Here is a 72,089-nt window from a genome sequence, read left to right as displayed (position 1 = left end):
AAAAAAATTAATCGGTGGAAGCCGTGGCGCTGTAAAAAGCACGACAAATAATTTTAGCCGGCCCGGCTAAAATAACTGGATGGCCTACCTGCCTGTCAGCCTTCCATCTGTGCACAAACTTATCTCGTGCCCTCATTGGTCATGTGCGCGTTTGTGTGTGTTGGAGGAGGGGCTCTGTAAGGAAGTGGCAGATTTTTTTCGGTTGTGTATTTTCAAATTCTAGCTCACTCGAGCTGGTTTCTCCAAAATTACCTACCCCACCTTTAAGTACTGTTAATATCTTCACAGAAAATTCTGAGGTTTTTAATTTCACTCCTCTTTTAGCTGACATTTAATAAATGCAGGTACATTTTTAGCAGCTATTCAAAAATGTACCTGCAACTGATGTCCTGGCATCAGTTGTCCCTCCCCTGGTGCCAGGACCAACAGATCCATCTTTAGGCTCCGCAGCCCTGTCCCCCCATAATGCTTTGCAGTCTTGCCGTGCTGTCCATTGAAAGCCAGTTGGCTAGAAAGCTGGACTTCAAGGACTTGATCAGTGACTTTGCCTGTAAGAAGGCTAGGCGCTGGGCTCTTGGTGAGTAAGGCTGAGCAAGGGCTCGTAATAACTGTTAAAGGGCAAGGCTATGGTAACGATATTGGATCACTACACACAAGATGCATGATGAGAAAAAGACTGAGAACAGGTAATAGGTTCCATTCAAAAATGTTATTAAAAAGGCATGTACACCATAACAGATGACTATTGAGATCTATTGTCAGGAATGTTAGTGTTATATCAAATAGTGAATTCTACTGCAGTAGAATGTTGCACATCTGCACAGTGTTATATGTTCACCGCTCAGTGTCAGTAAATATTGTGCAGTTAGTATTGGACTACAAAATAGATGCAAGCCTATACAGGTAGTTATTTAAAGCATACATGAGTCGGTTGGGTTCTGGAGGTGTGGTTACAGCATTGTGCTTGGTTGGCGTGGCCTGGTGGTGGGGCCCAATGTGATATATTTTCATGGGGCCCAAAGTCCCTGGCGGCGCCCCTGCTGTTGAGCCAGATGTCTCTTAGCTTGATGGCCAGCTTGGAGGGCACAATGGTATTGAGTGCTGAACTGTAATCAATGAACAGCATTCTCACATATGTGTTCCTCTGGTCCAGGTGTGAGAGGGCAGTGTGGATGGTGAGGGCTATGGCGTCGTCTGTGGACCTGTTTGCTCTGTAGGCAAATTGCAGGGGGTCCAGAGAGTCAGGGAGGGAGGAGGTGATGAAGGTTTTGACTAACCGCTCAAAGCACTTCATGATGATGGAGGTGAGTGCTACTGGGCGGTAGTCATTGAGGCTGGTGATTATTGTTTTTTTGGGGACAGGAACGATGGTGGAGTGTTTGAAACATGTGGGGACTACAGACTGCAGCAGGGACCTGTTGAAGATGTCTGTGAACACCTCTGCCAGCTGAACTGCACACACCCCGAGAACACAGCCAGGGATGCCATCAGGTCCAGGAGCCTTGTGTGGGTTAACCCTTTTAAAGGATTTGCACACATCTGCCCTGTTTAAAACAAAAGGGCAGGGCTCCTGGTCCTTCTGTGCCTCCACAGCCTGGCTGCTCTCAAAACGTCCAAGAAGCTGTTCAGCTCATCTGGGAGAGATGTGCACGCAGACACTCCCGCAGCACCCCCGCTGCTCCTTTGTAGTCTGTCATTGTTCTTAGTCCCGCCCACATGTTCCGGGTGTTACAGCCTTTGAAGTCAGATTCATTACATTACATTACATTTAGCTGACGCTTTTATCCAAAGCGACTTACAATAAGTACATTCGACCAGGAAGACACAACCTTGAAGAAAACAGAATCATATAAGTACATCAGGTTTCATAGAGCCAAACATTTCAAGTGCTACTCAACTGACTTTAGATAAGCCAGTCCTTTATTAGTATATAAGTGCTTTGTTAATAGTTCTAGATTCCACCTTCTCTTTGTACTGTCTCTTTGCATTGCTGATTGCTCTCCGTAGATCATATTTAGATTTCCTGTACTCCTCCAAATCTCCAGCTCTGCGCGATGGTGCGCGCTTTCAGCTTGGTACGAACCTAGCCGTTTATCCAGGGCTTTTGATTTGGGAATGTTCGTACAGAAACCTTCGGTACCACGTCATCGATGCATTTCCCAATAGGCAGATGACCGTGTCCGTGTGTGTTGATGTTATTGTCCTCAAACACACTCCGTAGGTTCGCTTTTATTTATTTATTATTTATTTATTTTATTCAAGGTTATTATAACATTTCAAATTTAATAAATGTTATCATACATATTGCTGAGGGTTTTAGGCTTATACATCATGATTATGTTCTGGTTGAGTTTCTTTGAAGACTTTTAGTGTTATGGAGAAATTCCAGTCAAATATAAGTGTGACTCATGCTCTTCATTGTCTGTTAAATATGGTAAAGGAAACCATAAATTGACAAGATTTATAGGTAAAATTGTAAGTTTAAAATAGGAAACCCAGTACTACTATTGCATTAGTTAAAGTTTATCTTTTTTGAGGAGGTTGTGGTTTGTTTTTTAACTCCAGTTATTAAGTCCATATTAACTTTATTTATTTATTTGTGTTTAGGTTCAGGCACTGGTGTATTTTTTAAACATTCAGGGTTCAATAATATACTAAGAAAAATATTAAGTGATTATTTTGCAGTGCTTTAAAATGAATGTTTACAAGCATGTTGGCAAATTGTTGAACATTTATTAAAATGATCAGTTCTTAATAATGGTTATCTCTTTAACTGCTTCTAAATCAGCTGCTATTCTCTTATTAGTGTATTTAAAAAAAACAAAAAAACATTTCAGCTTTCATTGAATATTTATTTCCAAAAATGCGATTAAAAAATGGACTTCAATTGTTACATGATACAATGTTCAAAATCTACTTGAATCCGTAACGATATGGAGCTACATTCACATACAATAAAATTAAAATAATAATAATCATCACATAACACAAACACGTGTCTGCCATTTGCTGATATCATGAGTGACAGAATAAGAAAAACATGGCTTTTTTGTGTACGTCATCAGAAACACATGAATTGTAATTAATTGTCATATCTATTCACATCTGTACCCATTCAAATCATTCAAAGACTGATTTTCATTCCAGGCAGAGAGTCAATATATTTGTTTTCAATAAGGTTTACATGTATGAAGGAAATCCAGCACTCCTATGGTTAAAACAATACATTAAAAATTGATTACACATTAAACTAACAATGAATTGACATGTTTTGTTTCAGAGCCTACACAGATGTGAAAGCAGTTAGAAGGCTTTGGAAGATTGACCGACCTCCACCATTCCTGCCCTCGCCTGCCAGTAAGTTGAAACATAATGAAGCATAATTTTAATAATCTGGGAAGGATGCACTGTTTAAAGTCAACCTCCTGAGAGATGATTATATCCAGTAGCACACTAAGACGAATAATTTAGTTATGGTCTTGTCTTGACTTTCAGAGTTGTCAGTTTCTTCATAGCACGGTCAGACCAAGCACACCAACAGTGAACAGCAGAGCTAGATGGGAAACAAATAATGTGTTAGGCTTTGTTTACACGCATTACATTTCCTACATGTTTTAAAATCTCCTAAGGACAACATCTCTATCTCTTTTGCCTACCTTGGGTCAGAGATTGCTGGATTGTAATGGCATGGCTACCAGTGTTGGTGGCAAGCTCATTGGTGACAATGGTGTTAGGATTTGCCAGGTCTACAAGAGGACTTTTTAATTGGGTGCTGGGGTCCCCAAGAGCACCAGTAGCTGTGGGTTGAAGCAAAAGATATTAGATATATATGTTTTGAACATGACAAGATATGTATCTATTATTTGTGAGTCCCTGTGACAGTTGATCTTAGTTGACTGTTTGATGTGTGAATGTGTATCTCTGTTTGGTAGGCTTACAGCTGTCGAAAGTTCCTTTGGAGATTGCGAGTGCATGCTGGTCTACTCTAGTAATCTGGGCCGGTACAGTGGCGGAAAATGAGCACTGGATTTTGTTTCCAGTGATTTTGCCCTTCACGGAATCCACAGGAAGCTGCAGAGCAAAGACGGAAACAGATGACAAAAAAGAAAGCTGGTTTTCAGTATTTTCATGCCATGCAAATGGTGATGGTTTAAATTAGAAATTGCAATTGTATTGCCTGAGCTACATGTTAAAAAAGGCTAGATATGTGGCAATTTAATGCATACTGATTTAACCATAGCATTTGAACTATCTGTTCAGTATTTGACAACAATGATGTGGCAGTTCATGAGCGTTCCACACAGCTGCTATAAAGTCTAATTCATGCACTTGGATTTTACTCACATCTCTCAGAGTCAGCTTGCCATTGTTGAGGACAGCTCCAAAGAATTGAACAACACCATTTTTGTTTGCACACACGTAGGTTGTGTCATCACCTCCCTGTGGAGAAAAACAAAAATTGTAACTTTTCGAAAGAAGAATTCAAACTAACTATTTCAGTAGCTGTGGGTTATACTTTGTGGTATTTAAATAAAGTGTGGGACATAACCTGACATACCAGTATGTTGTCGAGTGACAGGGTGGCAGCAAGATAGCCATCGGACTCTCCTGAAAGCCCAAAGTCAAAGTTTCTGCCGCTGCTCTGCTTGGCAGACAGAAAGAAACATGATGAACTTGTTGAGGGGTCGCAGTCCGAGGGCTCAGCGGCACAGAGCTGTCCAATCCCGCAGTCTGCCCTGTTGATAGCTGTCTGTAAAGGAATGAGATATATATTTTTAGTGGGATCAAAAATGTAACCTTAATTATTTTCAACAATCTATTCCACAACGCTCTTTTGTTTAGCTTTACTTACTATAAGTTCTGTCACTGTTGTGTTAGGCGTTATTGCTGGGGCTGTTCCATTTGTTCCAGCTGTTCCATTGGTTGTAGCAGTTCCATTGGTTAGAGCTGTTCCATTGGTGACAGTGGTGTTAGGATTTGCCAGGTCTACAAGAGGACTTTTTAATTGGGTGCTGGGGTCCCCAAGAGCACCAGTAGCTGTGGGTTCAAGCAAAAGATATTAGATATATATGTTTTGAACATGACAAGATATGTATCTATTATTTGTGAGTCCCTGTAACAGTTGATCTTAGTTGACTGTTTGATGTGTGAATGTGTATCTCTGTTTGGTAGGCTTACAGCTGTTGAAAGTTCCTGTGGAGATTGCGATTGCAAACTGGTCTACTCTAGTAATCTGGGCCGGTACAGTGGCGGAAAATGAGCACTGGATTTTTTTTCCAGTGATTTTGCCCTTCACGGAATCCACAGGAAGCTGCAGAGCAAAGACGGAAACAGATGACAAAAAAGAAAGCTGGTTTTCAGTATTTTCATGCCATGCAAATGGTGATGGTTTAAATTAGAAATTGCAATTGTATTGCCTGAGCTACATGTTAAAAAAGGCTAGATATGTGGCAATTTAATGCATACTGATTTAACCATAATATTTGAACTATCTGTTCAGTATTTGACAACAATGATGTGGCAGTTCATGAGCGTTCCACACAGCTGCTAAAAAGTCTAATTCATGCACTTGGATTTTACTCACATCTCTCAGAGTCAGCTTGCCATTGTTGAGGACAGTTCCAAATAATTGAACAACACCATTTTTGTTTGCACACACGTAGGTTGTGTCATTACCTCCCTGTGGAGAAAAACAAAAATTGTAACTTTTCGAAAGAAGAATTCAAACTAACTATTTCAGTAGCTGTGGGTTATACTTTGTGGTATTTAAATCTACAAGTGTGGGACATAACCTGACATACCAGTATGTTGTCGAGTGACAGGGTGGCAGCAAGATAGCCATCGGACTCTCCTGAAAGCCCAAAGTCAAAGTTTCTGCCGCTGCTCTGCTTGGCAGACAGAAAGAAACATGATGAACTTGTTGAAGGGTCGCAGTCCGAGGGCTCAGCGGCACAGAGCTGCCCAGTCCCGCAGTCTGCCCTGTTGATAACTGTCTGTAAAGGAATGAGATATATATTTTTAGTGGGATCAAAAATGTAACCTTAATTATTTTCAACAATCTATTCCACAACGCTCTTTTGTTTAGCTTTACTTACTATAAGTTCTGTCACTGTTGTGTTAGGCGTTATTGGTGGGGCTGTTCCATTTGTTGCAGTTGTTCCATTGGTTGTAGCTGTTCCATTGGTTAGAGCTGTTCCATTGGTGACAGTGGTGTTAGGATTTGCCAGGTCTACAAGAGGACTTTTTAATTGGGTGCTGGGGTCCCCAAGAGCACCAGTAGCTGTGGGTTCAAGCAAAAGATATTAGATATATATTTTTTGAACATGAAAAGATATGTATCTATTATTTGTGAGTCCCTGTGACAGTTGATCTTAGTTGACTGTTTGATGTGTGAATGTGTATCTCTGTTTGGTAGGCTTACAGCTGTTGAAAGTTCCTGTGGAGATTGCGATTGCATGCTGGGCTACTCTAGTAATCTGGGCCGGTACAGTGGCGGAAAATGAGCACTGGATTTTTTTCCCAGTGATTTTGCCCTTCACGGAATCCACAGGAAGCTGCAGAGCAAAGACGGAAACAGATGACAAAAAAGAAAGCTGGTTTCAGTATTTTCATGCCATGCAAATGGTGATGGTTTAAATTAGAAATTGCAATTGTATTGCCTGAGCTACATGTTAAAAAAGGCTAGATATGTGGCAATTTAATGCATACTGATTTAACCATAGCATTTGAACTATCTGTTCAGTATTTGACAACAATGATGTGGCAGTTCATGAGCGTTCCACACAGCTGCTATAAAGTCTAATTCATGCACTTGGATTTTACTCACATCTCTGAGAGTCAGCTTGCCATTGTTGAGGACAGCTCCAAATAATTGAACAACACCATTTTTGTTTGCACACACGTAGGTTGTGTCATTACCTCCCTGTGGAGAAAAACAAAAATTGTAACTTTTCGAAAGAAGAATTCAAAAAAACTATTTCAGTAGCTGTGGGTTATACTTAGTGGTATTTAAATAAAGTGTGGGACATAACCTGACATACCAGCTCGCTGTCGAGTGACAGGGTGGCAGCAAGATACCCATCGGACTCTCCTGAAAGCCCAATATCAAAGTTTCTGCCGCTGCTCTGCTTGGCAGACAGAAAGAAACATGATGAACTTGTTGAGGGGTCGCAGTCCGAGGGCTCAGCGGCACAGAGCTGTCCAATCCCGCAGTCTGCCCTGTTGATAACTGTCTGTAAAGGAATGAGATATATATTTTTAGTGGGATCAAAAATGTAACCTTAATTATTTTCAACAATCTATTCCACAACAGTCTTTTGTTTAGCTTTACTTACTATAAGTTCTGTCACTGTTGTGTTAGGCGTTATTGCTGGGGCTGTTCCATTTGTTGCAGTTGTTCCATTGGTGACAGTGGTGTTAGGATTTGCCAGGTCTACAAGAGGACTTTTTAATTGGGTGCTGGGGTCCCCAAGAGCACCAGTAGCTGTGGGTTCAAGCAAAAGATATCAGATATATATGTTTTGAACATGAAAAGATATGTATCTATTATTTGTGAGTCTCTGTGACAGTTGATCTTAGTTGACTGTTTGATGTGTGAATGTGTATCTCTGTTTGGTAGGCTTACAGCTGTTGAAAGTTCCTGTGGAGATTGCGATTGCAAACTGGGCTACTCTAGTAATCTGGGCCGGTACAGTGGCGGAAAATGAGCACTGGATTTTTTTTTCCAGTGATTTTGCCCTTCACGGAATCCACAGGAAGCTGCAGAGCAAAGACGGAAACAGATGACAAAAAAGAAAGCTAGTTTTCAGTATTTTCATGCCATGCAAATGGTGATGGTTTAAATTAGAAATTGCAATTGTATTGCCTGAGCTACATGTTAAAAAAGGCTAGATATGTGGCAATTTAATGCATACTGATTTAACCATAGCATTTGAACTATCTGTTCAGTATTTGACAACAATGATGTGGCAGTTCATGAGCGTTCCACACAGCTGCTATAAAGTCTAATTCATGCTCTTGGATTTTACTCACATCTCTCAGAGTCAGCTTGCCATTGTTGAGGACAGCTCCAAAGAATTGAACAACACCATTTTTGTTTGCACACACGTAGGTTGTGTCATCACCTCCCTGTGGAGAAAAACAAAAATTGTAACTTTTCGAAAGAAGAATTCAAACTAACTATTTCAGTAGCTGTGGGTTATACTTTGTGGTATTTAAATCTACAAGTGTGGGACATAACCTGACATACCAGTATGTTGTCGAGTGACAGGGTGGCAGCAAGATAGCCATCGGACTCTCCTGAAAGCCCAAAGTCAAAGTTTCTGCCGCTGCTCTGCTTGGCAGACAGAAAGAAACATGATGAACTTGTTGAAGGGTCGCAGTCCGAGGGCTCAGCAGCACAGAGCTGTCCAATCCCGCAGTCTGCCCTGTTGATAGCTGTCTGTAAAGGAATGAGATATATATTTTTAGTGGGAGAAAAAATGTAGCCTCAATGATTTTCAACAATCTATTCCACAACGCTCTTTTGTTTAGCTTTACTTACTATAAGTTCTGTCACTGTTGTGTTAGGCGTTATTGGTGGGGCTGTTCCATTTGTTGCAGTTGTTCCATTGGTTAGAGCTGTTCCATTGGTGACAGTGGTGTTAGGATTTGCCAGGTCTACAAGAGGACTTTTTAATTGGGTGCTGGGGTCCCCAAGAGCACCAGTAGCTGTGGGTTCAAGCAAAAGATATTAGATATATATTTTTTGAACATGAAAATATATGTATCTATTATTTGTGAGTCCCTGTGACAGTTGATCTTAGTTGACTGTTTGATGTGTGAATGTGTATCTCTGTTTGGTAGGCTTACAGCTGTTGAAAGTTCCTGTGGAGATTGCGATTGCAAACTGGGCTACTCTAGTAATCTGGGCCGGTACAGTGGCGGAAAATGAGCACTGGATTTTTTTTCCAGTGATTTTGCCCTTCACGGAATCCACAGGAAGCTGCAGAGCAAAGACGGAAACAGATGACAAAAAAGAAAGCTGGTTTCAGTATTTTCATGCCATGCAAATGGTGATGGTTTAAATTAGAAATTGCAATTGTATTGCCTGAGCTACATGTTCAAAAAGGCTAGATATGTGGCAATTTAATGCATACTGATTTAACCATAGCATTTGAACTATCTGTTCAGTATTTGACAACAATGATGTGGCAGTTCATGAGCGTTCCACACAGCTGCTATAAAGTCTAATTCATGCACTTGGATTTTACTCACATCTCTCAGAGTCAGCTTGCCATTGTTGAGGACAGCTCCAAATAATTTAACAACACCATTTTTGTTTGCACACACGTAGGTTGTGTCATCACCTCCCTGTGGAGAAAAACAAAAATTGTAACTTTTCGAAAGAAGAATTCAAAACAACTATTTCAGTAGCTGTGGGTTATACTTAGTGGTATTTAAATAAAGTGTGGGACATAACCTGACATACCAGCTCGCTGTCGAGTGACAGGGTGGCAGCAAGATAGCCATCGGACTCTCCTGAAAGCCCAATGTCAAAGTTTCTGCCGCTGCTCTGCTTGGCAGACAGAAAGAAACATGATGAACTTGTTGAGGGGTCGCAGTCCGAGGGCTCAGAGGCACAGAGCTGCCCAATCCCGCAGTCTGCCCTGTTGATAGCTGTCTGTAAAGGAATGAGATATATATTTTTAGTGGGAGAAAAAATGTAGCCTCAATGATTTTCAACAATCTATTCCACAACGCTCTTTTGTTTAGCTTTACTTACTATAAGTTCTGTCACTGTTGTGTTAGGCGTTATTGCTGGGGCAGTTCCATTGGTTGCAGCTGTTCCATTGGTTGTAGCAGTTCCATTGGTTAGAGCTGTTCCATTTGTTGCAGCCGTTCCATTTGTTGCAGCCGTTCCATTGGTTGTAGCTGTTCCATTGGTTGTAGCTGTTCCATTGGTTGTAGCTGTTCCATTGGTTGCAGCTGTTCCATTGGTTGCAGCTGTTCCATTGGTTGTAGCTGTTCCATTGGTTGCAGCTGTTCCATTTGTTGCAGCTGTGCCATTGGTTGCAGCTGTTCCATTGGTTGTAGCTGTTCCATTGGTTTCAGCTGTGCCATTGGTTGCAGCTGTTCCATTGGTTGTAGCAGTTCCATTGGTTGTAGCAGTTCCATTGGTTGCAGCTGTTCCATTGGTTGCAGCTGTTCCATTGGTTGCAGCTGTTCCATTGGTTGCAGCTGTTCCATTGGTTGCAGCTGTTCCATTTGTTGCAGCTGTTCCATTTGTTGCAGCTGTTCCATTGGTTGCAGCTGTTCCAGCACTTTGAGCGTAGGTGCCCACAGACATCCAGGACATCATCACCAGCAGGGCAGTGAGGAGGACTAGTCTGTTGTCCATGGCTGGAGAAGGTGGAGTTAGGTGGTTATTCAGCCTAATGATATGGTCAAACACTTTCTACAGTAGGACGTGTCGTTGCAAAGATTATATCATGACATCTCAGAAAACGTTCTTTTTTTTAAATAAACATAACCCATATTGTCAGTTTGTCACAGCAAGCTTTCAGGGCTGGCCGATAAATCAGATATACTTGTATCTGCTCTACATACGATATATGAAATGTCTCTAAATGTTTTTAGGCAACCGGCATAAGACTTGCTTTGACTTATTGCTTCAGCTGCTCTCTCCCATAGCTCTCTTTACCTCTCACAGAAACACACAGTAAAGCCCAGATATATAACACATTCAATCACTGACTATCAACACCGGTAGAGTGGGCCAGGGCTGTTTACAAAAATGCGTTTAGAATGCGTTGTCCGTGAGCGGCAAAACGAATCAGGCGCACCCTGAACTTATGGCCATACAGCGGCCAGTGAGGTTTTGGCGATTTTTCATATTGCAATACTAAGCTTATTGAAGAAAACGTCATATTACAATGTAAGTGTTTCGAATATGGTGCAGTCCTAATTGTACATTAGAAATAATTTATTTTTTTAAATCACTGAAGAATCATACATCAAAATAGTTGTTATATAATTTTGGCTATATTCATGTGGGATAATGTGTTTTTAGTGATTACAGAATGCATTGCTTTTCACTTTTATTTAGCTTGATTGAAGGGAAATGGTAATTGAAAATGCCACCTTGAAAGGTCATGGAAATGTTTTGATATTTAAAAAAATGTGATATCTTGATATTGTAAGATGTAAATGATTCCCAGTTTAATGTAACTATCCTATCATTCTGATTTGATGCCGATACACAGGAGTGGTGGGGTGAGGCCCGGGCATCATGAATAGCCCTTAATGTCTAACTATATAAATCCTCATACTGGTGTAATGGAAAAGGATTTAAAAATACTGCGCTATATATGGTCTAAAAATATAATCTTAATAATTTGAGGTCTTATCGCCCAGCCCTGCAAGCTACTCTCTTCAGGGGTTGTTGAAGAGAACATGCAATAGGCTAGATGTAACTAAAATAAAAACATATCATTATTGAACCCAATTTTATTAAACTAAGCACCATTCATTAAGGTTATTTACTGTATTAAACTGAATACAATTATCAGTAACATTTGCTAACTAATAATTTAACTATATTTATTGTAAAAATGAACTGTAAAATGAAATATAAATAAATATAGATCCATCATAATATATTTAACTTAATATGAGTTTTTAATTATTTAAGTGTTGCTAATTGTGATGTATATAAGGTATTTTATATCTTATATATTAAGTTATTTTTCACTTCAAAATACATTTTAATTATAGTAGAGTTCAATTACAAGCTTTCATCCAGAAGCAACAGATGTCAATTTGTTGCATTATTTAAGCTTACCTTTTTTTTTCTGCACTTCCAACGGTCAGGGAATTCGGGTGAAGAAGCAAAAGGATGCTCAGTTCTTTGATCTTGTGTAGTTTTAGTCTCAGGTGTCACAGAGGGACCACTTGCACTTAGGATGTTCTTAGCAGGATCCCAGGTGAAGATGTGATACCTATGCCCTCCGTGTCCGTATATAAAATGTTAAACTAAAGGGGGTTGGGCCAAGTACAGATAAGATTTCAGAGCCAAAACAAGAAAAACACGTTCTCAGACATCATGCATGGGTTTTTTAGGTGGAGCTGTGTATAAAAGAATAATGCTCAATCATTAATGATGAAATCTAATTTAAGGCAGGGTCAGTTTCTTTATGTAGCAACTTTCAACACAATGCAATTCAAAGTTAATTACAAAAGTGAACAAACATTACGACCAAACCCGTGGATACACTGCAAAGCTGGGAAACTGGGCTGCAAAGGTTGTTCATCCATTTCGGATTTATCAGTCTTCAAAACGCTGTGTGTGTGTGTGTGTGTGTGTGTGTGTGTGTGTGTGTGTGTGTGTGTGTGTGTGTGTGTGTGTGTGTGTGTGTGTGTGTGTGTGTGTGTGTGTGTGTGTGTGTGTGTGTGTGTGTGTGTGTGTGTGAAGCAGCGCTGTCTGCTTATTTGCAATGTAGGCTAGGCCTCATCAGAATAATTTCATGTCCAGATTCAATATTGTTTGCATAAGTAGGCTATATTTTTCGTTTCGTTTATTTAATAAGTTAATTACAGGACAACTTTGGGAATTGTGTTTGTTTGTTATGAGTTTTGTTATGAGTTTTAAATAGACTTTGAAAGTGGAGATAGAGAGAGAGAGAGAAGCAGCGCTGTGTGCTTAGTTGCAATACTGCAATACTCAAGCATTTATGCAACTTAGGCCTATACATTGTTTATGTAACTTATGTGCCAGTGTGTTCATGGTTTTGAGTCTGTGTGTGTGTTGAGCGCACCGCCGTCTGCTTTTTGCAGTACAGTAACTAAAGTAGGACTAAGCATACCGGTATTTCTGTTGACCTGTCTGCCCGTTTTGTGAGTGCACTGCGCGCGTGCACACTTGTGTGGCATTGTTTGGGATGACCTAATTAAAATAGCGTCCCCCCAGTAAAAAAATCCCCACTACACCACTGGATATGGGCCTGCAATTGTTAATTGGTGAAGCGTCTAGATTGTTCTTTTTAAGAGTGGTTCTATGACTGCAGTTTTTTTAGGGACCTGTGGAAATATACATGTATGTACAAGACTGAGGCTAAGTTATAAGAAACATTTTAGAAAAAATCTGTTAGTGGAATTTACTGTACCTGTACGGAGATGATGTCACTGCTCACTTAACCCTCTTTGACCAGATTGTGGTTTCTAAATAACTTCCTTGGATATTAACAACATTCGTAACATACATAATTGTTAAGGAAACTATAACAATCTTATTGTTAATTGGTGTAGGGGTTCTATTATGGCTCTATAATATGATATAGCAGTAACATCAGTTTCAAGTTAAATGACATCTTGGTTATTATAACATTTCAAATTGTAATTACTTTATTATACATATTGCTGAGGGTTTTAGGCTTATACATCAGGGTTCTGTCCTGGCTGAGTTTCCTTGAAGACTTATGTAGCTCAGCGTAAGTTCAATCAGGAAGACAATATCATCGGGTGTCACACGTTATCTCAATAAGTGATCATCGCACCTGCTAACCCCTTTAAATCTGCTCTCCCCTCCCTGTCAGTTGTCATTTCAGGTGTCAACGCACAACCCTCCTCCACCCCTTCGCCTCCGGTCTCCTAATACAGGGCCAAGCTAAAACCTTCTCCCTTCAGATCGGACCGAACTACTATCACCACCACCAGTGTCTAGACCCCGGGGGGGTTCATCAGAGCGGTTATTTCCCTCCTGAATGATCATCCTGCAAACCGGGGCCTAATCGCCAAAACATCATTACAGTTACTTGTTGTAATACGTCAATCACTATTCCCGCATATCATGTGTCCCGATAATAAACATGTACTCATACATCACGTCTCTCCTGATTGAATTAGTGTTCTGGAGAAATTCCAGTCAAATATAGTCTGTGTTGATTCAGCTCAAAAATAATAAATTCCCACTCTTCGTAAAGAATATGGTTGGCAATTGCCAGGGATCCTCAAATCACTTCCATTAGGAAGTGGTACAGAGAATATGGATAAGAATAAGAATATGGTCCAGATTTAATTCAATATTCTAATTGTTGGGGAATATTTTCCAAGGCCCATAACTTTGACCCAATTTATCAGTTCAAACTTTCCTGATTGAGCACACGCACCTCGTAACCTTGGCTGCTGTGCTCTCAGTGTTCTGTCTCCCTGTTCCTGCCTGTTGACGTCAGCTGATAGAGGTGTTATGATTTTATCTCGTTATGCACAATGTTGATTACTCTCTCTGAACTAGCTAAATACACGGGTCTGGGGTAGAGTTCTTCAGAATTGACGTGGCAACTCTACCGTGCAGTCAGATCGTGGCTGCTGTGACTTGTGATGTGAATTCTCCGGCCGAAGCTCCAAATAAACCATCAGTGTTTGACATCAAAGCTCCTGCTCTTCCCGTGTCTCTTTCCTGAGTCGGTGACTCCCACTGCATTGCTACACAGAAGTTTCCCTTACACTAATAAAAGTTGATTATAAACGGATACTTCAGTTGCAATACCAAAATTGCATTGATATGAAAGATATTCTCTTGTGTGTGTGTGTGTGTGTGTGTGTGTGTGTGTGTGTGTGTGTGTGTGTGTGTGTGTGTGTGTGTGTGTGTGTGTGTGTGTGTGTGTGTGTGTGTGTGTGTGTGTGTGTGGCCTAGCATTACTATACTTGTGGGGACCTAAATCTGTTTACATAGTCACGTGTGGGGACTCGCCTCCCTTATGGGAACAAATTGGAGGTCCCCATGAGGGGAATCATTAATTTTAGGGTGAAGACTTGGTTAGGTTAAGGGTTAGGGTTAGGCATGTGTTGGTTATGGTTAAGGTTAGGATAAGTCTCCAGGAAATGCATGTAAGTCAATGTAATGTCCCCTGAAGTGATGTATACATGGTGTGTGTGTGTGTGTGTGTGTGTGTGTGTGTGTGTGTGTGTGTGTGTGTGTGTGTGTTGTGTGTGTGTGTGTGTGTGTGTGTGTGTGTGTATTTGGAAAGTTCCCCGAGTGTCATGAAACTGGTGACACACTACGAGGAACTGGTTTGTCAGTGGAAGCACAAGGTCTGATTTAATATGGCCATTGTGTTGCTGGTTTCTTCTGAACATCCAACCTCCCTGTCTGTTGAGAGGGAAGGTACAGGAAACACAAATGCAATCTAGAAATAAATTGTTATTATTCTTTGAGGTCATTGTACAGAAGCAGACTTTTGAAATGTGATATCTTACTTTGAAAGAAGAGAGATTCTCAGTGTTTTTTACTTTATTGCTTTCTACATTTCTCCCTGCTCATGGACATTATCCAAATGTGACGAAAGATTACTATAAAAATAGGATGTATTGTGAAATAGTCAGCTCCACACAGATACATTTTGAGTATATTTTTCTGACTTGGTACTTAATTTATACCAAATCAACGGCTATGTAGAGCTCCTACTGGAAACTTAATAGCGAATTAAATATGTAATAAATACAAATACTCTTTGACGTTTTTAAGTTAAATAGGTGGTATCATTTCTTGATATTAAAAATAAAAATGTTTTGATTTTCCCAGATTATTAACTCTTTAAAATAATTTGGGATTTTTGTATTTTTATCATGACACACATCTTACTTTAAATCTATACAAGTATAATAGAAACTCAAGCTTCTCACCTCAGCAACACAGAATTATTATATAAGGGTGTTAATTGCATATTAACGATAAGTCACCTGCCTATAATTGTTTTTTAGAAAGGCCTGTTCCCCATTATTAACCGTGCCATCTGTCATTCTCCTTTTACAGAAATGTCTACAGTATGACCATAACTTAGCATTTATATCAGTTAGCCTGTCTCTTTTAAAAAATGTAAACTTCATGGTTTACTAAAGGTGAAATAGATTTTAAAATGTACTTTTTCCCCTTAAATAAATAAGCTATGCGAATGTAGATCTTAAATAAAGTTAAAAACTATGCTCAGTAAAGATAGTCAGTAAATAACTTATTCGTACCAGTAGACCAAAGCGGGTGCGTGTTTTGTCCCAGGATGGGTTGGGCATAAGGGTTTAACAGGTTTAACTGATGCCAGTGTGATGCCAACTTTACTGTTTCATGCTTGTCATTAATACAGTGCATGTTAAATATGTTCAAAAAGTAATTGGCATGACTTGTGTACCTTTTTTAAGATACCTGTACATTTTTCTAGAAAACCAAGAATGACATTTATTGAACAAACTGGGTCCAATTTTAGAAATATATTTAGTGATTTTTTTAAGATATCTTATGCCAACAAAAAACCAGCTCCGCTTGTTATCCAAGTTAGATCCTAGGAAACCGGCTGGCTCGGACAACCTAGAACCTTTCTTTTTAAAGATAGCTGTAGATTTTATTGCTCCACCGCTTACTTCTCTTTTTAACCTCTCCCTTAGCACAAATACAATTCCTAAAGTATGGAAGTCTGCTTATGTCTTGCCTTTACTGAAAGGAGGGGAGGCAACTATTTTAAATAACTATAGGCCAATCTCGAAATTGTCAGTTCTGGCTAAAGTGCTTGAACGACTAGTGAGTGAGCAAGTAAAGGACTTTTTATGTATAAATGATATCCTGTCGAAACATCAGTCGGGCTTCAGGAAAAAACATAGCACCATCACTGCCACAATGAAAGTTGTAAATGACATCACTAGTTTTTTAGATAATAAGCAGAGTTGTGCAGCTCTGTTTATTGATCTCTCTAAAGCGTTTGACACCGTTGATCATCGCATTTTAAAACAGAGGCTACTCAGCATTGGCTTGTCCAGCCTTGCAGTGGGGTGGTTTGTGAACTACCTCTCTGAAAGGTCCCAATGTGTACACTTTGATGGGCTCACTTCTGAGTGGTTGAGCATTTCTAATGGTGTACCTCAGGGTTCTGTTCTAGGTCCACTTTTATTCTCCATTTATATTAATAGCTTGGGTGATAATGTGGAGGAAGCTACCTTACATTTTTATGCGGATGATACTGTGATGTATTGTGCAGGTACCTCAGTTAAGGAGGCTGTTGTTAAATTACAGACTGTTTTTAACACTGTTCAGACTCAGCTCTCAGCGCTTAAGCTTCTTTTAAATGTGGATAAAACCAAGTTAATGCTCTTTTCAAAAGCTAAAAAGTCACCAGAGCCTGTTTTAGATATTGTAACCATGCAAGGAAAAAAACTTGAAGTTGTAACCTCTTACAAATACCTTGGTATCTGGCTTGATGACTGTCTTTCTTTTAAACTGCATGTAAATAACCTGCTTAAAAAACTGAGGGTTAGGCTAGGTTTTTTTTATAGAAACAAGTCCTGTTTCTCTCTTGAGGCCAGGAAAAGGCTAGTCACTGTGACCTTTTTACCTGTGCTGGACTATGGTGATCTATTTTATATGAATGCGCCGGCCAATTACCTCACCAAGATAGATGCCGCCTATCATAGTGCACTAAGGTTTGTGACAGACTGTAAGACTTTGACTCATCATTGTACCCTGTATACAAGGGCAGGGTTGCTTTCACTTACTGTACGGCGGCTAAATCACTGGTATCTTTTTATTTATAAAGCAATGTTAGGGAAACTTCCGTCTTACATCTGTTCCCTGATCTCACAGCGTATTGTAAATGGCTACTGCCTGAGATCTAAAGCTGTGGTTGTATTACATGTGCCAACTGCTAGGACTGTATTAGGAAATACAGCTTTTAGATGCGCAGCGCCGCTAGCATGGAACAGTCTACAAAAGGAATGGAAGCTAAGCAGTTTGATTCCATTTCATGTTTTTAAAGCTAGGATAGACGCTATACAATCAGAAAATATTGGTGTCTGTAAATGCTACTAGTATACAAACTGTAGTATCATATAATGTCCTTTGTTTTCTGTCATGTTTGTATTAATGTTTGGAACTAATTGAAGCAGGTCACCATTGTAAAAGAGGTCTATGATCTCAATGGGTTTTATCTGTATAAATAAAGGTTTTGAATTGAATTGATCCGCATTGCTGCCACGTTGAGTCGTGTTTTTTCTGGCAGACATCACACGTTGCATCTTCCAAGGTCTTGGCAGGCCGTCAAAATCTCCATATCATGACGGGCTAAACGTCATAGGCGTGTGGTGCAGTGGATAGAGCCTTGGTCTGGGGATCATGGTCACAGGTTCAAACCTCACTGCAGTCAGCATGTCGTTGTGTCCCTGGGTCACTTCACCCCAAATTGCTCCTGTGGGGATTGCCCACAGTATTGAGTATGTAAGTCGCTTTGGATAAAAGCGTCTAACAAGTAACATGTAATGTAAACAAGATACAAGTAGTTTTGGTTTTCATAGAATGACTCACAAAAACGCAGCACAAGCCAGTTTATTTTCTGTTACAAGGTGGTGCTAAACATTCTGCATAGACAAACTACACTATATACATGTGAATGTATACACAGGCGTTGTAGAGAGATAATACACAAAAAGGTTATTTTAAAGGCCTTGTCACACATCACTTGTTGATTTAAGTAAGTAGGCCTAATAACTAAACCACATCCGTGTTCTAAAGAACGAGAGAAAGGTGTTTACCTATGCCCAGAGAGGCTCAACAAAACATCACACTAGGATGTTTGGTCATTTATGTCAACATCATTTAAGTTTGTTTATCAAAGCACATTTGGTTAATCTTATTCAAGTAAGAATACTGCTGTTTAAACTTACACTTTTATTAAAAACCAAAAATCAATTAATAAAAGAGACAGAAATGTGTTATAGAGAGTGTTAGTAATTCAGGGAGCAGGACAGACTGAAAAGAGTCAAGGGAAGCTTATAAGTAACAGCATTTAATTACACAAAAGATGCGGTGATGTACAAATGAGATTTGCGAGTGGAGGCTCTCTCCCCATGCGTTCGGTCAGCCGAGGTCAGGAGAAGAAGAGATCGATTCTTGGCTTGCTCTTCCTGTTGTCATCCGAGGTCTTCTCCTATTGGCCGGCGTCGTCGGGGGCGGGTCCAATGCAATTCCTTAACCCCAGTGTGTTTAGGGTACAACATCACGTAATTTCACCTTCAATTCACGGGTTGCGGTCGGATAGTTTAAAAATCAGCTCCTAAATTCTAACCCTATCTCCTATTCCTTGACCTCTGAGTGAAACGTCACGGGGTTAACGGATAGTGGATAGGAGAATTCAAAAGGACTTAGGAGAAGAGACTGCGGTACTTTAGAGAATCCGAATGCACTTTCACTATCTGACGTGTTTATGATGCGCCAGCGGACGTCCTGAATGTGCGTCTGCTGCTGTGGGGAAACTATGGAAACTACAGTTTTCTATACAGCGGACTACAACATGGATGTTTAATAAGAACGAGGGACTACTGTAAACTCATCTAGAGACTCTGCACCGTGCTCTGACGCTGTTGCTTTATGCTTTATGAACGTGGACAACAGAGAAACATATTCTTCATGACCAAAGTTGGAATTGAAATAAAAAAGGAAAGTGAAACGTATGCCTCTCCCTCCGGTCCACTTTAATACAAATGATCCCAATACGTATGATTGCATGAACTATGAAAAGATCTTAAAATCAATACAAATGTATTTATTATAAACGTTAGTCCTTAACATCTATCACTGTGTATATCACCATTCAAACATCTTTTAAAAGTTGAACAAACCCCACACAGCTCAGTAAAGACTGTGAAATGTTGACTTTATTTGATCATTTCAGTAAAAACTAACGTTCATATTTCTCTCTTTGATTATAATACTGATGAACGTTCAGAACAAAGCACTTTGGCAACTTACCACATACGTTTTAAAATGCTTAATAAGCAGTGGCGAACCGTCAGGGCCTTCAAGGTATTCAGAGAATACCCTGGAACACTCAGATAAAACAAACAAAAAATCGATTTAATTATATAAATAAAATGTATATAAAATGAATAAATGAGAATCGTATCTGTGTTGTTGATCTGTAATATTACAGTGTTACGTTGATTTGTTTGTCCTTGTCGGACCATGCACTACGCATTTCAGTGGTTTTGTGTTAGAAAAGAAAGCAACCAATCAGATCTTGTTCTGGGTCTCTGGGTAGAATATCCTTCAACCAAGGTATTCTACATCCTTGATCGAATGCCCTGGCCGTTGCACTGAATGAGAGTGTACGTTTGGACTGATAGTTTGATCAACCAATCATATATTGATTTGTAGCCAATGGGCGTATTCTTTCAGAGTTTCCCTCTGCTCCAGGGTACTCTAGAACTAGACCAGTGGTTCCCAACCTGGGGGGCGCCAAAGATCGCACGGGGGGCACCAGGCCTCAGATGATTTGAGGCCAAATATAATATTTAGACTTTTATTTTTTGACTTTTTTTGACTTTTTTACATATAATTGTAACGCAATACATGATTGTCACTAAAAGTCTTGTCTCTACATTACAATAAAATATAAAAAATAATTGATTAATTAATTTGAATAACAATTGAAGTTAGTAGCTATTAAAGGCGTAAAAAGACAGAAATATATAATTCTTTCTTGGTTAATAGAAATGTTTCTTCTGCCCGTAAAACCGGGCTTTTATAGATAAGTGCATTTTTAAAACATAGTCATTGTCCATGCCGGTTTCAGTTGGATTATTCGTCACAGTTTCTCTGATCAGATCGGTCTCCTCCATTTTGTAGATTATTTACGACTTTTGAATCCACATAAACACATCGGCAAAATCCGGCTTACTTTGAGCATGTGTTTTAAACAGTTTAATCCCTTTGTGAAATGTTTCCACTTGCGCCGTCCTTTAATTTCTTCATTCAGCGGGAATCCAAATGAATTAATCCTGAGTCCAATAACCATCAAAGCCACTCCAATAGTGCTCCTTAATTACGCTTTCATCCTCCTTTAACAAAATACTTCACATTCATCCAGTTTGTGACAGTCATTTGGGGGGGCTCTTGGGAAAAAAGGTTGGGAACCCCTGCTCTAGAAGGCCCGCTAGTTAACTGGCTCGAGACAGAGGATCTAGTTCAGTGGTTCTCAAACTTTTTTCAATAATGTTCCCCCTTTGAAAGAAAAATTCAGCCAAGTACCCCCTGATCAGCGCAAACACAATTTGTTAAGGAAAATGCCTATAAAGAGGTACAGTAGCCTACAGCGCTGCACCATCAGTGTCTGATTTATTAAAACAACAACATTGTAACTGAGAAACACTTAAATGCTACATTTCAAATGTTTACAATCCATCACTAAATTCATGGCAAACCAATTTCAACATCATGCAATAACACTGAGACGACATTAGTTGCATTGAACTGATCTTTTTAATAAGTTGTACTTACAATGTAGTGAGAAACATGGGCTCGTGCTTCACTGAGGATCTTTGTCATTCTGACAGGGAGGCAACCTGCAGTTATTACACTTCACGTTTTGAAATATGTGTAACTCTGTTCATATAAAACCCACACTGCTCAAACTTCGTTACTTTTCCTAAAATTGGTATATCTATTTATTTTGGGGCGTGGGGAATGAAGAGAAAAAATATATGAGCATTTTATGAGCATGGGATTTTGACCCCTCCTATAAACATATGCATAATGCTGCGCTATACTTTGCGACCACACGCCGTTGCCAAGCAACACTTATTGTTTAGGTGTCCTTTGATAAGCAGCCAGTCATATAATTAACTAGAACTAGCTAGATCTGATAGGTTTGGACATAAACGCGAGTGAAGTCTAACCAGACGCGAGAGAGAGAGAGAGATCAGAGATCAGATCAGCTGGGCTGTGAGGAGAGGGAGAGGAAAAGAGAGCACCCCGTTTATTTTTCCCATTTTATTGTCCAGAATTACTGTAAACTTTTGAATGAAGTAGTTAATCTACTATTAGTAGTCTGTTTAAATGCATTACTTATGTTTTTTTCTTTCTCATTAACATAAAATAAATCTCACGTACCCCCTGCAGTACTCCAACGTACCCCTAGGGGTCCGTGTACCCCCATTTGAGAACCACTGATCTTGATGAATGCGACGAAGCAATTCATGCCGTTTTATTGTTTTTAACGTTGAAATGACAAGTGCAACAGGTGAAGATGAAGTTGTTGCGGAATTGTTGTGAGTAACCTTTTCAAGACGACAATTCAGTGAAAAGACGGACATTATAATGCCGCGGAGGAAGGGGGGGGGGGGCGGCGGCGGGTGTGTGTGTCTACAGATGGTCCAGTTGTGATAGACACGGTTCGCCACTGTTAATAAGCACCGTAACTTTCATGATATAATTTCTCCGTCATAATCGTTTGTTTCGGCCGACTGTTGTGTGACGCAAATGCTGCGGCTGCAAGGCATTGTGGGGCAGCATTTTCTCCTCTCCTTTCGGTTAGGGAGGTCCAGTAGTTCCTAAGCTATTGGAGGTTATAAAGGAAGTTTGAAACCTCCTTTCCTATCATCTTCTAGAGAATTCGAATGGCACTTATCATGGCTGCCACTGAGGGACTTCCGGGTAATTTCACTCTGTTTGGAAGGTTCCTAAGCTAAATGGACTATTCGACTGCAGCCATGGTTTGAAAACGTAGCATTTTGCCACATGCTAATGCTAACCGGAAATGACGAAATTCACAAGCGGAAAACCGGAAGTCAAGTGTGAATATTCGGTTTTTAGAATAAAACAGATTTAAATTAAATACAGTGTAATTAATTCAAATTACGCCGTATAAACATTGACTTTAATTTCTAACAAGAGACATTGTTAATACACAAAATGCTGCAAGAAGTGCTGAAGTGCAAAGTTAAAACATAGTTAGAAGACCTCTGGGAAAGCAGCATTGAAGCGCCTTGATTATAGTATTGTCAGTACATGTAGCGTTGTCACAAAAAAAAACTAGAACTGCCTATTTAAAGTAATGTTCATTTGTATAACAATATTTTTCAGAAATAAACAAAATGTTACACACAAAACAATATATTGAACAACAAAACAAATAAGGTTCATTAAGTAACTGAAGATATTCCTTCACCCGGAGGATTACATCTTTAAAGACTTAAATGTCTGAACACACTGCTGATACTGTAACTAAATAATTTCCTAATTTGGGATCAATAAAGTACCTATCGATCTATTTTCTCAGCGTTGATAGTCAGGTGTTTTGTAAGACATCGCTTTGGCTAGCTGTGCCAGATTATTTCTGAGTCAATGAGCAAATCAAGGAAATATTTTACTGATGGGAAAGGCAGGTGCTACCTGTGTTCATACTACTTAGTTACCAGAAAAAACGTAATTCCTTCTCGAGTTTCCCGTCCGTGACTACTCATTTAACTTGAGATGATAATCTACTGTACGATCAAATGGATTTCCTCATAGCTACATTCCTAGTGTTATTAAGCCCTGGCAACACATCACCCCTACCCTCATCCACCTTCACTGGCTCCCGGTCAAGTCACGCATCCAGTACAAACTTCTCCTGCTAACTTACAAATCTCTCCACTCCCTAGCCCCTCCATACATCTCTGACCTCCTTCAGCCCTACACCCCCTCTCGTCACCTGCGGTCCTCTGACAAAGGGCTGCTCTCCATCCAGCGCTCCAAGCTGAAAACATTTGGCAACAGAGCCTTCAGTGTCGCAGCCCCCACCCTCTGGAATTCTCTCCCCTGTGCAATCAGGAATGCAGACACTCTGGACACCTTCAAAAAACACCTCAAACACCATCTGTTCACTCAGGCCTTTGGCCTCAACTAATATACAGTACTCAGCAACCTGTTCCTGTTTTTGTTTTCTTCAGCCTATGTATCTTTATTATTACTTTTTGTTTTGTTACTTCCCATTGTAAAGCGTCCTTGGGTTTCGTGAAATGCGCTATATAAATTGAAATTATTATTATTATTATTATTATTGACTGTAAACCCTTAACGCAGCCTCTTTGGTCCTGAGGTTTAGTTTATTCTAAGCATACAGAGCTGCAGCACAGGCTTTACATCGACATATGATGTGATTTCAGTTCAATTACATCCCTTCATTTTGCTGGATGGAAAACTTGATTTGCAGTCAATGCACCTAAATCACAGTTTCTACAGTCCAAAGGCTGTTGTTGCACAAACACACAGCGTGGATTTATTATGCGAGGATTACAATCCAAATGTTGCAGCCAATTGCTATTAAAAAGCAATTGGCTGCAACATTTATGTTTCATGGTTTCATGGTTAAGGAGGCTTGATTTGTTTTTACACTTTGACAAAATGTAGTTCAAATGTCCTTAAATGTAACAAACGTATTTACCTTTGCTGTTCTTTTATTGACATATGTTAGACTGTAAATTCAGTTTGATTTATTTTAATCTCATCATAAATTTAAATCTGAAAGTTTACAATCTGTTACAAGTTATTAAGAATAGTGTGTTTGTGTTAAACATGCATTTATACATGTAAAATATTTGCATTCAATCAAATGAGTCTTCCTAAGAATAGCTTCCTGTATATGAATGTCTCCCCTCTCTTCTTTAGATGGCCAGAGGTCTGACTCCCATGGGTGCCGAGGTTCTGCTGGATGTGTAAGTAGATGCATAATTATTTTTATTTACACCATAATGAAGCTTTATTCTAGCCTATTGGAAATTAATAATGACATTATACTCAAAGGATACTTTATATTTACTCTCACGCACATTGTATTTCCTATGTAGAATCTAACCTCAAATACCTTTTTAGATTTGGACACCACTGCAGGAAGTTTATCCCCCATCAGTCAGACCCATCTTTTGTTAGAGTTGCGCAACTAATTTCCACTTATGTTGAAAGCATTTACATATGCTTGACCTGGAGAAGGTCAGTCGTATTTAGACACTTCCTCTTTCAGTGTTACGGTTGATTTCCTTTAATCTTAGCATAAGAAGTTCTGATGCTTTTTCGAACACTTGCCTCAGGCTGTCGTGCAATGTAGCCATTAACAGTAAATAATGTACTTAAGAATTTATATTAGAAAATGAATGAAAAGGGGCTTTTTCTGTCCTGACAGGGCTGTCTACATTTCTCTGTGCCCTCATGACGCTGACAGAAAGCCTGTGACTCCTGCTTTAAAAGAATGTCTCTCCCTCTACCGGTCCGTCGAGTCTGAAACTCCAGACTTTCACAACTGAGACCAGGGAAGTAATGAAGAAAGGCGTTTGAGCAAGAAACCACTTTAATTGCAAAGGTGACATTACTTCAACATGACACTTACACAAAGTACATACAAATTAAAATGACAGCTAATATATCTAATAAATATTCATTCAATTAAGCTCCTGGGAAGAGTGATGGTTTTTGGTGTTGTGATTTAGACTTTGGTTTTCTAACACTATCCTTCATTCTTCATTCATCAAACTCCACAAGTTTCTTCAGCTCAGACTTCAGCAGCTCTTCGTCCTCCTCTTCCTCGACCTCCACCTCGATCCCGTCGATGGTTTTCTGCAGCTGCTCCTTGATGCGGTTCAGCTCCAGCAGCCCGTCCTGCAGGTCCTTACAAACTTCTCGAATCTTAGCAGCAAACTCAGTCTTGGCTCCCTTTTTGAGCTCCATGGTGTCCTTCGCCAGGAAGAAGACATCGAGAGCCAGGAAGAGACCGGACATGACCCCCGTGGTAATGCTCATCACCTGCACGGCTTTAGCAGCGCTTCCAGCCGCCGTGAGGACCTGCACGGTGTTGATCAGGCTCTCCGTGTTGACCACTAAAGCCTTGCCGGCGCGCCCCCCCCTCCTTCATCACGTGTTTGACGTTCTGGTTGAGGTGCTTTTTGGAGATGCTCTCAGCATACGCCTCAAAGTTCCACTCCTCCAGCGCTTCCATCCCTTCCTGTCGGGAGGGAAAAAAAACTTAGTTCAGGCGACTATTTTAAATTGTCTGACTTTAAAACCAAGATTTTGAGGTTGAGTTTATTTGTTTATAGTGTCGTGGACAGTCCCCATTGATCAACTGTCACAAAAACAGGTGTAGGTGTAGTTTTCAGTGAACCACGTAAATCTTTAATGGCACAAACTTGTATCTTCTCACCTGCAGAAACTCCAGGCACTCCTTGATGTCCTTGATCTCCTCTTCGTAGTCTTGGATAATCTTCTCCACCTTCTTGCGGTCGGTCTTTGAATGCACTGTGTCCGTGATGTTGGCTGAAGCAGACGCCACCCCGCCTGCCGTAGCAACACCGATGCCGACCGCCACGACGATGAGCGACGCCCCGGCGGTGAAGGGCGCCAGGATGAGCCCGGTGATGGTCGTGATGGATCCTGCCACGCTGGCCACCCCCCCGCCCACACTGGCCTGGACCGTTTTCTTGTGGAAGACGTCAGCTGAGTCGGCCATAGACAGCAGCTCCAGGATTCGCTGCTGGAGGGTGGCGCCACGCTGGTTGAAGAAGCGAACAAAAGACGAGCCGCCATGAAGACACGGTCGGCCGCTTGTTCCACCACACTGAGACGAGAGAGACGAGAAGATGAGTTTACTGGACGTGAAGAGTATACACATATTGGACTTAGTTAATTTCTAACAGGAAATAAAGACTGTCACAGTTTCGGCAAAATTGTGGAGTAGAGTAACACATCAACCCTACTTATAGAAAGAGTAATACAATAAATGTTGTGCATGCACAGCGATTGGCTGCTGTAGTCCAGGGGAAAGTGCACTGATCTGACAACACAGATGGAATCAGTTCAATCCCACCTTGAAGTGTTTTTAGAATAAAGACATAACCCTATATTGCTTAAATTGTATTGTTTTTGAGTGAGTCATTTTGGATAAAAGCGACAAATTCTAAAAGCAAAGAGTGCTACTTACTCTTGAGGTTCTTCGTCCTGGTTGCCCTCACTCCACTCAGACCAGCCTAACACACAGGAAGGAAACGACTTAGGTATAGTTTGGCAAAAGGCAGGAATACTTATAAATCATTAAATATTGACAATATTAAGCTTACCTTCTACCATATTCCACCACGCTAAAAGGCCTTCCTCATCCTGTAAATGAACAATTGTGAAATGTATGTATGTACAGTTGCAAGAAAAAGTATGTGAACCCTTTGGATTCTCCACACATAGCGTTGTGTGTTCCTTCCAAACAACTCAACTTTGGTTTCATCTGTCCACAGAATATTTTGCCAGTAGTGCTGTGGAACATCCAGGTGCTCTTTTGCAAACTTCAAACGTGCAGCAATGTTTTTTCTGGACAGCAGTGGCTTCCTCCGTGGTGTCCTCCCATGAACTCCATTCTTGTTCAGTGTTTTACGTATCGTAGATTCGTCAACAGAGATGTTAGCATGTGCCAGAGATTTCTTTAAGTCTCTAGCTGACACTCTAGGATTCTTCTTCACCTCATTGAGCATTATGCGCTGTGTTCTTGCAGTCATCTTTACAGGACGGCCACTCCGAGGGAGAGTAGCAACAGTGCTGAACTTTCTCCATGTATAGACACTTTGTCTTACCGTGGACTGATGAACATCAAGGCTTTCAGAGATATTTTTGTAACCCTTTCCAGCTTTATGCAAGTCAACTATTCTTAATCGTAGGTCTTCTGAGAGCTCTTTTGTGCGAGGCATGGTTCACATCTGGCAATGCTTCTTAAGAATAGCTAATTCAAAACTGGTGTGTATTTTTTATAGGGCAGGGCAGCTTTAACCAACACCTCCAATCTCGTCTCATTGATTGGACTCCAGGTTGGCTGACTCCTGACTCCAATTAGCTCTTGAAGAAGTCTTTAGCCTAGGGGTTCACATACTTGTCCCACCCTGCACTGTGAATGTTTACATGGTGTGTTCAATAAAAACATATAATTGTTTGTGTGGTATTAGTTTAAGCAGACTGTGTTTGTCTATTGTTGTGACTTAGATGAAGATCAGAACACATTTTATGACCAACTTATGCAGAAATCCAGGTCATTCCAAAGGGTTCACTTTTTCTTGCAACTGTACATGGAAATTAAATGCACATGAAACAAGCATGACATGGTGTGATTGTATTGGACGTAAAGAAGCTTACATCCAGAGGGTCAAAGGTCGTTCCTTCACTGAGCGCGGGTACATCGGCCATCTCTAGTGTCTGAACTTCAACTACTTCCTAGAACAGAAAAATACAACACATAAGAAAAGAAAGAAAGATGTACAAACACTAAATTGTGCTATGGCTATGTACATCATGTCGAAACTATCAGTATAATGACAAAGTGATGTAGAAAACGTCAAAGAAAACAACATAGTATATAGTGTGTCGAAAATAGGCAAAAAACCACACGTCGACATTTTCAGAAAAACTTACATAGTATGCTGAAAATATGCAAAATACGACATAGTATGACAAATATCAGAAAAACGTCATGGTACGTTGAAAGTATAGCAAGTCAAAATATGACTGAAATATAATTTATTTTACATTGTACTTGCGATATGTACTCAGCGTTGCCACGTGAATTGGGGATGCACTTGCAAACAGGAAATACAGTAAAGAGACACATGGGAGAATGTGAAATAATATTTACCACAGACACAGTGTGCTGAGGTTTAAAGAGGCCGAATCGTTTTGAGAGACAAATCGTAGGCCACAATTTAATTTGAAAGACATCTTAATCAGTCCGACAACGTCATACTAAAATGACATGGCAAATAAAGGATTCTTTAACACACACCCTTTATCATAAATTACCCTTCCTTTTTTTCAGAGGTGACACATGAAGCTGAATTGGTTACTCACCTCGGGCGGTGCCTGCGTGTCAGCTGATGAGTCCTGCAAATAAAACAAAAAAACAGATCAATAAACAACAACAAAAAGTACCATTCCAATAAAATAGTTTGAAAACAATTTCATACTTTTTAGCTTAATGTAAATAAAAGAAGTATGTAAACATATTTTAGTGGGATTTGAGCAGTAGGATGAAAGTCATGTATTGGTACCTTGGTTCGAGACCCAAACAACGCAGTGGGCAGAATCCTCTTTATTCTGAAAGTCTAGAGCAGAAATATTCTTACATCTATATTCCAAAAAAAGCATTAACCGTATGAGTAAAACCACAAAAGAGACAATTATTTCTCTTGACGTAGGTGTTCAAACAGTTCAGGCAGGCAGGCGCAGGCGCGCGCGTGCACACACACACACACACACACACACACACACACACACACACACACACACACACACACACACACACACACACACACACACACACACACACACACACACACACACACACACACACACACACACACACACACACACACACACACACACCACACACACACACACTGCTACGCTGCTGCAAAGCTATTCTCTATTCAATTATTACGAATATTAAACGCAGGTGCACATTTCTCAGAAATACACTCAAAAAGTGTGAACAGACCCCGAGATAGAACATGTTTTCTGTGCAAAACAACTCAGAGCATTCTTTGTGCACGCTATTTTATGAACATATATTATAAATGATCCTGATGCTAATGGGTGGGGCCAAAATTGGCCATTTCCTGAAAAGGTGTGTGAACATGTCCTCAGCGTCCTCAGTAAATGACGCGTACTGTATTCTTGTATCTAGGCGTGAATGCACGCTGACCTACATTTCTGACATACCATAGTTCTCTTCCTCGGGGCCTCGGCAGGCGGGCCCTTCACCTCGAGGACGGGGTCAACGTCAGCGTACCAGATCGACTGCAGACAGAGGGAGGCAGGTGTTGTTTCAACTAAGTGTTGCTAAAGATATGATCACTATCTACTATCAGAGGCGTGTTGAGCGTTGGTGTTCGGAGCAGGGGGTCACAGGTTCAAACCCCACTGCAGTCAGCATGTCGTTGTGTCCCTGGGACACTTCACCCCAAATTGCTCCTGTGGGGATTGTCCACAGTATTGAGTACGTAAGTCGCTTTGGATAAAAGCGTCTAACAAATGACATGTGATGTACTGTAATCTATCTAAGTGGCTGTAAGGCAGGTCCTGGGACAGCTTTACTACGGTTGTGTAGTCTTTATTATTAAGAGTCACATTCTTAACGAAAATCTACTCACACGAAGTACTTCATTTTCTAGTTTTAAGCTTTTATCCATAAAAGTGTGTCTTTCAGTAACTTTTTGAGAGAATTAAGCAAGAATGTGTCAAATGTTCAAAACTGCATTGTCTCCCTGTAACAGTCTTAAAAACACAAACTGCCATCAAAGAAGCCCAATTCCTTACAAAGTGCTTCATATTCTACCAGTTGAAAAGTGCATGTATTAAAGTGTATTTATAAGTGTCAAGAAACAAGCAAAAGTCCTTTAAGTTGACAAAACGGCATTGTTTCACTGAAATAGCGTGAAAATCAAGTGCCATTAAGCAGAGGTGCTAGAAGAAGTACTATTTACTAGAAGTACTACTACTAAGAAGGACTATTTACTAGAAGTACTACTACTAAGAAGGACTATTTACTTCAATAAAAAGTAGCAATACTACAGTGTAAAAATACTCTATAGCAAGTAAAAGTCCAGGATTTAAAATTGTAATCAAGTAGAAGTACAAAGTATTAGCATAACATGCAGGATGACCATCCAATTGGTATTTAATAATTATGTTATTAAATGTATACAATTATTGGTTCATTAATGTGTTCATCACTTCAATGTTGCACTAAGCTAATGGTGGGGTTTATATGAATTAATTTAAATGCTAATGAGAAACTTAACCAATAATAATAATATATAACAAAGCGTGTCAGTATATTAATAACCTAAATCTGTAACTAGTAACTCAATCTGTAAAGTAAAGGTAGAAAACATAACATTTGCCTTAAAAATTAAGTGAAGTATAAGTATTAACTAGCATGATGTAAAAATACAAATACCACCAGGTTTTACTTGAGTGAACTACTTAGTAACATTACACCACTGTTATTTACGGATGTAAAATGTACAATGAACCTTTCAGTATGTTGTCTCTGACATATGCAGGAAGATTTATTTGTCTCTTTCTAGAATTGTCCGGCTCATGTTACACTGAAAAAAACAAACGCTCATTGTTGTATTGTGGTTTCTCGGCAGGAGTGCATTTCAGGCTGGACAGCATTTTTTGGATGTTGCTTAAGAGTACTTTCCGCTCCTGAATAAAGCCGTAAACAATAACAGAGGTGAATGAACGTTCATAACCGTCATTAGAAGTGCCAAATAGAGGCCACACCCATAAGAACACGGACCCATTTCTACTTTTGGGAAATTAAGGGGAACCTAATTTAGACTAAATGGACCACCACGAACACATTTCTGACAAGTAACCCCCCCCCCAGTGTCAATGGATGGATTATTTCCCCCCATTCTGTCTCTCATAGTTGAGGTATACCTAGGATGAAAATTACAGGCCTCTCTCATCTTTTTAAGTGGGAGAACTTGCACAATTGGTGGCTGACAAATTCTTTTTTGCCCCACTGTATATCACATTGGGCTTTAATGGTAAAATAACTCTTATTTTCAACTTAATTAATGAGGATGATTTGTTGGTTTCAATTAGTTTGAACATTCTTTGAATTGAAGAATAAGAACATATCAACTCAATATAATTGAATCAGCTATATTAACTGAGCAGATCATAATCATATTTCTAATTGTGCATAAATGTCACTTTGGGTTTACTATGAACGTTTAGGGTTAAAGTCCCGATGTGACACCAGTGTCACAGCGATGTTTGTCTCATTTATTTAATAACAATTTGATCACGAAATGTTTCCACAACAGGTTCAATGTAATAAAGGATTAAAATAAATAAAGCATTTTCATTCTTAAATGGCTTGAATGTTACCTTCAGCTACAAAAAAAAGTTTTTGAAATGTAGCTAGTTCTGTCACATGTGTTAGTCTGGCACATGGACATCTTGGACATGTTGTTATGGGAACACAAAATTACATGTCCTGGACCATGGCCTACCAGACTGTTCAGTGTGTGTCACTTGGGGACTTCATGTGATAAAATAAGCTGTATAAGGAACTTTCCAGAACATTTAAAGTTCATGTGACACCCGTGTCCCGGTGGGTCCTTATGGGTTAAAAAGGCCCAAACCCAAAGGTCAGTAAAGAGGTCATCAAAAACAGACAATAAGAGGAATTAACGTCTCACGTGTCTCTCTATGATGCCGTCATCGATGCTGTCAGAGCTGGAGGAGTGGTCACTGTGAATGGCTGGGTTTTCCTGATGAGGAATAAGAAAGGCATGGGATTAAAAAAAACTCAATAATACAGTGCTCACCTGTTTATTCCAAATAATTATACATAATTACAGTATAATCCTTTCATTCATTACATTAATAAAAAGTAAAAAGCCAGCTTAAAGCGTCTTTGAGAATTAGGAAAAGCGCGTATATTTATTTAAGTCTTGTTCTTATAGCTATGATGACCTGAGCACTTTTGTCATAAACAACAGATCAGGAGTTACATACCTAGGGGGGCTGTGATTAATGCATTTCAACTTCTCGATACCTTAAAAAATAAAAGAATGCTCTTACCGTAAAACGCACCTGCGTCATCAACGCGGAAGAAGAGTCCTTCAGACATTCTTCACCTGGCGTCTGCATCCAAACACAACAGAGGCTTCAACATGGCTAACCACAGCTGAAAACTGAGCATGACAAATAAAACCTGGTAATCCCACATCAATGAGGTCAATCTTGTGTACAGTACCTGAGTGTGAGACTTAAACGGGTTCACTTTCTGCATCATGCCTTTAAACATCCCAGGGTTCTGAAATAAATACAGAAATGATGCAGTCAATACGGTGAGGATTTGAAATATCATAATAATAATAATTCCTTACATTTATTATAGCGCTTTTCCAGATGCTCAAAGCGCTTTACAAATACACATTACACATATTTTGTATACATGCAATGGTCACTGTGGACAATACCCACAGGAGCAAGTTCAGGTGAAGTGTCTTGCCCAAGGACACAACGGCTTTACAGACTCAGCAGCGGCGGGTTTCACCCCTTGATCTGATGATCATTGCACAGCGCACTGCACCACACCGTCCATCTTCACGCCTCGAAGTCATCGAGGCGCTTTTACAAGTACACATTAGTATCATACATGTACTGTGGACATTACCCACAGGAGCAAATCCGGGTGAAGTGTCTTGCCCAAGGACACTGCAAATATCATGCATAACATTGAATATAACTGTGTAGAAGTAGAGAGAAATCACCAAGTATCTATTACTATGAGGACTTGTTCTGTTCTATGGCGCCCCCTTGTGGAAGTAGGGAGAATAACCCTGGCAGACAATATAACTTCTACCATCTTTGTCGGGTTGAACACTACGCAGACAATAAGCATTAGCATGTTATTATAGGTATTATCTCTGTGTGCGCTGTTATAAAATATGATTCAGATTTTTTATTAAACAAGGCACAGCGAATGTGGCAAATACTCTTGTTCTAAAGACTTAAAAGGGCTTATTAAAAGGATAAAAGCCTCAGGTAAAAGTCATTTAATGTAATGTAAAGACCCCATATTAGTTAGTTGATGTACATAACCCGGAGAAATGTTACTTTTATTTTGCTTAAAGCTGAAGTGGGCAGTATATTTATGCCAATGTGCAGAAATACCATTATAAGTAGTATAATTCAAGTAGTACACCTTCCTGAGTCTGAAAACAGAGCCACGAGGAGGTGCAGGAGTCCAGTTCTCTACGGCTACTTCAATAACAATATGCTCAAATGTTATTTATGGGTTGTTTGCCCAATCACACCCAAATTAACCCGCCTACTCCAGATTGAATGCCTTCAAAGACTGCATGGGGTGTGCTTATTGGCTGTTCATCTTAACAGATCTACCTGCTTCTCTGAGACGTTGTTATTGTCCAAACTGCCGCTGCTGGAGGAGAGGTCATCGTGAAGAGGCTGGTTATCCTGGGAAGAAAAAAATAACGGAGGATATCAAGGAGATTGTACGAAGCAAGCACATTTAATAACAATTGTCTCCTTTCCAAATGTCCTTATAATGCTGTCTTCAGAGTTAGAACTGGTACCTTTGGCTGTGAGGATTTGAACGGGTTGACTTTCTGCATCATTCCTGCAATCTTCCCTGGATTCTAAATAGTAAAAACAGTGATTGGACGATGAAATTGAAGCATAACATGTGAGGAGATGACAATGTGTAGTTAGCATGACTTTTGCATGAGACGACAATGTCTACCTGTTTGTCTTGAAGCTCATTTCCCGTCTCTGGAGGATCTGCAGAATCATCTGGAGGATCGCTCTGTGGCCCCTGAAGGAGAGAGAGGACAGTAAACACAAGATGAACCAAAAATCCTTTCCGTGTGAAAATCGTTTTTAATACGTTTAATTTTCTTTTTAAAATCTAAAAATATGTGTTTTTCAGCTCCAATTTAACAAAAGTAGGGTGTTCAGTTAAATCATATTTTCCTGAGATTTTGCACATTAGATTATTTCCAGGTGTATTGATAGTTTCATGTTGAAGATGTACCTGTGTGGAAGATTTGAACGGGTTGACTTTCTGCATCACCCCTTTCCTCTTCTGAAACACAACAATGCAAGGTCACCCCGGACATTTTTTACTAAGTGATTTGTACTTTTTTCGAGTACTTGAAGTATCTCCTATTGTTCACATTAGTAGGCGTTTCAAAGTAAGAGGCTTAAAACCGGGGATTGGAAACGTATCCCGGGTCTATTTTTAAAATATGATGAGACTTCCTTATTAGATCAAGCCTGATATGTTGTCTTGCATCACAGCAGCTCCAATTACAACATCAACAAGGACAAGGACAAGGACACAGACTTTTAACATAACATTATGACGACCGAGGACAATATGTTCCAGTCTCTTTAACACTCTTTTTCAATGAGGATGACTGGCTCTCTCACCGGATTAGAGTCTGACACCGTTCCTTGTTCCAAAGACTCTGAAGACGCAGCTTTAGAGGCCTGAGTGAGAAACACAACAGCTGATTGGACATCTTATCGTCTCACACAGACCCTCCATTACCAGTGTTACCATTAAAACTGTGACATGCACACGGTGCTGTGGTCACCTGGGAGGTAGACTTGAACGGGTTGACCTTGTTGATGACCCCTCTCAGCACACCGGGGGTCTGAAACAGAGGTATAATACATAAATACACATGCTCCATACTGCTTATCACCTGACATGTGTGTCCTCTGTGTGTGTGTCTAATGAAAACACATGTTGTGAATTTTCAAAACAATTACTTCAATCTTCATACAATACATTTTGACTTTACAACGCTCTGGAGTTAATGAAAAAGTTTGGATCACACGAGTCAGGAATAATCCCACACAGCGACCTCTGTAAATGAATTATATAAATAATGAAATGCTTATTATATTTGTTTAGCATTAATATTTGCAAGTGGAAAGTATCAGGGTGTACACGGAAGACATGGACACAATTACAAAAAAACAAAGCTGGGTATTGTTTAAATGCTGATTTAGTTTTAAACGTTATAAATGATGCTTTGATAATGATGTATGCATTAGAGGAAGTGACACATAGGGGTTAATTTATTTCATTAGTACGTATATAACTTACTTATTTCAGTTTTTTATTTGCGTCATGTATCTCTCACACTATTGTTAATCTTTCTTTTTGTCTTAAGTATACTGCATGTTGCACTGGGGACTTTGTTCATTTGACAATAAAACGTTTTTTTAATATTTTTCCTCAGTCTTCATTTTAGACACGCTGTTACGTTCCGGCTCGGGGAAAAGAGAAAGTAAAATAAAACCTGTTGGTAAATTAGAAGTTGTTTAATGAGAAAAGAGATACATTTTAGTTGGCAAATGCGAGGTGTGAACTGGTGTACTTAGCATTGTTTGGTTGTGATCAGTTCGCTAAAAACACAACTGAAACATACAATATTGACACTTCCTGTTCTATACAAATGAATAGGGATGCTTGTTTTGGGTGTCGACAGAGCTGCTTTTAATACACAAACAGAAGAAGAAACCAATTAGTCCCCGTGATATAAAAAAGGTATATTTCTCAGTAGGGATGTAACGATACCAAAAACTCACGGTACGATAATATTGCGATAAAAAGTCCACGGTACGATATTTATCGCGATATTAAAAAATGAAGGAATTTTTTTTGATTTTTTTTTTTTTTTTTTTACATTCATTTTTTTTTCTTCATTAAATAATAAATCTGATTTGTACAGCATTTTAGTAGGATAGTAGTATTTTAAAGTGTCAACAATATAATAATCAGACCCTGCAATAGAATAAATCAAGTTTCACTTTAGTTTTTCAAGTAACTCAACTCTAACTCACTCACTCAGCATCATCAAGGTTATCTTTTAGGAATATGAGCATGTCCACATTTCCAGGTAGAAGCTGGGATGTTTGGGCGTTTGCAATATCCCCTGCTGTGGAAACAACTATCTTGCTTGGTACTGATGTTGCTGGGACAGAGAGATATGCTTTGGCCATGGGTGACAGCAGTGGGTCAAACTGTGCATTGTCTCTCCACCACTTCAAAAACAATACAGTGTTTGCCAAGAAGGTGAGGCTTATTGACAGGGCGAGGTATAGATATACTGTTGGTACTTGTCAATGTCTCTAGGTATGTACATGTAGCCCTGTAAATACGATGTCCTTTTGTGTTATCTGTTGTTTTATGTTCATGTTGTAACCTACTTGTTGTCATGTTGGACAGGTCTCCCTTGAAAAAGAGAATGATGATCTCAATGGAACCATCTGGTTAAATAAAGGTTTAAAAAAAAAAATTTTTTTTAAAATATATATATATATTTAAACATTAAAAAAAAATCGCGATAGATTTTTATCAGTCTCACGACGGCATTGAGACATCTATTTACCGCGATATTCGATATATCGTTACATCCCTATTTCTCAGTGTAACAATCATTTTCCAGACCATGCCTGTCTCCACCTGAGATTTCCTCACCTGTGTGGCGTCGGTTCCCTGCTCCAGTGACTCTGAGGAAGGAGCTTTGCTGACTGTGGAGGACGCCTGAATACAGAACAACGTTTAAATCATATTCTACTTTAAGTTTTCACATTCACCGTTTCATGTTGGCATGTTTTACCTGGGAGGTAGACTTGAACGGGTTGACCTTGTGCATGACCCCTCTCAGCCCACCAGGGTTCTGAAACACAGGGTTTCACATATGTCATAAACTGATTCACTCAAAATATGACACCTTGCGGCTGTATTAAAGGAATGTACAGCTAGGACTTAAAGTCTATATATATAGTCTACATAAAGTCACCTACTGTGATTTAAAAAACATCCGTATTGAGGCCTTATTGGAGCCAATGTTAGCTAAACTTACACACAAATGAATGGTTATCAGGTTTTTAAACAACAGGAGCAGCAAAAGTTTAGTTTCTTCAAACATTGAAAAAACACATTGTGGTACACAGGCTATTTCTTTCAATTATCTACTAAGTTTATGCGTTAATTGATCAATTCTAAAAAGGTGAACTAGAAGGCCATCCAGAGAGTGCAAACCACCTCTAAGGCTGTTTCCATCAGTGAAGAAAAAAATAACGTTTGTATTCGCCTTGTGCTTGCATGACAGTGTGAGAGGAAAAACCAATTGCAAATAAACAAAATGTGGTTTTAATATAAAAGGTACGTTCTCCTCACCTGTGTGGAGGCGGTTCCCTGCTCCAGTGACTCTGAGGAAGGAGCTTTGCTGACTGTAGAAGGGGGCTGAATAAAGAGCACACATTTAAAATCATATACGTTTACATGAATTAGTCAAAGTCATGAAAGGTAAATGCTGGCATGTTGAACCTGGGAGGTAGACTTGAACGGGTTGACCTTCTGCATAACTCCCATCATTCCTGTCGTCTGTTCACACACAAACACATTATGACAAATAAACCACCGGTGAGGTCAAGTGTGACTAACTGATAAAGAAGATATTTCACATGTGACTCACCTTGGTCTTTTGGTTAAGTTCACTTGTGACATCACTGGTGGCACCCGTCCCTTCATCCTGTGTGTTCAGGCTGTGCTCCACAGGATTATTTAGATCCTGGTGGCAAAGAAACGCCTTCATTAAGGAAACAAACAAATGCAAACAATATCCTATTATAACCTCCACCTCTCTCCATTCTGTACCTCCTGGCTGGGTCGAGGTGGAACCACTGGAGCTGCTGTGCCTTTATCTCTCCTGAACATATTCATGCTGAAATACAGACAGTTTTAAACATTAGGACTGCGTGCGACAAAATAATCAGAGATCATTTATTCGTCCCATATTGGGAGAATGTACGTTGTAACAGAAAACGTGAAGATAGAGACACAAAATAAAACACTAACAGTGGTGTAAAGTAAGAAAGTACATTTACTCAAGTACTGTAACATTTTCAGGGACTTGCAGTTGACTTTTTCAATGCTTTGCTACTTTGTACCTCTACTTCACTACAATTATTTAATACCTTTAGTTACTTTACAGATTTGGATTAATGATAATGTCAATACTTCTCTACTTTTACTTTAGTAACATTTTGATTGTAGGACTTTCCCTTTTAACAGAGTATTCCTACTCTCTGATACTTCTACTTTTATAGAATCTGGTATAGGATCTGAGTACTTAAGATAAAGGGCATGCACATAATATAACATTTAAATGTAAAGTTATTCCCATTAACTTAAAAGGCAGCCAGTATGCTAATACTTGTATTTCTATAGGTACATATTACAAAAACACGGAAACATAAAACATGGCACCAACTAAATGATATATTTTTTATATATCTTAAGCACAAAAGTACTATTGTGCTAAGAAAACCGAAACAGCATGACCAGAACACGTGACTCAAAGCTGCACAGGTGGGTGTAGTTTCAGTACCCTTCTCTCTGGATATACCCACATGCCAAACTATATTAAAATAATTGACAATTTTAAAGAATACTTTGTGTAACACATAATTTGCTTTATTTGTTACGTAGGAAATGAATGCTTGTGAAGTCTTAGGCTTTACTGACAACATCGGTTTAGTGATATTTGTCATTCAGGACTTTTTTGTGTGTAGTTTGTGTACTTTATTCAGGTGATACCGATACGTTTTAAAGCCGGAATGAAATCTTAGCGAGCAGTTTCGAAAACTTTAAACGTAGTGAATGTATGTTTTTGTTTAAAATAAATACGCCGAATTAAAACACGTGTCAAAGTGAGTGTTAAAGTCTTAAAATCGTTTCTACAACATGTAAGCTGGTACAAAAAAAGTGTATAAAACCTTTAAATTGACAGAACTTTGAACGCAGTTTGGCTTGTTGAACAGTATCGTACAGGAATGTTTGACAACACAAAAGCCAGCAACAACACAATGAAAAGAGGAATTGTGCCTACCTCAGGGTTGAGACTGAAAGAAAACAAAGTGACAATAAAAACGCTGCTTTTGCAACAACAACAACAGAGAGGTAAAGGAGTTTTAAAAGTTGAAGGTAACGCAGTCCTTCACTTCCCCTTCATGGAGAGCCGTCTAACCGGTTAGTGTAATACTGAACCTAATATTCCTGCTCTCATTTCAGCTTTTTTTTCTTTTACTTTGAGAGGTGAACAAAAGCTGAATACAGTGGGTTAATAGGTGATAATCCACACCTTGAAAGTTGTGGGTCGTTAGAGAAGAGATGTCCTTATGCAGATCAGCTGTGATACCTGAAGGGGGTGTGGCCTATTTCCTGTTGAAGCCTTAAGGAAACACCTCAGGTTTAAAAACGAGAAAATGTAGGCTGAAAATCTATTTAAAAAATACAAATGTAAGGGTTTAAAGTAAAACATCTATTATATAACTTGAGTGGTATTTACTTTGAAATATGATGTATTTAGTCATTATTTGAAAATAACTGAATCAGTAAATATTCACCTATTTTTACCACAGTTCTACAAAAGAGTCTTAACACAATTCCTCAATGTATTTACATCTCTAAATAGTTGAATTAGAGTGTTTACCATGACAATATTAACACCATTGAAATCAGTTTAAAGTATCAAGCAAATAGTCTTTATTCAAACATTCTGTTACACTGACATATCTTAATATATATTAATACATTCAACGACAAATAAATGCATGAGTATAACCCAGAAAAAATTATTTGACAATAAAAACATAAAGTAATAGACACATTTTTGTAATCACAACCTATTAACATGTCAAAAGTCTGCTTTAAGTTTGACAATTTGATAGAATATTATAAAGGTTATCAAGGTAGGAATAGTATAACCGTGTCTACCTGCAAACACAAAGACATTTACATGGATGCCACATGGTAAGACCAAAAGAAGAGGAGAAATAAACATTCTTCATTACTCAGATGTGTAGTTATTTAGTAATTTGAATCATTGTCTTAGCACAGTTACATATTAAAAATAAATTACCCTATATACAACATTCATTTTTATTGTGAATATGTAAACAATATCGTATTCAACAAAAAGTACTGTAATGCTGTAGGTAAACACTACTACTTTACCAACCTATCATGTATTTTTACAACAATTTAAAATGTTACAAACTCCATAAGGCGATGCAAGGGTCCTTCTTTGTCTGTGTCGTTTCATTGTAGATTCTCAACTAAAAACATTTGTATCATTATACCGATATCTGACATTGGGGTTTGTAAAACTTTCCTAAAAATAGGAAATGCAGAAAATAAAATACAATTGAACACATGGTTGAAACTGTGTCAGAAAAGTGAAATAAAGCTCCTTCAGTAAATACAGTGGGTGGATAATTTTAAGCAAAAATCATTTCAAATATTTAAACTAAAACACCTGTGACCACAAAGCTACTTTTAACGGTTTACCCTCAGAACATGCATACAGTGCTCAAAAAAAGTGCCCGTTTCCCTGTTAACCTTTTCATGTGCATACAATAAACATCTTACACTTTTTCACAAATACAAGAGCAATCTACAGCCTCAATGGATATTTAAAATAAAACAGCCTTAAATGTCTGAAACTGCAGGTACTGGACCGATGGACTCCTTCACACCGACAGTTCCCTCATTTAGCCAGTAGAGGGGGTGGTGGTGCCTTTAGAAATACCTATATTCAAAGTGTCCTTCTGCAGGAAGTAGCTCACAGGTTTTTAAAGAAATACCTATATTCAAAGTGTCCTCCTCACATGTTTCCGGTAGCATCCTGCAGCTCCTCTCGGATGGAGTTGAGCTCCACTATGCCGACGTTGAGCACATTGGCCACCTCCTTTATCTTACACACCACCTCCTTCTTGCAGCCTTTCTTCAGCTCTCGGGTGTCCTTGGCGAAGTACTTGTCCATGCCGGTGAAGAGTCCTTGGACGGAAGCGACCAAGTCGTCCGTTGTCTCCGTCCCGCGCATCACGGGCTTGTCCACCAGGCTGATCATCTGCACCGCGCGGCGGATCTCCCAGTCCTTGGAGTAGTGTTGGGTGCCCGACCGGAGGAAAGGGTGCCCGCGGAGCTTGATGAGGCCCTGGTTGACAAAGTGGAGGATCTTCCCGATGGCCAGCAGGTGAGCTTCATAGTCACCAAGCACTATCTCCACCTAGGGAAGACACAGGTAGACTTAGCTAAAGTACTTTTAAATGGTTTGTGGGTCAAACTAGAGGCCAGTTTTTATTAGTTTTGGAAAAAACTAAAGGATCTTATAGTTCGAGGGTACATACACAGTTTTACTAAAACTATTGTGAGCTTTATAGTTACTAGGTACGACTGTGGCTATTTTCTTAGTTTTGGGGAAAACTTTGACAGTCTTTTAATGTTTCTTTTATTATCTTTTCTTTTTAACGACTGTTTTTAAATGCCTTTGTCTGAATGTCTTTCATTTTTGTAAAGCACCTTGAATTGCCCTGTGTTGAAAGGTGCTATATAAATAAACTTGCCTTGGGAAGGAAGAGGAGGGAGAGTCCATAGTCTTCGGTTTGATGTTAAAACAAGTCATTTCAAGCAGGAGTTTGGACCAACCAGTGCTTTTCTACATTTGTATCTTTGAAAGTGTGCTAATTCATGACATAAAACAAGAGGTAAACACACACCTATTGTAATGAGGTGCTGGCTTGCAGGCTTTTTATACATGGAAATAAATAGGACTCCTTTCCCATTGACAGTAGGGAGATTACCTTTCAGTTTATTTCCAGGTGTGTTTTTTTCTCGTCTTAAATTCAATGTCTCGTTCAAACTCTCAAACCAGAGTTGGTGAATGTTGAATCAGTGGAAAGACTAACCAAAAAGATTTTTTTAGGAGTTTTATTTTGCTTCTGTTGAGTTTATGTGGTTTAAAAATGACGTTTTTGTTGATGGAGTTTGGTGGCTTTGACGAGAAGATATTGATTGTATGTTTTGTTCTTGAGAAGTAAAATGACTTGGTTCTGCAAAATAATGATTTAAACTTTCAAAATAACTTAACACTTAACTAAGTCATTATTTTGAGTATGTTAGTCCTTAAAATGACATCCATCAGGTCTTGATTTTTTTTATACTGGCACCAATTGGCTTCCATACTTCTGTGACATTTCCTCCCTTTTCAGATTATGGCTCACCTTCTTGCGGTCGTGCAGGTTGTGAACGTTATCTGAGATTGCCGCTGAGGCTGAAGCGATTCCTCCGGCCGTCGCCACTCCCACACCAACAGCGGTTATCACCAGAGAGGCTCCGAAGGTAAAAGGTGCCAGAGCCAGACCAGCGATGGCCGCCACCCCCCCCCACAGCCGTGGTGGTTCCTCCGGTGATGCTGGCGATCTTGGCTTTGTGGTGGAAAGTGTTGATGTTGTCGGCGATGGCGTGCAGCCTGAGGATGGACTGCCAGAGGAACTCGGCTCGCTCCGTGAAGATTTTGTTGAAGACACGCAGGCCGTGTTGAACCTTGTCCGCCAAGATGGTGAACGACCTGGGGTTTATTCGGAAGCAGAAGCAAAGTTATGCTTGGTCCTGTCAGTAAGTTTTAATTGAACTATTCATATCTTAGACTGCACTGTAACTTTTATCCATGTATTTTTTCTTTTAATGTTTATTTTATTAGCTTTTCTTTTTAATGACTGATTTTAAATGCCATTTTCTTAATGTCTTTCATTTTTTTGTAAAGCACTTTGAATTGCCTTGTGTTGAAAAGTGCTATATAAATAAACTTGCCTTGCCTAAGAAAGCAGCCAAACAAATGTAAACCCATTACATTTTCCAAAAGCCAAAGGTCTACTCTTTTTACAAATCCAAACTATATTTAGTTTAGCATCATATATGGCAAAGAAAACCTCAAATGTTTGGCTTTTTTGCTGGAAAAGTCACTGAAACAAAGAATCAAGGACTTTTCCTCCCACAATCAGTTGTACAAGCAGCTTGTTTATAATTTTACAAGACCAATACTTCAAAATTAATATAAACTGACGTACTTAGATTCGTCCTCTTTTAAGACTTTGTCCTCGTCGTCTGATGGCACCTCGTCCCATTCTGAAAGGAAGCAACAGGTGTCATCCAAGTGCTTTTGTATTAATCAGGTTATTCAATCTGTTACTCAAAATAAATGTCAATGTGACTCACGCTCCACTGTGTGCCACCACTCCATCAAACTGTCCGTGTCCTGTGACGGAAACAAAAAGCATAAGTGTCACAACATCACAAAAGGAAATTCACACGCCATTGTTGACTTCTATCCTTGCTGTTCTTGAAAAACAGATTCATTTCCATTCATTCATTTAAAAAAGGTTCCTAGGTTTATTATTTTCAATTAATAGTATTTTTATTATTTATTTGAACGCAGGTCACCACAGAGACCAAGTGAACTATACGGCGGCCATTTACACAGTATTTAAATTAAAGGTTGAATGAAAGACTAAAAAAGGGAAATGCATTGTGGTGAAGTGGACGATTTGCATTTAATCTAATTAAATAGAAACTGACCCCGTCCTCGTAGTCGTCCTCCAGCTCTTCTAAAGCCTGCTCGTCCATCTGAGCTGCCAGCCACTCCGCCTGCATGAGGGGGGGGGGGGGGTGACATAAACAAGCCCGTAAATACGTCTTTAAAACATACTTTAACTTATAACATAGATGAGTAATAAGAACCTGGCTTTATGCGAGACTCTTTAGGCTTTCCTACACTGGGGGGTGTGTTGGGGAGTGTGTGTGTGTAATGTGGCTGTACCGGCTCCGTCACATGTCAGAGGAATGTGTCCCATCAGGAATACACACGACAAGATGAATAAGCTTACAGTGAAAAACAATTATTTCTCATGTGTAGCTTGGGTAAACAATGCCAGACGATCGTTGGTGACCTAGAGTGACTCTGACGATCAGGATTTAGAAAATAAGCTTGAGTGTGCAATAGTATTATTATTATGTTATTTCTACGGTGCTTTTACAAGCTTTAAGAGTGTAATAATAATAATACATTTCATTTATATCGCACGCTTTAAAAACAACGTCATCTCAAGGTGCTTCACAATGCTATAAGGAGAAAATAATAAAAGTTATCTAAGGAGCATATTGAATACAATATGGTAATGTAAAAAAAAGGTTAAGAGCATAAAAGGTTAGAATAATAAATAAAGTAAAGGACAGTCAATAAAATGCGGTGCGGAACAGTGTGTTAAAAAGAATAGGACAATAAGATCAAATGTATCTGAGAAACTTCAACATACAGTATGTAGAGACATCAGTGCTGCACGGGACTATTTAATACATGAATCAGAAAAGTAAATCTGATAACACAAAACAATTGACATTGATCAGGACACCTGGTTTGAACTGGAGATGAGGAAGTTTATCTAAGTATGAAGACATACCATGTTGACATAAATCACTTGCCAAGTAAGCAACACATGTATTACTTCCTCTTAGAGAGCACATACATACCCTGGCAGCCTCCGACAGGAAGTCAGCTGACGTAGCTCCGGCTGGATCCTCATACTCTGGGTGATTGGCTTTACTCTGGTATCAAGAGGAAACACATAGTGAGCATGTCATACTTTCTAACTTAATTCCTAATGTGATTTTAGAAGAACTCGCTGATTCACCTTCGGCTTGTGTTTTTTGAAGCCTTTAAGTTTTGATTTCTTCTTCTGTTGAACATAAAAAGGTGTTAAGATTAGGTGATAAGGTTAAATAACTGCAGAGTAAAGCAGTAAAAGTGACCGTGAGAAATACCGGTTTGCAGGTGTCCACTTCACCCTCCTCGCTGTAATACGTCTCCCCGGGACTCATGAAAGCTTTTCCTGTTTGGGTAACGTCGTCCTCAGCGAAGGGATCCTGCAAAATAATGTTAGAAATAGTCAATACAACAGAAAATATATGAATGCAATCAAAATGTGAATCAAACATACGCTGGCTGCTTGCTGAGGGTTCTGCTGGCTGAATCCAGTCGCCTCTCTCTGACCTTTGGCTGATTTGCGCGGGACGGGAAGAGGGCCTTTCTTTTTGGAGGGTTTCTTAAAGAAGGAACACAATATTTCATGTTAAAAAAAGCTTAAAGAGATTAAGTCTGGACCATTATTACGGTGACTTGGTAGCTACAGTATGTACATGGCATCATCTTGTGCATATCTCTGCTTCATAGTTTCTCTTGGAATAAAACCACATTGTACATTTATATAATCTGTTCAATATTAATGTCTGTCATATGTATATATAATACCTTGTTAAATTCAACATGTATATTTTCTACTTTCTTGTTTATTTCTTGTCTTGAATTTGTATTGTACAATGCCATGTGCGCAATGCAAAAATGTCCCAAATTGGGATCAATAAAGTACTATCTTATCTTATATTTAAAGCATTTAACAATGTACCGGTTTGCAGTCCTCCATCCACTCGTCGTCGTCTAACTCCTCCGCTGAGAAGCTGCCCTTCTTTTTCTGAGCATTGTTGAAATCCAGCATGTTCTCCTATTTAAATAAATGCATTAAAAAATGAGGTAAACACGATTTTCTTCATCTCTTATTGCTTTTAAACCAAAAAAAATTACCCTCGAGCTTCGACGACCCGTTTGTAGCATCTTCATCTTCGTTGGTTTCTTCTATTGATGACAAAAAAAAAAAATACTATTTTAGTGAAACAGGTATATGTTCCAGAAAATGTATGTATGAAATAGAAATAAGATCGTTACAGGTTTGCAGTCTTCCATTTCATATGGGTCTTCGTCTCCATCGAATCCTGCAGACATACAGCGTGGTTTCTGGAAGTGCTTATCGTCCATGTAAGCAGCCTAAGCAACAGATTCAAAAGAAGGTTAGTATTCGAGCAGCATACAGTGAAAACCATGCAGCAAATAACAGTAAAATTATAAAATATGTCAAGAAACACATCGTAAAATGGTAAGAATACAAATAAAGTACCTTGCTAGTTGAGTGAAGAGTGTGGCGTCTCTCTACTTCCTCAAAAGCATCATCCTGTACATTAAATCAGAATTATGTTTAATTTAAAATGCCGTTCTTGCACATTACATGTAAATAATATCCTACTTTTATATTGCGTTAGCCATAATTGCACCCTTCAATAGTAGTTTACAGATTTGTATCTTCAGTCAACTTTTGTATTTTCTATTCTATTTTGAGATGTTTATATTGAGTGATTGTTTATTTTTGATTTCTAATTATGTGCAATACTTTGTTTTACATGCTGCTGCAACTCAAACATCTCCCAATTTGGAATTAATAAAGTATTTTAAATATCTTTAACTTACACGTAAAAAGGCAGTTTCAAGTGGATTTTCTTTAACATCATTATTTTGTATAAATAGCTGTCATAAGCATGCCTGAACTTAAATAGCTAATCAAAATCGTCAACTCAAACTGAAAAAATCAGAACCTAAAAAGCAGGAATAAACCATAGCAATAGAAAATGAGTAAATCAAATCGATAGTTTTCCCATTAAAGACTGCCGTCTACTTCACTGAACTGTAGGGGGTCGTTACCTGGGATTTCGTACGAGGGGTGTAGCCATGTGCTCCGAAAAGTTCATCTTGGGATCTCTCCTGGGAGAAAAAAAAAAAACACACACGTTACACTGCTGGACATGACCGTATGTTAAATACAATGCATAAGCAACACACACATCCTTTACAGAGCCTTGATGTGTTTAAATAGTCATACCTTTGAGTCTTTGCGAGGTGTGTATCCGCGAGCTCCCTTCTGTGTATAGAAAAGTTAAGTTAAAGTGAATGTATCAGTGTATAAACAAATACGTACGGTACATGATACGAGCGATACCTTTTCCACAGTGATTGCAAATCCTCTGTGAGGCACAAACTTAATTTTCATCTTCTTCTTTTTCTTCTACAGAGAGAAAAGAATAGTTTTCCCAAATCAATGCATGCCAGAGAATTCAGTGCTTAAATGTCTCAATATCTAAAGTTGTGTTATTATAAGTATTCGAACGTCCATGGCTGTCAACCTCTTTGTGCTGGGCTCCCAATTCCTCCTCCTCATCTTCTTCTTCCTCCTCCTCCTCCTCTTCCCCAGTGACATCATCCAAAGCTGTCCCCTGTTATGATTGAACACAGCATCAAAAGCTATTTAGCGATTCCTCCAAAACTGTTTACTAAGAAAATCACTTCCTGACAAAGCGTTAACTAAAAGGATATTCATTAATGTGCTTTCTGAGGTTTTTTTCTATAAAATTCAAACGTTTACTACTCGTCAAAAATAAGAACAGAGATGAAGAGAATGGATATTTGTTTAATGTGCATGCTGCAAATATCTGTAAAATGTTTAATATTTCTAACTTTTCTCTATATCAGTGGGATCGTATATTAAATCTTACAGTATGTGATGTATTTGTCATTTTTATTTATTTCTATTAATAAAAAGCCGTTCAATTTTTCAATCCATTCATCTAGCATTCTTTCCTTTTTTGTTATTTCCATATTTACTTTCTTTAAATGTGAAGTACTTTGTGCTACATTTCTCTATATTGGGTTGTTAATACTACTTTGTGCATTTTTCATCAATTACATATAAAAAATAAATAAATCAAAAGGTCGTTTTTTTTTCTTGCATCTTGTCTGAAGCAGAAAATGTAGAAAATAACCAGTTTAATAAACAGTTGTCACACTGCAGGTACTTTACCTCTGACCAGCGGCGTACAGTCGACTCTTTCTTACTGACCCTTTGCCTTCGGATCTCTTCTGCCTGTTGTGGAATCACAAAGACATCAGAATTGCTGAATGGATCAAATAAGTCACACGTATGAAAGCTTTTCACACTACAGGGTGGCTGGAATGGACGTAACTCGCATGGCAAATACAGAAAAAAGAAATAACGTCTCCGATATCTCACCTTCAGGTCTTGAGGTAAATGTCCGTTCATTTGCTTTCCCTCCAGCACGGTGGAATTAGCGGACGCTCTTCTAAGCAGCTTATTGACTTTGGTCTTCACATTTTTCTTCTGATGACAAAAGAATACATTGTTAAAGCATCACTGGTTTATTACCACGACTGAGACAAACAGAATTACTGTCCAGAAACAAAAGAGCATACTTTGTAGTCCATCCCATATTGCTCACTCTCTTCATTCTCTTCTGTAGACATGTTGGTTTCTGATAAATACTCCTGAAAAACAGAATAATTGCATTTAAACTGAGCAGTTATAAAGACATAGGAGTGTTTACATCGTTAATATTTCCATTTGTTATCTAGATAGAGTAGTAGAGAATGTTAAATCCAGAATTACAGATGCTAACAACATTGATTGTGATACCTTGGATGATTTTCTGAGGGTGGGTAGTGTGCTGCTCCTCCGCTCCTCAGAAATCTTCTCCAAACGGAAAAAGATTCATATTACAAAGACTGACATGTAAACACATTAAGAACACTTATTTTGTGTCATTTACCTTCGAACTTCTTCTGGAAAGTATGGACAATCTGAACTTTTTGGCCTTTTTCTGTTAAAAGAAAACATGTATAAACACAAGATTAAAACATAGATTCTCTAAAAATTGCATTTTGAGTGAAACTGGTGTAGAGTTACCTTGACCCCAAAACCATCCAGATCCTCAGCACTTCCTCCTTCAGAGTCCAACTTAATCTAAGAGAAAAATAAGATTTACTTAGTGATTAATCTCTTCTCACAATCAAACAATGCTAACTATAGAATAACGAGCGCCTTACTCTCATTGATTCTCGCCGTAGTCTTAATGTTCCAGACTTTAAAGAGAAAGAAGAAAAAACACAATTCAGTTGCTGAAATGTCTTTAAAATAACATTTAGATAAAACGTGATTAAAATGTTTTCTTACTGGTCTAAATTGAGGGTTAAGCTGAGGGCTGTCTTCGGGCCAGTCCTCAATACATCTTTCCTGTAACAAAATATTTCATGACGTCCCAACAAATCAAACATATAATATTGCCTCAATATAGTGTAGCTCCTAGAGTGTATGTAGCTTCCTCATGATTGCCATTTTCTGACTATATTTTCCTCTTATACTAACATCAAGTTAACATTTCCTATTGTATGACAGATGCCGATATTGAAAAACACTTCAAACTCACCTGTCCCATTAGCAGGATGTCTTCAAAGACAGCAAAGTTTTCCTTTTCAAATTCTTTAGTTTCCTCCTAACAATAGAAAATACACATTTGAAAAAGAAAGTTGTTGTTCAATCGTCAAACTACCCACACATTTTATATTGTTCCTCGTTACAGATGTGGACCGGTATCCTAGAGATGTTTTGTTACCCAAGATAATTAGGTCAACTATCAAAGTGAAAATACAAAAGCGTGCATACCAGAGGTGTTGGTTTCGAAAGCGGTCTGAAGGCTGGTTTGGGAGAGGTTTTCGGTACAATTGCTTCAGGTGCAATCTAAAAAATAGTCCAAAAGAGGTAAAGCAAAAAGGTTTTAACAGTTCAATAATTGCAGTAGTAGAGAAATAAGATCATTATGCAAAACTGTCTTCTTTACATACAGGGTTTGCTGGTGCTGGCGGCCTTTCTGGTTTTTCAGGCTTGTCTGTTGTTTCAATCTAGTCCCAAAGAGGCAAATAGGGTTATTGGCAGCACAGAGTGTGAAGTAGCAGACAGTTAAACAAGCAGAGAAACAAAAACATGAGACTGAATTGTGTTCTTTGCGCACATGGTTTGTCGGTGGTGGCGGCCGTTCTGGTTTTGGTAGCTTTTCTGCTAGGGGTGTCTTTTCTGTCCTTGGTGGTCTAGTTCGAGGAAGTGGCTTTGGTGGACGTTTGAAGTTGGAAACCTGCAAGTTTGATTATAAAAGAAAGTATAAAAGGCATGATGAAAATATGTATTAGAGCAATTATGAACAGTGGGACCCTTAAAACAGGGGTATCAAACTCAATTGCATCGCGGCCACATCAGCATTATGGTTGGACTCAAAGGGCCAGTTGTAACTTTAAGACTATATAAAAATATACATATATAAATATGTAATATATATAAAATAATGTAGTATATTACATTATTGCCTCTGCATTGGATTATTATCGGGTAGGGTAATAACTTCATAATTAGCTACGTCTGAAAGCAGAAGTCTAGGGAAAATAATTGCAAGTCTCTTCAGTGTGCATGTCACAAAACGAGATGCATTGTGGGACATGTAGTTTTTCGGCAATGTGCTTCTGTAAAGCGGCATGTAGATTCAAGATTCAATTCAAGATTCAATGTAACCGTATAATAAACATATTATATTCTTTGCAAGCTCTTGCGGGCCACATAAAATGAGGTTGTGGGCCGGATTTGGCCCACGGGCCTTGAGTTGGACACCCCTGCTTTAGAATGCAATGAACTACAATGTAAATGATTTGATGGTTATCTAAATATCCAATGGTACATACATGAGACTTTTCCGCTGCAGACTGGCTTGGTGTCATGGACAGATTCCTGGCCCGACTGAAGGGACTCGGCTGAAGAATATCATGCGTGCTCCCCTGGGGGGTCGTCAAGATAATACCGTGTTGCCTGATGGACGACTTCGGCCTGACCGCTGGAGGAGGAGCTTTTATTGCCGTTGTCTTGAACAGATCTGGTGACGATAGCATGTCCAACTTCATGTCTGGTGGGCTACTAACAGACGATGTGGAGTAAACTGCTTTAGGGGCAGTATTGCTGAAAGTCATCCCAAAAACATCCATGCTGTTGGTCTTCGAGGGAAGTGGTTGGAAGATATCTGGAGTCCAAGGTGAAACATCTTGGAAAGGATCATTTGATCTCACGGGTGTGGTGCCAAACGGGTCTTCCAAACTGGAAACGTCTTGGAATAAATCCCTTGTAATCGGGCTTGGGAATGGATCGACTGAATTTGTGGATGAAGGTGAGAATACATCCAGATTTTTCTTAAAAGAAGACATGCCAAAAAGGTCCTCTTTCATAAAGGAATCTTGTTTGTTTTCCCCGATGTGGAAGCGTTCCCCATTTCTATTCGGACCTGCCCGAATCAAATCCGCCTCTTCGGTCAATGGCGATGGGTTTGCTATGTTTGGCTGTGAAGACTGGAACAGATCTTCCTCCTTGTTTGTAGGAGATTCAAATGGATCCTCAAAAACACTGAAAGGTTTTTTAAAGAGGTTAACCTCACTTGTGCATGTAGCATAGAATAAATCATCTCCTTTAGCAGCCTGGAAAAGATCGACCCCTTCATCTCGTGTTTCAGATGGCACAGGTTTGAATATATCTGGCAAGTTCAGAGTTTTGTCAAGAAAATGGCCATTGGCAGATGCATTTTGGGCCGATGTCGGTGTCTGGAAGTGGCTTTGCACACGGTTAGGGGCAACGGTCTGGAATAGGTCCTTTGGAAGTTCAGAAAATTCAGCTCCATTTTCAGTACTTTTTTCAGGCTGAAGATCCAGAGGTGAACTCTGAAATTCAGGCGGAGGGACAAAGATGGCCTCAAGGTTTACTGCTTCTGAAGTCTTCCTCCATTCGTCCTCCATCACATGACCAGATCCCTGATAGCAGAACATAAATGTAATTAGGAACAAGCTTAATGACAATTAAAATAGTTAAGAGGAAGTTGTGATGTGGGTTTAGAAGCAGGAGTCCTTGTATTTACCAAATCATTAGTGTAAAAAGGGTGACTTCTGGCCAAACCCCCACTGACTCCATTCTGATAAACAAAGAAAAGGAAAGTAAATAAGAAGTGTTCGATTTCACTTGGATTGTTGAGAGAAAGCTTGAATCCAGTTAAACAGGCATCTGAAGCCTTACCTGGGGATTTAAATGGGGAGTTTCCTGCCCTAGACTCTGAAATAATAAAGACAATGACACAGCAGAAATGTTAGGTTAAGTTAAATGATTTTCAAAATAAGGGCAGGCACAATTCAAAGTATAACAAAGGCTCTCAGACAGCATTAGGTAAATCCCCAGCTTATGTTGTAGCTAATTAGAGCCCAATTAGTTAATTTCAAACATGAAAACACACCCTAAACTTACTTCATCCTTTTCACATGCCGAGTTATTTTTAGAAAAGGTCTAGTCAGAGGCTTACATGGAAACACACCTACATTAACAGTTCATAATATTGTGCTTCAAGCAAACGAAACAACAGACAGGGTGTGGATTCATCATGTGCCGCAACAGTAACAAGATCTTAAAAACATTTCATAAATATTTTTTACGGCAAATTTGAGACAATTCTGATTAAACTTGGGTGTAATTTCTCTAGGTTGTACTACATGTTATCCTGTGCAGATGTTGAGTCTCACCCGTCCGATGTTTAGCTGCTGTTTGTCTGTCACATCTGCGAGATCAATAAGGAACTGCTCGTCCTGTGAACCAAACAAATGTTAAACTTAATAAACAACAACAAATATTTGTGAAGGAAAGCGTGGGAGCACAAAGATTTGAAATATGCGATAAGTGATATAAAAGTAATGCGTCATGTCAGAAATGTAAACAAGATGTTCCGCACTGGTTGTAGGAAGTATTAATAGTACTTTGGGAAATACAGTGGCCAGGTAGTACTTTTTAACCTGTACTTTTGTGTATAAAATAAGCTGAAATCTGCAGTTATCATCGTCCTCCCACCTGTTTGTTCTGAGGCTCATTCATAGATGATCCATTCGAGTCTGAGGTTGAAACAAGAGTCTGAGGAGGCAATAAAAAAAATCAAATGACATTTTCATAAGGGAGCTTTTTATTGTTTCATGTTCATCCAGGATTGTAAGAAGGGAAGACGTCAAAGATACCTCTATTGGTGTTATGGTGTGTGTTTGAGATGCAAAAACAAAGTGAGAGTATGTAAAAGTGTGTTATTTTGTACTGCAAGTGTGTGTGTGTGTGTGTGTGTGTGTGTGTGTGTGTGTGTGTGTGTGTGTGTGTGTGTGTGTGTGGTCTAGCATTACTATACTTGTGGGGACCTAAATCTGTTTACATAGTCACGTGTGGGGACTGGCTTCCCTTATGGGGACAAATTGGAGGTCCCCATGAGGGGAATCATTAATTGTAGGGTGAAGACTTGGTTAGGTTTAGGATTAGGGTTAGGGTAAGGGTAAGGGTTAGGGTAAGGCATGTGTTGGTTATGGTTAAGGTTAGGATAAGTCTCCAGGAAATGCATGTAAGTCAATGTAATGTCCCCTGAAGTGATGTATACATGGTATGTGTGTGTGTGTGTGTGTGTGTGTGTGTGTGTGTGTGTGTGTGTGTGTGTGTGTGTGTGTGTGTGTCCACTAACCGTGTATTGACTTTGGAAAGGGCTTTGAGACACTCTCTTAAGCATCTTTTGTAGCGTCTCAATACTCTGAAGAAAAGACAAACACACAATTACACACTGCTTTTATTGCTGATGGCAAATTGTTCTCAACCAATCAGGTATGTTTCAATAAATTAAACATAAATGAGAATGCTGGATATGGATATGTAATTTTGAGGTATTGGTTGTATTCAATTTTGTGAGATTTTACTCCGGATGGCACATGTTGTACTTTTTATGTCACTGTATGTATTAACGTAAAGGCTGTAGTTTACAGTTTGTTTTTTAAAATCAGCTGATTATGTTTTTCTATATACAAATGATGGGGTCTCAAACGTTTATCACAATTTATGTAAACACATATTTCCAAGGCACTCCTTTATAATGATTGGGATAAACAGGTTTGAAATAATTTCAATGGACAGTATACTATAGGAAAGAAAACCAAATATATCGTTTAAAACTGGAGATAAAAAAATAAGCATACATAAATGTATAAGATATGAATGAACAACAAAAATAAAATAAGTTACATTTATTTGTTATTGGCTATGGTAGGTTATTGGTTATGTTCACATACTTATTTGATTATTAAAATGTAAACCGATATTTTTACCGGTAGATCTAGTAGTAATTATGCTCAAAGTGCACCAGAGTGAAGCATTTTACTTTAAAATGTTAAAACATGTATTCCCGGGGGGGCATACCCCGGACCCACCTAGAGGATGTGGCGTCCATCCCCCATTCTCTTGTGTATTCCTTGGATACTCTATTGAGCTTTATCTTTTCAACTGTACGATTCTCTGGCTGGGGGGGGGGGCTAAAATCTCGCCTAGGGCAGCAAATTGTCTAGAGCCGGCCCTGAGTACAGGAAAATCAGCTTCACTTTGAGCCCTGACAATAACAATTGAAATATGAAAAACGTGGAAAAAGATGGTGGAATTTAGGTTGCTGTGTTTGCTGGGATATTTCTAGAACTAAAGATTCCAAACCACCATCAAAACTTCAACAACTTTGTTACCCACAAATGTTATTTAAAAGTACTTACAGATCTTCTTTCTCCGGTTGCAGCCTCTGCACTTCCTCCGTGTTCATCCGCCGCGTCCATTTCATTATCCTTAAAATAAAATGTTTAAAAAATAAATACAAATAACCCAAAAGAAACGCTTCAAACACAATTTTAAACAATCCTTATTCTAGTAAAACATTAAAAAAAACTTGCATGATTCGCACACGATTCATACGAGATTTAATTAACTGAAGATTTACCTTAGTTGTGTCTCCTCTCATGGTTTGTAAAGTTGCTTAAATGTTCAATTATGAATTAAAAGCGCATTATTTTCTCCATGAAAGATATTTTTACGTGATAAAGGTTGTTTTGTAGTAAAAACGCGTATCCTCGGTATGGACCCACGTTGGTAATTATCTCCCAGTTTGATGCACCTGTGTAAAGGGGAGGGATATCTAAACATCCGGAATAACACTTTCAAAATAAAAGCTTGTATTTGCCTCAGTTTAGTTCTGACAATTGTCTGGTTTAAACCTATGGTTTAAACGTTTAAACTCAAGCTGTCATTAAAACGTTACTTTTCAGTCTTCTAAACTTTGCTAATTTGCATATTCAAGTAGCTTTTTGGCTTAGAATTACAGGGAATCTCAGAAACTGGCAAAAAAAATGTTTTACCTAAATGTCGATGGGAATCTGTAGGATAATTAATCATGATCAACTAATATCGAATAAACAAAAATATAAATAAAACAACAACATATAGGTCACTTTCGTAGCCTACTAAATTAGAATTGCTACACTAGTCAAATTAAGTTGAACTCAAATTAATAGCGTCATTCCAAAGACATGTATTGTGAAAAAAGTAGGGTGGAAGGTTCCAATTTGTTACATCTTCGGTCGTATATAAAATGATTTTCTTTGCATTATTTTGAAGGCAAAATCAGGTAACTGCCGGCATATTTTTGACTGCCTGGATTTGACACATGTTGGTACCTTTCCACCTTCTGTCCGCATCTCAATGCAGACCGACCGGTTGTCCAGCTCAAACCGGGCGGTGTGGTCCCGTGTGTTTACGTGCTCAATGCTGAACTCTGCACAACGATTCAACTTTAAACAAACAAAGTAATTCCATTATAAGTTCCAGCAATGGAGTACAAACACATGTACAAACACATTTATATTGTTCAATTTAAAAAAAGGCTAAAGGCAAGAAAAAATGTATTCATTTTACAAACCACATCAAGGTAAATGTTTCCACCTTGTCTCTAAAATTATGTTTTCTTAAGGGGTCTTTACAAAAAGGGACACCTTTGACCTTAAAATGACCCAGTTACATTACAGCATCAGGTGTAGTATCCCATCAAGAATAATAACTAATAAAAACGTTAAGAATTCCTTTAACTGAGCCTGGTTTTTTAGATTGTCTCATAACGTTGAATTGCATTAGAGTTAAAACAAATGAAAGTGGGGATATATCAGGGAACACACACAAAATAGTAAATGTTGCTGAGACAACAAATTAGAAAAGGTTTAAACCTAAAATCTTCTGATGTAAAACATTTAAAAAAACCAAGCTGGGATATATCTGTAAGGCAAGGCAAGGCAAGGCAAGGCAAGTTTATTTATATAGCACTTTTCAACACAAGGCAATTCAAAGTGCTTTACAAAAAATGAAAGACATTAAGAAAATGGCAGTTAAAATCAGTCATTAAAAAGAAAAGCTAATAAAATAAACATTAAAAGAAAAAAGTACATGGATAAAAGTTACAGTGCAGTTTAAGATATGAATAGTTCAATTAAAAGCAGCGACAAAAAGAAAAGTCTTCAGCCTGGATTTAAAAGTAGTCAGAGTTGCAGCGGACCTGCAGGTTTCTGGGAGTTTGTTCCAGATATTTGGAGCATAATAACTGAACGCTGCTTCTCCATGTTTAGTTCTGACTCTGGGGACAGAAAGCTGACCAGTCCCTGAAGACCTGAGAGATCTGGATGGTTCATAATTTAGCAGGAGGTCAGAAATGTATTTTGGGCCTAAACCATTCAGTGCTTTATAAACCAGCAGCAGTATTTTGAAATCTATTCTTTGACACACAGGAAGCCAGTGTAAAGACTTCAGAACAGGAGTGATGTGATCCACTTTCTTAGTGTTAGTGAGGACTCGAGCAGCAGCGTTCTGAATTAGCTGCAGCTTTCTAATAGATTTTTTTTAGTGAGACCTGTGAAGACACCATTACAGTAGTCGAGTCTACTGAAGATAAAAGCATGGACAAGTTTTTCCAAATCCTGCTGTGACTTAGTCTTTTAATCCTAGATATATTCTTTAGGTGATAGTAGGCTGATTTAGTAACAGTTTTAATGTGACTGTTGAAACTCAGGTCAGAGTCCATGACCAAGAAATGTAATGAAACCTTATATATCCTGATTTAAAAAAAATAATTCTCTGCACCATGCAAACTGTCCTTTATTGACAGTGTTGTAACATTATTTGTCCAACAGATGGCAGATGTTTTTTAAAGATGATTAATACCAAGTATAAGAATCTTGATTTATTTCTGAATCAGCAGCAGATTTTGTTTTAAAAAGCTCAAACTAATAGTGTTTATTTCTCTAAGACACTTTGAGACATATACTTGAAAAGACAGTATAAAGAGGTGTATATATTTGTAATACTTGTTGTTTTTTGTCATGCTATAGCTTTGAAAAACAAGGCTAGACCAAAATAAATGTGCGTAAGTATCAAATGTATTATGGTCTATTATCATTACATTTTTGATGCTGGATTAGTTCGCTGACGAGAAGTCATGTGATTGTGAAGAAAATGAAAGAAAAAACATGTTGGCATTGTGGGGGTTTGTTGGGGAGTTACACAAAGAGTTTTGCCCAACCGTAGCGTGACTTCTGCCTGCATGACAATATTATGGCTGTCATGGGTACCAGTCTCACCCTTCAACGGTGAATTAAAATATTAATGCTCGCCTTAATTTTCAAGTTGTAAAACGTTGATACTGTGCCATTTTAGATTTTGAATCAAACTTTAAAACGTAATTTAAATGGTTTGTTCAAATCTTAATATTGCTTCATTCCCACTTTAGATTTACCCCCAAGGAATAGTTTGTGTTTTAACCTGAAAAACAGCTATTCATATTTTTGGTCACATTGGTTTGAAAATGGGTTGAATCTCAGAAAATGTAATGGGAAATATAGTTTTTAAGGGGAAACAATGGCTGTGTAGCTGACCTTGAGCTTATGTATTGCTTTTTTCTTTTACAGTACATGATACAGTTTACAATAAGCCAAACACAGAAATCGAAAGGGTGCAATGAAATTCCCCTCGAGGCGGTGTCCTGACACGCTTACTGAAAAATGTAAACAAACTTATTTAAAAGACAGAAGCAAACCCTCAGGCTGCAGATCATCTCAGGTGTGCTAAGGAAACTCATCTCTTCTTTTCATCTTTTACCAGGTTAGTAACAAACTATTCCCGGCATAATTCGATACATGCATCAATAATGATATTTTAAGATCTATAAAGTTCAAATCGAATACCTTGATGCTTCTGTGTTTGATTGTCAGAGTAATAATGGTGCATAGAGAATTACAACTGATAATTATATTTTTGTATTTATACCTGTTGAATAGAAATGATTTAGTACTTTGAATATTACATTTACATTTTTGTAGCACATTGTTACCACAATATGACTTAAAGGTCCCATATTATAGTGTTTTTCATCCATGTATTATAGGTCTCAGATATATACAAAACATTTCTCTGAAGTGTTTGGCTCGAAATACCAAACAGATCATTGCAGCATCCCCTCTGTTTTAGCCCTGTTTCAAAAGTGCTGATTCTCTGTCTGTTACTTTAATAATAATAATAATAATACATTAGATGAAAATAAGATGATTCTAGTAGGAGATTCAGGTGATAAGGGGGAGGGGGGGGGGGGGGCGTTACCTTGGGTTGGTGATTGGCTAATGGTTACTCAAGCCAAAAAATCGTTATGACATCATAAAGTGGCCAAAATCTGATCAGCTCATTTCCAGACAGGTTTTTATAGAAATGGATCAGGACAAAAAGTGAGAGAATCTTTGTTCCTGAAACTTTCAGAGTCTCTTTCCACAGAGGGGACACATGTTGATGTAGAGGAGACAGGAAAAAGTGGATACTAGGTGACCTTTAAGTACAGTGTGGACATTGTGTAATGTTTTATTTACCCAAATCCAAGATGTTTTTCTTTCTGTTTTTTTACCAGATTTGAGTTTTTCTACAAAATGTCTGAACCCGACAGCAGTGATGAAGAATTAGTTGAAAGACTTTTTTCTACACTGATTGCTTTTAGTGTCTCCAAAAATCATTCTCAACAAGCTCCAAGGACTTTTCAGAAACATCCAATGGAGCAGAGAGGATGTAACTGAATTATTCAAAGCTCTTCTGGAGCGGTTTGATTCAACAACACAAGACAGATCACATCTCTTCTCATGGATGTTGAACATGTTGCAGTGTATAGAGATTAATTACATCACTCAAGGTTGGAAAAGTCAAACAGGAAAGACCCTTATCCAGCTGGTCCGAGACAAGTCTGTAACAGATGAACACCTTAAGAAAAAGTTAGCCGATGCCCCGGAAAAGTCCCTGGACGAAATCCTTGAGGAAATCCGACAACAAAAGTTAAACCACATTGACGACAAACTTTTGAAAGACGTGAGAGACATTGTGTCAGCAGTTGATGAGGATCTGACTTCTCCCAGTGATGGATCACAGAGGAATGACCTGAACAAAGTATTGCTAAATCTTTGTAGGGCAGTGGAAAAAAGTCAGAAGTTCAGACCGCGACTGACACAGATGGTGAGCTGGTGTATAATGGCCCTTTCCAAAACAGGGCAGTTAATTCAGGTTGGCACTGGAGAGGGAAACTCATGTATAATAGCAATGTTTGCAGCTTTTCGAGCTTTGAAAGGAGAAGAAGTAGACATCTTCACTAGTTCACCAGTTCTTGCAGAAAGAGATTTTGAAGTATGGAAAGCGTTTTATCGTGAGTTGAACATCGATGTCAACTGCAATACCAACAAACAAGTTGAACGCTTAAAAGAGTGCTACGAGTGTGAAGTGGTATATGGTACTGCTGAGGCATTTGCTGGACATTGGCTAGGCAAGCGCTTTGAAAGAATAGACGCATTTGAGCAAAGGAAATTCCAGTGTGCAATAGTGGATGAAGTAGATTCCTTGATGCTAGATAAAGGTAATCACTTTGTTTATATAGCCAGCGATATGCCTGCTTTGCAACATCTCAATCCACTCCTGGCATTCATATGGACAACTGCAAAAAAATACAGTGATGGCTTTCGTCAGGACATTTATTCTGATACAGAGAGTAAGGTAACGGCTGCAGAAGAAGACATAAAACATGCTCTGCATTTTACACCTTGTCAGCTCAACGAAGATCGAATAGCGTGTTATGTCCCAGGTTTCCTTGCAGATCTGGTCAACTCCAAACTAAAGGTTTGGATTGAAAATGCATTCAAAGCACAAACCATGAAAGAAGATCGTGAATATACCTTTGAGAAACATGGGATAGTGCCTGTTGACTACAGCTCCACAGGTGTTGTTGAAAACTTCAGGGTAATGCCAGATGGACTACAGCAGTTTCTTGAGATGAAACATAAGTACAAGCTGAGTGACATGACGGCCATCACAAACTACATGTCCAATGTGGGCCTTTTTATGAAGTACAAAGATCAGATCTTTGGGATTTCTGGAACTCTCGGCCAACAAGCAGAGACTGACACTTTGGAGAGAATCTATGATGTCAAGACCTGTCAGCTACCTGCTTTCAAACGCAGAAAGCTGTTTGAGGTTGAAGGAGTGATTGTAAGTGACGAAGAAGAATGGATTGAGGAAATCTGTAATGCTGTATTGGCAGAAACAAACCCAACTCCATTTAGGGCTCAAAGAGCTGTGTTGGTCATTTGTGAGACCATCCAAGAAGCAAAGGACCTTGACCTTGCTTTAAAAAATAAAGTCCCGGACAAAAAGCTTTACACAAGCAACAACATAGACAATACTGCAATCTTCGAAAAGAAGCTTGAAGCAGGAGAGGTCATTATAGCAACAAATCTTGCTGGAAGAGGGATGGACCTTCAGGTTTCTGAGCTGGAGGTTTGTTCGTTCTGCAGACCTTTCTGCCCGTGAATGCTCGTGTGGAGGCGCAGGCATTTGGCCGTACTGCAAGACAAGGATCTCCTGGGTCTGCCCAGCTCATTATCTGCTCCAGCCCCCTGCCAGAACCACTCAAACTGTTGGCTTTGATGGGCGAACTTCAAACTTTAATGGAGAAAGTAACTAATGTCTTGCCACTTTGTTTTTCGATGCAATTGAGGTCCTATCAAGAAAGCCCAAGCTATGAGCAAGCTAATGAAATGTCTTCAACTCTGACACACATTTTGACTGAAAACTCAAATTCACCGATAAAGACAGTTAAAGAGGTCAGAGATGGTATAGTGGCTAAAGAACTATCTAGCTTCTCAGAGTGGGAAATACCAAACATAAAGAAGAAGGAATCGCTCTTCAAACAGTATCTGGACACACTAGATGAAGAGTACCAAATCAGTGACAACAAGCCAGCAGCGTCAGATGTGTCTGCACTCAATGAATTCTGGGGTATTTGGCTCCTCACAAACTTCAATGAGAACGAATCCACCTCAAACTTAGAAAACAAACTAAGGGAAGACTTGGAAACAGCCAGGCAAAAGCTCAGACGGAGAGAATCGCCCTCTTCAAACCTGCACCACTACACTGCATTTGGCAACGAACTGCACAAAAGGGGGCAACTTGCAGATAGTATCATGATGTACACTAAGGCCATACAGGAGGACCACTGTTGGGCAGCAATCGCATATTACAACCGTGCTTTTGCATCTTTATCCCAGCAAGAGAGGCAACAGGATCCAAACTGCATCGATCAAGCTCTGGAAGATTTGCAAAATGCACTCAAGTCGGTTGAGCTCCACTGTGAACAAATTATGTTCACTCATATATACTCCAAAGATATCATGGACCTCGCAGCGATTCAGTCGACCGATTTGACTCTCACATGTCAACCAGACACCTGGTGTTGCTGTGTTTCAAAAGTAACATTAATGAGGCCATAAAGAAGCTGGAAAGGGCTAAACTGTTTGGTAGTAAGGTTAAATTGGAAGAGAGTCTTGTACACTTCATGGTTCCAGCAGTCCATCTTCTGCCCTGGGTAGTCCTTTCGACACAATCACTGCCTCTGATCCGCTCTGGAGACCCTCTGAAGTTGTACCAGCTAATTAGCCATCCCTACTTTGACATTCACATTGAACTCATGCGTCTTCAAAGTCTGGGCCTGACTCATGTCTATACCTTGGACACAATGTTCTCTCTGGGTGGATTTTTCTCAAAGATACTAAGACTTTAAGTCAAACTTATATACAGTAGATAGTAGTCAGGTGTTCAGGGCTTGAGCAAAGCAATCACGAAAGCAACAAAACAGACAGTGGTGTTGAAAGGAAATCTTTCAGCCACAGAATTTCAAGAAATAAGAAACACAGCCTACTGTATATCCAGCTGTCAGTGGGTTTTTAAGTTCATTTGATTTAAAGTTATTTCATTACTTAACATTTTGGGGTATTCCTTTTCTTTTAGAAATCCATGTGATCTGAAATGCATCAAAAACAAGCAGGCCGGATTAAAAGTTTTATGTGTTAATACTTTGTTGATATGTTTATCATGTTTATTGTTATTGCACATCAAATATTGTTTATTTTTTCTTCATCTCTATTTTTTGTCAGTTCAAACAACTGCTTATCATGTTTTTTTTATATTCATATTTTATTGTATTTATATATATATTTTGTGAATTTGAAGGGTTTTATTATTTTGCTTTTTAAATGTATATTTACAAAATACATACTTGATCCTTTGTTTATGATCATTCAAATGACTATGCAAAATATATGTGGTGATGATGATACTACACACAGTAATATTTTACTTCTTTAAACTCTTAAAAACAGTAACATGAGTATTTACCATGTTGTTAGTATAATTGTATTGTTCACTCAAGTAATTAAGATTGTATTCAAGGTTTATATTTTTGGAGAGCTATAAAATGAAACTTATTTGCATTACAATTTAAAGGCATTTTGATTCTGTTTAATAAAAATCAAGCTACCATTTGAAACCTGTTGGTTATTGACTCATCATTTGTAATACATATTACCACACTGTATTTACATAAGTAGGCCAATCATAGTCACATTGTAATAAGCAACTTTAATGACTTGGACATGTCTTTGTGTTGTAAGGAAACTCTTCATATCGACATTGCAGCATAGGCTTTGAACATGGACTAAATATAATCATTTCAATACTGCCATTGTGTGGTTCAATTTGGTACTGAACTTTCCCTGCATTGGAGTGCTCCAGGCAGTCATTTGTTATGCACAATAACATAGCATTTTGTGAGATGTATTGATATTAAAATACATTTGCTATGATATTGACTCTAGGCCAGTAAAAAAGCCAACTTAGTGAAGGTAAATATAAGATTGATAAACAGTTATTTGATTTAGAGAAGTTAAAACTTAAACACAGGTGGAATTAAAAGCTTATTATATAAAGTCCATCTCAGGGGGAAAGGGTGGGATTATATTTACCACCAATAACACACAATTATCCTTGTTTTTATGTATTTGTTTAATTCCATAATCTCTGGCTTTTTTGGCGTCCGTCAGGAACTGAATTTCAAAATAAAAATCACATATATTTATGTTTTATGTTTATATTTATGTATGAGTATGAACATATATTTTCACTCTTACACACATACATTCTCCTTTTAAATACATACATTTTCACTCACACATGTATATATTTACACTCACACATTCATACATTCTGTTCTCATATTTCAATGCACACATTCATATATTGTCACTCACATATTTATAATTGTTTCCCTCACACATTTATACATGTTGCTCTCATGCACATTCATTCAATGTTTACATTTAATATTATAAATAATGTATGCATGTCTGAAGACAATATATGTATGCAAGAGAAGAATGCCTGTATGGAATGCCATTCAAGCCAAAATTAAATAAATAAATACATAAATAATTAAATAAATACATATCTATATAAATATGCCTATGAAATAAATAAATAAGGCAATAAATATATATAAATGTACATTTAAATACACATTTATTTATTTCATGGGACTTTTATTTCATAATGCCACATACATTTCCATTTCTTATATTATATCTTATATTTCTTATCAAGCTCCACATTTGTGGAATCAGCTTCCAGTTTGTGTTCGGGCGGCAGACACCCTATCCGTTTTTAAGAGTGCGCTTAAGACCTTCCTTTTTGATAAAGCTTATAGTTAGGGCTGATTAGATTCAGCCCCTAGTTTTGCTGATATAGGCTTAGTTTGTCGGGGGACATCTTACTTCTTCCTTCTCTCTGTCTATACCTGTGTACTCTCATGTTCCGATTAACCCAGCTTCCCCAAATGTCTTTCTTTTTGGTGTCTATATACGCCGGGATCCGGAGTCATGGATGATCCTGCGGTCCTGTGTCCTGGATCGCGAGCCCTGGGTCTTGAGTCGTGGCTGTGGTCCTGGATCATAGGTCCTGGATGGATATCCTTGTGGATTCATCTTCCTATTATACACACATGCATTTCCAAACATTTGGACTACCTATGTTGCAAATGTATTATCTTTTCAATTTACACACGGCATCTATTGCACGTCTGTCCGTCCTGGGAGAGGGATCCCTCCTCTGTTGCTCTCCCTGAGGTTTCTCCCATTTTTACCTTTAAACTGTGGGTTTTCTCCCGAAGTTTTTCCTTGTACGATGTGAGGGTCTAAGGACAGAGGGTGTCGTATTGTCATACTGATATTCTGTACAAACTGTGAAGTCCACTGAGACAAATGTAACATTTGTGATATTGGGCTATATAAATAAACATTGATTGATTGATTGATTATATTCAAATGAACGGGGCGTGGTTAGCTCACAGATCCAGACCAAAGCAACAGCACCACAACACTGTGTTAAGAACTCAGACACTTAGGAGGTAGGACCCAATTGCACGACCCGGGAGACAGAGGTCAAGTATTTGTAAGATACTTTATTTTTTCAAGAACAGCAAAAATGAACAACAAAAAATGGTCTCTATCAATCTCTAGCTGAGATGACTAAAAATGGAGAACAAAATGAAAACGCTCACGTAGTGAGGATCAAAACTTTTACAAGAGCACATAGAGGGCATGAGACCTGACTGTGGCAAGAGACAAGAGCAAAGATCTGACCATGGCAATAGACAAAACGAACTGACAAGGAACACTGGGGGGGGGAACAGGGGAATTTAAACACATGACTATAAGACACAGGTGGGAACAATCAGGGGCGGGGCTGACGCTGATGAGCACAGGAGACACAGAAGGGTGACAGGTGAAAACAATCAGGGCCGGGGCTGGTGCTGATGAGTCTGGAATGACAGGTAAACGGTGAGTGACAAAACAAAACAGGAAGTGGAAGACAATACAACCAAAAAACAACATACATCTCAACATTTCTGTCGGTGCACAACACACTGACTCAATAGCTCGTGTTTCACACTCCAGTACTCTTAAGTGGTTTGCAAACTGCCAAGAACCGTTCTTGTGCTTTTAAACCGTTCTTGTAATTAACTGGTTATTCTCTGGTTCTGCCCCTTTTCCACCAAACCGGTTCCATAGCCAGTTACAGCTACAGCCTGATTTAGCTCTGGTTCTTCCTGTTTGAGCTGCAGCGGTGCTGGGGCTGCATCTCAGGTCGGTTAAATGAAATCCTTGCTTCCCTCACTTGCGTCGTTTCCCTGCGTCTAGTCTCTCCCACCAGGGAAGCATGGAGGGACGCAAGGAAACCACGAGAAGCAGGGAAATGAGTTTTAAGAGCAATGGGACGACCTTTCCTCCGGAGCGTCACGTGGAGCGACGTCCGTTTGTGATGACAAACGGACACCCCCGCCTCTGTTAGTACACATTTACTGACATAAACATTTGTATCATCTGTTGTAGACCCAAATACATTAAATAAAATAAGAACTCATTCTCAAAAAAGATAAACGCCATTCTTAAAATGTATAAACTAACAATAGTTTGATTAATATTGATTATAGTGCAGCACAATAGAAATTAAATAATTGAGAGAAGAAAAAGAGATATGTTATCTATCAAAACCCAGTTAGATTAACATTCATTGGATTGCACACTTTGTTTGTTTGTGTGGATATGTAGCACATTAACATTTTAAATAGCACTTAATGACTGACTGAATGGAAATGACAATAAAAGAAAATGTAAAACGAAAAAAGCTATCATGAAAATGATTTTTGACCACTTTGTTGTTCAGATATATCACATATTTGTAACTAAGTTACAGTGACTCTCGTGAGTTTCATGTATTTTCTTCACTCCGCTGGGAAACTGCTCTCATGTCAAGAAGCATCAGATCAGTGCATGCACTGCCTCGTCCAATCAGTGAGCGATACACAGTAAGGGGGCGGGGCGAGTATCTGAGGATTTCACCGGAGAATGGTCTGGTAGTTTCTCGATTATCGCTCCTCCATTATCGCTCCTCGATCCTCGTTCCTCGATCCTCTGGCAGAAATAAGAGCCATGGGACGCTACTCAAGATGGCGCAGACAAATCAACTTCCAGTGATACCGAGGACCGAGGAGCGAGGAAATGAAAATAACCGACCTGAGATGCAGCCCGGCTCTAAACACCGAAAACCAGTTCTTAGCTGACCCCACTTGGCCGCCCGGCAAGAACCACGCTCACGTCAGAGGGGGACGAGATTAACCTGAGCCATAATAACAGTTTATGGCGAGTACGGAAAATGAAAGTTGTAACAAGCAGTAGCGCTTAGCAAAGTGACTAGAACGCAACCACACACTTTTAAAAAAAAAAAACACACTTTATAAAGTGCTGCTGATTTGACCAAGCGAACGCGAGAGACGGCTGAGTTGACACACACACACACACACACACACACACACACACACACACACACACACACACACACACACACACACACACACACACACACACACACACACACACACACACACACACACACACACACACACACACACACACACACACACACCTTGCATTTCGCCGTGGGGTTGTCACTGACACACCCCCAGCTCGCTGCAGGGTCACGAGCGTGATGACGAATCATAATTTTTTAAGGGAATCGTTTTTATTTTTTATTATAATTACTGTGAAATGTATTATGTTTTTGTCATTATTACAACAAATACACACTTGCAACTGATAACACTGGCAATGATTTTATATTTATTAGACTATTAAAAAAAAGATCATGCTCCAAATAAGTCGCCAACGCTCACTACACCACTGAATAACAGCGAACTGATGGTCAAAGTAAGGTACAAATAAACCGAATCACACGAAGCCTGGTTAGTGTTGCCTGACTTTATCAAATCAAATCAAATCAAGTTTTATTTATATAACACATTTATAAACGATTTTTGGTCGAGCCAAAGTGCTGTGCATATAATAAAAATAGCCTACAGTAGAGACACTTTACAGCAAATACAACAGCACAGATTGTTCAGAATATCAGTATGAGAAAAAACGACACCCTCTATCCTTAGACCCTCTGTCCGTAGACCCTCTGTCCTTAGACCCTCTATCCTTAGACCCTCACATCGTACAAGGAAAAACTTCGGGAGAAAACCCACAGTTTAAAGGTAAAAATGGGAGAAACCTCAGGGAGAGCAACAGAGGAGGGATCCCTCTCCCAGGACGGACAGACGTGCAATAGATGCCGTGTGTAAATCGAAGAGATAATACTTTTTACAGCATATAGACCGAATGTTAGGAAATGCATGTGTCTGTAATAAGAAGATGAATCTATGAAGATGTCAGCTACAATCCTGTGGAAGCCATCAGGGAAGCAGCATGACGAGACCCAGGCAGGACCGCAGAGACAGGTTCAGCCACGACCCGAACGTCCACGACTTAATCCAGAACTCAGGATAGAGGATCCAGGACACAGGACCACAGCAAGAAGATCAGCCTCGACTCCGGATCCCGGCGTAGATATAGACACAAAACAAGAAAAAATGTGGCTGGGTTAATCGGAACAAGAGAATACACAGACACAGACAGACAGACAGACGGAAGAACAAGCACTCCCTTAGAATAGGTTGAGGGCAAAGGGTAGCAAGTAAGAGAGTAAGAAACATAGGTGGAGAGGCACACTCACACTCCAACTTAGTTGGAAATTGATGAGAGTTAGGGTGGTACGCTGTGCCTACGAATTGTAACACTCCCCGGCCTGTCTAAGCCACTCTACAAACCGTTTCCCTCTAATAAAACCTTGAGAGGTTAGAGAGGGAAAAGATCTTGGATAAAAGTTATTCTTGATAAGAGAAGCCTAGAAGGCCAGAGAGAAAAAGTGAGTTTTAAGTGTTGATTTAAAAAACCCCAGGGTCTGGGCCGACCTCACATGGAGGGGCAAAATGTTCCAGACCCTGGGGCCCGCTGCTGCGAATGCTCGGTACTCTCGGGTTTTGAGCCTGGTCTTAGGCACTATCAACAGCAGCTGATCAGCCGACCTTAAGGCTCTGCCTGGGGTGTAGCGATGGAGGAGTTCGGCTACATAGGCCGGAGCCAGCCCATTTAGGGCTTTGAAAACAAATAAAAGGATTTAAAAATCTATTCTGAACCGAACTGGAAGCCAGTGCAATGAGGCCAGAATTGGGGTGATATGGTCACGCTTTTTATGGCCAGTCAGGAGACGTGCAGCTGCGTTCTAAACTAGCTGCAGGCGTCTAATTGAGGCCTGGTCCATACCCACATACCATTGCAGTAATCCAGTCTTGAGGTAACAAAGGCGTTAATAACCCTTTCTAGGTCTTTAAAAGATAAAAACAACTTGGTCTTAGCCAATAGTCGTATTTAAAAAAAGCAGGTCTTGACTACGGTGCTGACCTGCTTATAAAGTGTGTTGTTTTTTTTACGAGTGTGTGGTTGCGTAGTCACTTTGCTCAGCGCTTGTCGATCATCAAATAGTAGATGAGTAGTGATAGCAGAAATACTTTACAATAGAATCAACTGCCTATGTTGATTTGAAAGTGAAGTACTAAATAATACATTATTATGCATAATATTTGTTTACCAAATATATATATATGCATAGATTCTTTATCCCAACAAGGTTGTTTATTACGTTTCAGTCATAGATGCTCACATTTGAGTAACCGAGTAACAGTTTTGATGTTAAGTCATATATGTAATTTGCTCCTGTGTATATTGTCCACAGTAATAACTGTTACATGTCTAATATGTGTAATGTGTATTTGTAAAGCGCTTTGAGGGCCTTGAAAAGCGCTCTAATACAAATGTAATGAATTATTAACATTATTATTATGTCTACGTATTGCTTTGTAGAGATATCTACTGAAATTAGCTAACTGACTAGCCTGGCAAATCCTGTCTTGTAATACCACTTGTTCCAGAGCTGCCCCGAGGGGTTTTCAATCACCTTACATCCAGGGTCCATGTGCTTATTGACAGTTAGTTTATTGGAGTAAATTCAAAGGGTTGAAAAAGAGTATTGGGCCTTTTTGATCCTTGTAATTCTTCGTCTTTGAATTTGGTCAAATAAACCTACGATCAAAGCACACGGATCTTACAGTCTTTGGTTAGTTGCACAAACACAGAAATGGCTAACGTAAACTTTAGGCCCACGCAAAGATCCTCTGACACCTAATTTATCTTGGCATCACACTTTGTTTGCGTCTCAGTAATTCATTGGACTTCCACGAGGATTTCCAGACAACCAACAAGGAAGGAGGATATAATGAAGGATCTATTATTTTTTTTATAGCCAGGCAACAAGGAAGGAGGATATAGTTTATCATGTAACTCACAATCATTTATTTTAATCTTTGATACTACAATGACAAACTATGGTGCTAAAACTTTCGAGGCTGTCTGAATGAATGCATATGTTTATGGGTTTGGTTAATATACATATTCTGTTCATGGAGCATAGCGTCGATTTCGTGTTCTTCTTGTTGCAGGCTTCCAAAAAATGTTGCTGGGACTAGTGAAATACTTGCTTCGAACATGTGTTGTGGTATGGTGAAAGATTAGTGGTATAAGACCAAAATAAGCTAATAGTAGAGTTAATATTAGACTTGCTATTATTGTGATTTGTGTCACATAGATAACAGGCGCTGTGGAGATGCACCTGTGTACGACACGTGTTGTTTTAGGGTTATATACATGTTATATGGGTACATCTGGAGCATATAGTGAGAATACAACTCAACACAAACAACCAGCAGTTATGAAACCTTGTTTGAACTCTTTTAAACTCTTGGGCTCATTGTGTTTACTTTCACATGGACTAAAGTAACTAAGCACGCTTGAGCCTGATGAAGATAAACAGTGAGGATACTTCCTCTTGTGAAACTACTAAAGCAGCTCCATCCAGCTGAGGATTCAATCGTCCAGCTGACTGATCGAAGTGGGACAGATCTCTGCTCGCTCGCCTACAAACACGTAAGTAATAAAAACATATTGAAGAATATATGTTGTGTTTTAATTGATACATTAATACAATTAATACATTATTGTATTTTCATACATTAACGTCTTACTTTTATATTTCTCGTTCCCTCGCTCTAGACAAGATGAAAATTGCTGTCTTTATCATCTTCATGGCCACTCTTGCCCTTGTTGATGGTTTAACTGTTTCAAATTATAGAGGAGTCATTGATCAGCACAACAAATTTCTTAACAAACACGTCTTTCTGCAGAACATTCCTGACACAAACGATTTGGATGCCTGGAAAAGGTGAGTTAAATGGTTAAGTCAAAAAGTGTATTTAGAAATGCATTTGCATAAGATGGAGATTCTTATTAATTGCATTTAAAGGCAGGACTGTTTCATTTAGGTACCACACTACTGATTCAGTCATAAGTGTTGTACTTTATCAATGCCATTTACTTTGCAGTGAAACAATGATCTTGTTTATACAGGTACCTAGATAGGTATGGCCTCTGCAACGACAAACGTAGAACTACTCAGACCTTCATGTCGAGGACCACCTTTCAAACCCAGAGATTCTGTCAACACAATACATGTGAAGGGAACTTATGTACCAGTGACTCAACCGTGAACCATTACATTGTCAGTGTCGACTTCACCACCAACAGCTGCATGGTTACACGTGTAATCCAATACAACGGATATGTGGTTGTGGGCTGTGAGTATGCTAAGCAATGCTTTCCTGCCCATTTTCATTCGTCTGAGCCAAACAGGCCAAACTGGAATGGTCGACCCTGTTTTTATAAGAAGGGTTAAAACGTTTTTAGAGGCTTAGAAGACATTGGAGTCCAGTTCTAAACCTCTGTCAAGCTATAGCTGAATTAGGCCTTTTTTGCTTTCATGAAAACTTGTTATTTTGATCTTATGCTGCATTATAACACCTGTTACTTGTTAACCTCTGTCATTATAACTTGTGGCTACATGGGATTAACATTTAGATTCTCTGCTATTTTCAATGTAATCAGAAACTGTACACACACCTGTTTGTTGAAAGTTTATTGTCATCTTACCTCAAAGTGAATTGGTTGATTGTCTATAGTAAACTGTTGGTTATCATCTTTTATAACGTGTCGATTCAGATAATTGTCAGTCTGTGAAAGTAGTCAAACTAGACTAAGCGTTATTTGACCCAAAAAGGTCTCACATCAAAGGATCGACCAAAGCACCATAACAAGTTTCCTTTCTTAGAGTTTAATATTCCCCACAACTGTGTGTACTTTCTCTGTTACTGAAAGTGTTTGTGAAGCTGTATTCAAATCCTGTTTGTGTTGCTCTAAATATTGTCAAATAAATGGCTTGAAGCATCAATCAATATTCTCATGAGTAATATGTACTTTTGTGCGATACAGAAACATTTCCACCTCTTCATTTAGTAGTTTTCCTACTTTCAGCTCATTGTTTTATTGTTAAGGCAAATGTAGAACATATTTGATGAACACTGTCAAGCCTTAACCTTGGTTTATTGTTCAAAAAATATGATGATAATATTTTCATATTTTAGATGTAAGACTAAAGATGAATGGTGACACGTTTTTCTATAATATGAATCGTTTGGCTGCTTTTATATGTTTTTAAATGATGACTTGTTATTTATTTACATCCCCTTTGAAACAAGGCTCATGTTGCAATGAGGAAATACTATTCACTTCATATTCTGCCAGGTAACCAATCAGCGTTATTATCCAGTTAATAGAAAATAAGGATATCTTGTTATTATCATTAATATGGGGTCAAAGATTGAAAATGTTTCAGTATTACAGTGACCTCACTAAACAGATATGTATTGCACCTTTCAACAACATGGCAATTCAAAAGACTGAAAGGGTGTAAGAAATTAAAGACAACAAGTAACTAAGGGCGACTCAAAAGAAAAATGTATACCCAAAAT

At 38.9% G+C, this 72,089-nt stretch overlaps 3 protein-coding genes and 1 long non-coding RNA gene across 19 annotated transcripts in view; 1 reads left to right on the top strand and 3 right to left on the bottom strand.

Annotated features, from left to right (window-relative positions):
* The window catches only part of LOC117555495 (nuclear pore complex protein Nup153-like), a 44,200-nt gene extending 32,210 nt beyond the window's left edge, over positions 1 to 11,990 (bottom strand). For 4 of the 16 annotated variants that reach the window (XM_034230370.1, XM_034230368.1, XM_034230355.1 and 1 more), the window contains exons 1-14: positions 11,822 to 11,990; positions 9,764 to 10,380; positions 9,470 to 9,661; positions 9,256 to 9,351; positions 8,851 to 8,983; positions 8,543 to 8,709; positions 7,041 to 7,232; positions 6,827 to 6,922; positions 6,422 to 6,554; positions 6,096 to 6,280; positions 5,802 to 5,993; positions 5,585 to 5,680; positions 5,179 to 5,311; positions 4,927 to 5,037 (exon numbers count right to left, since the gene is read on the bottom strand). In XM_034230370.1, coding sequence (XP_034086261.1) covers positions 4,927 to 5,037; positions 5,179 to 5,311; positions 5,585 to 5,680; positions 5,802 to 5,993; positions 6,096 to 6,280; positions 6,422 to 6,554; positions 6,827 to 6,922; positions 7,041 to 7,232; positions 8,543 to 8,709; positions 8,851 to 8,983; positions 9,256 to 9,351; positions 9,470 to 9,661; positions 9,764 to 10,378 — 2,341 coding nt within the window. In that variant the 5' untranslated portion in view covers positions 10,379 to 10,380; positions 11,822 to 11,990. Of the gene's footprint in view, positions 1 to 2,831; positions 3,554 to 3,656; positions 3,798 to 3,938; positions 4,072 to 4,344; positions 4,441 to 4,558; positions 4,751 to 4,852; positions 5,038 to 5,178; positions 5,312 to 5,584; positions 5,681 to 5,801; positions 5,994 to 6,095; positions 6,281 to 6,421; positions 6,555 to 6,826; positions 6,923 to 7,040; positions 7,233 to 7,334; positions 7,484 to 8,031; positions 8,128 to 8,248; positions 8,441 to 8,542; positions 8,710 to 8,850; positions 8,984 to 9,255; positions 9,352 to 9,469; positions 9,662 to 9,763; positions 10,383 to 11,821 lie in introns of those variants that run through there. The other 12 variants (XM_034230371.1, XM_034230356.1, XM_034230357.1 and 9 more) reach the window with 12 other exon arrangements.
* Positions 11,991 to 25,097: 13,107 nt separating this feature from the next.
* On the bottom strand, positions 25,098 to 39,559 carry si:cabz01007802.1. The gene is given in 26 exon segments (XM_034230490.1): positions 25,098 to 25,666; positions 25,668 to 25,766; positions 25,965 to 26,335; positions 26,338 to 26,378; positions 26,742 to 26,787; positions 26,878 to 26,917; positions 27,935 to 28,012; positions 28,643 to 28,675; positions 28,843 to 28,896; positions 29,513 to 29,590; positions 32,014 to 32,085; positions 32,399 to 32,461; positions 32,574 to 32,633; positions 33,725 to 33,799; positions 33,919 to 33,981; positions 34,086 to 34,157; positions 34,377 to 34,427; positions 34,775 to 34,834; positions 34,942 to 35,001; positions 36,837 to 36,902; positions 36,979 to 37,038; positions 37,542 to 37,607; positions 37,692 to 37,748; positions 37,840 to 37,935; positions 38,022 to 38,088; positions 39,256 to 39,559. Coding segments are annotated over 25 exon segments (2,208 nt in total). The 5' UTR covers position 38,088; positions 39,256 to 39,559; the 3' UTR covers positions 25,098 to 25,285.
* Positions 39,560 to 39,915: 356 nt separating this feature from the next.
* Positions 39,916 to 54,962, bottom strand: si:cabz01007807.1. Its single transcript, XM_034230415.1, is given in 38 exon segments — positions 39,916 to 41,436; positions 42,431 to 42,592; positions 42,594 to 42,777; positions 43,277 to 43,334; positions 43,425 to 43,464; positions 43,785 to 43,853; positions 44,736 to 44,810; positions 44,897 to 44,941; positions 45,027 to 45,128; positions 45,203 to 45,307; positions 45,668 to 45,763; positions 45,844 to 45,894; positions 45,985 to 46,083; positions 46,214 to 46,267; positions 46,792 to 46,851; positions 46,970 to 47,008; positions 47,087 to 47,152; positions 47,271 to 47,360; positions 47,945 to 48,007; positions 48,155 to 48,262; positions 48,355 to 48,426; positions 48,575 to 48,628; positions 48,708 to 48,758; positions 48,845 to 48,901; positions 48,985 to 49,020; positions 49,112 to 49,171; positions 49,365 to 49,430; positions 49,601 to 49,675; positions 49,780 to 49,836; positions 49,947 to 50,066; positions 50,665 to 51,774; positions 51,879 to 51,932; positions 52,034 to 52,069; positions 52,531 to 52,593; positions 52,853 to 52,912; positions 53,499 to 53,564; positions 54,565 to 54,633; positions 54,786 to 54,962. Coding segments are annotated over 38 exon segments (4,098 nt in total). The 5' UTR covers positions 54,807 to 54,962; the 3' UTR covers positions 39,916 to 41,031.
* Positions 54,963 to 70,047: 15,085 nt separating this feature from the next.
* LOC117555556 lies at positions 70,048 to 71,515 on the top strand. Its single transcript, XR_004570404.1, has 3 exons — positions 70,048 to 70,152; positions 70,279 to 70,447; positions 70,633 to 71,515. It is a non-coding gene; the product is annotated as an uncharacterized LOC117555556 (long non-coding RNA).
* The last annotated feature ends 574 nt before the right edge of the window (positions 71,516 to 72,089 follow it).

Source organism: Gymnodraco acuticeps, unplaced genomic scaffold (assembly GCF_902827175.1).
Source record: "Gymnodraco acuticeps unplaced genomic scaffold, fGymAcu1.1, whole genome shotgun sequence".
Classification (NCBI taxonomy): Eukaryota; Metazoa; Chordata; class Actinopteri; order Perciformes; family Bathydraconidae; genus Gymnodraco; species Gymnodraco acuticeps.
This window is presented reverse-complemented; position numbering and strand designations above follow the sequence as displayed.